The 72,089-nt window shown below is 37.6% G+C and overlaps 5 protein-coding genes and 1 long non-coding RNA gene across 7 annotated transcripts in view; 3 read left to right on the top strand and 3 right to left on the bottom strand.

Moving 5' to 3' along the window:
- The first annotated feature begins 7,149 nt into the window (after window positions 1-7,149).
- Window positions 7,150-12,063, top strand: LOC110897696 (nuclear pore complex protein NUP88-like). Its single transcript, XM_022144428.2, has 10 exons — window positions 7,150-7,164; window positions 7,286-7,395; window positions 8,636-8,715; window positions 8,810-8,876; window positions 9,011-9,086; window positions 9,242-9,337; window positions 9,409-9,879; window positions 10,394-10,643; window positions 10,769-11,040; window positions 11,501-12,063. Exons 1-9 carry the CDS (start codon window positions 7,150-7,152, stop codon window positions 11,032-11,034), a joined length of 1,431 nt encoding a protein of 476 aa, XP_022000120.2. The 3' UTR covers window positions 11,035-11,040; window positions 11,501-12,063.
- Window positions 12,064-17,188: 5,125 nt separating this feature from the next.
- LOC110902573 lies at window positions 17,189-18,960 on the bottom strand. 2 transcript variants are annotated; one of them, XM_022149127.2, is made up of 3 exons: window positions 18,741-18,960; window positions 18,474-18,634; window positions 17,189-18,400 (listed from the first exon to the last, which is right to left on the bottom strand). In XM_022149127.2, the coding sequence occupies exon 3, from the start codon at window positions 18,226-18,228 to the stop codon at window positions 17,209-17,211; it is 1,020 nt and encodes a 339-aa protein (XP_022004819.1). In that variant the 5' UTR covers window positions 18,229-18,400; window positions 18,474-18,634; window positions 18,741-18,960; the 3' UTR covers window positions 17,189-17,208. The 2 variants fall into 2 exon arrangements, with proteins under 2 accessions (XP_022004819.1, XP_035837474.1); XM_035981581.1 differs by having other exon boundaries at window positions 17,189-18,634.
- Window positions 18,961-19,771: 811 nt separating this feature from the next.
- Window positions 19,772-22,526, top strand: LOC110897697 (putative pentatricopeptide repeat-containing protein At5g08310, mitochondrial). The gene has a single exon (XM_022144429.2). It carries the CDS (start codon window positions 19,795-19,797, stop codon window positions 22,273-22,275), a length of 2,481 nt encoding a protein of 826 aa, XP_022000121.1. The 5' UTR covers window positions 19,772-19,794; the 3' UTR covers window positions 22,276-22,526.
- Window positions 22,527-25,809: 3,283 nt separating this feature from the next.
- Window positions 25,810-28,424, bottom strand: LOC110900715 (G-type lectin S-receptor-like serine/threonine-protein kinase SD2-5). Its single transcript, XM_035981582.1, has 3 exons — window positions 28,178-28,424; window positions 27,830-28,097; window positions 25,810-27,720 (listed from the first exon to the last, which is right to left on the bottom strand). The coding sequence occupies exon 3, from the start codon at window positions 27,136-27,138 to the stop codon at window positions 25,945-25,947; it is 1,194 nt and encodes a 397-aa protein (XP_035837475.1). The 5' UTR covers window positions 27,139-27,720; window positions 27,830-28,097; window positions 28,178-28,424; the 3' UTR covers window positions 25,810-25,944.
- A 5,998-nt stretch (window positions 28,425-34,422) lies between these two features.
- On the bottom strand, window positions 34,423-36,587 carry LOC110902575. Its single transcript, XR_002571225.1, has 3 exons — window positions 36,433-36,587; window positions 35,855-35,921; window positions 34,423-34,648 (listed from the first exon to the last, which is right to left on the bottom strand). It is a non-coding gene; the product is annotated as an uncharacterized LOC110902575 (long non-coding RNA).
- Window positions 36,588-68,631: 32,044 nt separating this feature from the next.
- Window positions 68,632-72,089, top strand: part of LOC110897698 (6,7-dimethyl-8-ribityllumazine synthase, chloroplastic) — a 5,686-nt gene continuing 2,228 nt past the window's right edge. Inside the window, exons 1-4 of the mRNA XM_022144430.2 lie at window positions 68,632-68,813; window positions 71,180-71,286; window positions 71,392-71,487; window positions 71,906-72,001. Of these exons, the coding sequence (XP_022000122.1) occupies window positions 68,648-68,813; window positions 71,180-71,286; window positions 71,392-71,487; window positions 71,906-72,001 (465 nt within the window). The 5' untranslated portion in view covers window positions 68,632-68,647. The remainder of the gene's footprint in view (window positions 68,814-71,179; window positions 71,287-71,391; window positions 71,488-71,905; window positions 72,002-72,089) is intronic.

Genomic DNA, 72,089 nt, shown 5'->3' on the forward strand with positions numbered 1-72,089 from the left:
TCCTCCAACCGAATATATCTTAGAGCCCTGTTCCGGGCTTCATCCAGGTTCCTGCATGGGTTCATTACAAGGTCTTGATAGAATTGAGAATCCTTTTGCAGCCCCATCTTGAAAGCTTGCACAGCCGTTGCAACATCAAGATCAGGAATGTCTAGTGATTCCCGGCTGAACTTGTTCACATAATCCCTAAGGGATTCCTGAGGCCCTTGTGTTATCCTGTAGAGATCACTTGTTAATTTTTCAAAGCTTCTACTACAAGAAAATTGACTATTAAATAAATTTACTAAGTGAGCAAAAGATGTAATCGAATGTGGAGGAACATTCAGGAGCCATTTCAAAGCCGATCCTGTCAAGGTTGAACCAAAACCCTTGCACAAGCAGGCTTCCTTGAGATCTGGAGGGATAGGGTTGATCTCCATCCTTTCCCTATACTGGGCAATATGCTCTTCAGGATCCGTGGTTCCGTCGTAGAGTTTCATGTTCGGAGTCTGAAATCTTTTTGGGATTTCAGCATCACATATAGGATGCACGAACCGAGATACCCTGTGGCTATCCTGGGACACTTCAGGAATTGGCTGCACCACCCCAGGTACACTGGATATCATATCCTTTAATTTCTGAAGTTCCCTGGATAATTCTGACGCTACAGTTGTATCCTGCAAAGATCCAACACTGTTAGCGGTAATAGCATTATTATTATTTGATATGTTACCCGTTAGAGGATTTTGCCCATATCCTGAAGCATATCCTGAGCTCCTCACAGTCGATATCCTGACCGAGGAGGGTATTTCAGGAGTATGATTCTGAGGAAGGCTGGGCACGATATTCCCCCTGTTATCCTCAGCATACACAGCTGAACTAAAGTTCAACACTCTGGGATGTAATGGAGTGACATTATCCTCAGCAGATCTGCTCGAGCCAGACTTCAGGAGTTGTATTTCCCTTAAAAGCATTTGGTTTGTTTCCTGTTGCTGCCTCATTTGTTCCTGCACACTTCCAAACAAGGTTAGAATTTCATCGTTAGAAGCTAAAACAGGAGCAGATCCCTGGACACTCCGAGTAGGGATAACATCTTGAGATTGTGTAGAGGCTGGCATCCTTGGAGGAGGCGGTGGAAGCACCGAACCAACTGTTGCAGAAGTTGTAGCAGACACAGTAGAAGAGCTCATGTTTGATCTTGAGGCCATTGTAAACAATGTGGCAAAAAGTTTTGAAAACAGAAAACCAATTAACGATTTCACCGAGATTTTTAGTAAAGAGAGCACCACTTGCCCCACGGTGGGCGCCAAATTGTTTTGGTCAAAAATTACCGAAGCAATTAAGTGATCAAATTAGTTAAATGAGGTAGTGTGCTAAAAAGTGTGTTGAAAATATGCTGGTTATGTTCTTTGGAAAAACAGTGTTCAGGATACGGCTCAGGATATTGAGCTGTATCTACGATCAAACAATGAGCAAAAAGGTAAAGTAAATGACACGAGATGTACGAGGAAAGCCCTTGATCAATCTAGATCGCCGGCATAAAACCTCGGGAGCTGACAATCGCAGCTGCCTAGTTCTTCTTATTGCTTTAAACTTCAGGATACAGTGAAGGATATAGATCAGATCGCTAAGTGTTACAATGAATTTTGTGAAAGTTGCGAGAGAGCGAGTGTTGAGAGTGTAGAGAGTGTGATTGTGATGTCCTAGTTGATCTGATATACCCACTATTTATAGTAATGAATTACAAACAATAATCCCTACAAATATGGGCTGAACCGAATATTCCTTCATGAACGTTGTAAAGCGAGTATGACGGCTCCAACGTCTTCCCTTGAACGACTTGGACCGAGTCTTCCGTGGAATAAGTCTTGTTAACGTTGCTAGCTTTTAACCCACGTGCCTGCACATAATCCATTAGTAATCCCGAGGATACCATTCAGGATGTTACCAATATCCTGAACTAGCATCCCGGATGTAAACAGATACAATATAAACAAGATATATATCAAGATACTTTCCAGGATATGGGCTCAGAATTTCACCCATAACACCAACCCGACTCGAATGTACAGAACGTCAACGTTGCATCACTTGTGATGTCAAATACAGCAAAGATGACTTTTCAATCTTGTCTGTGTTCTCTTTCACCACTCCATATCCGGTTTTTAAACACGCAACTGCACTTGTGATTTCTTGTACTAAGTCGACGATTATGCCCTCTAAGCCCATAAGATATTGAGCGTGTATAGATTCAGGGACATTTCTGTTAAAATTGAGATTAGAACGTGACACGTTTAATTAGTATTTGATTGTTTTTATTCAATATAATAAAGGGGCTAACTATTTGATTATAAACAAACTAAATAGAAAGCTTACAAAATTTGCATAAACAGGGAAAGATTTGGTTCCTTCAACTCTCTTACTACAGAAGGGTTTCTGAATATTTGTTCCCGAAACAACTCTGTCTAATCTGCCGGATATGAACAGCTTCTTACTTTCGTCTAATGAATTCATGTGCTAGTCATCGAATATCACCGTTTGTCAAGAAGTACACCTGTCAATACATTTTAGTTAAGAATGGCCAGATTCTGGTTATCTTTTATCTTAAAACAGTCAAATCCAAAAATCTAGGAAAAGGGAAATGGATCAATTGGGTTGGTTGACCCACTAAGTATATACTAAATAAATTGACAATTAACCCAAACCACCTATATTCGACCGACTAAGTATTTACAAAATAAATTGACAAATAAGTGTTTGCATCTCAACTCAACCTTCCTGACCCACTTTGACCATTATTCCATTAACCCAAACTGCCTATAATGAAAAAACAGAAAAATACTACAAGGGCTTTGCGTCGGGGGCTCAACTCGACCTGGCCTGACCACACTTTGATCCATAAATATATTGGCCCATTACTCAACCCAACCCATTTCGGCCCGTTTTTCAACCAACCGAAACCACCTACAATGAAAAAGAAAATACAGCACCTAAGAGGTTTGTAGCTCAACCCCACCAGGTCTCCCCGGTTCAACCGGAATCTATTTTGACTCGTTATTCAACCCAACCCCATTGCGGACCCTTTCAGCTAACCCAAACAATTTACAATGAAAAACAAAAAAATACTACAATTAAGCGGTATGCAACCTAACCCCACCTGGCCTGACCCATTTCATTCTAAACCATATTTTACCAATTTTTCAACCTAACTCATTTTGCCTGTTCTTCCGCTAATCCAAACAATCAATAGTGAGCTAGAAAAATACTACAAATAAGTGGTATGCAGCCCAACCCACCTCGCCTGAACTGTTTAAATACTCGAAACTGATTATACTAAACTGTGGATCTTAATAGCAAACCTGTTGAGCTGTTTTAAATACTCGAACCTGTTTATTCAGACTCTCATCCAGCTCAAGAATGACAACGACATTACCACACCTGAACCGCCGACATAAAACTAAATTAGTTGAAGTAGCTATTTCAACTCATTGACATATAAATAGACAGATCTGGGTTATCATTTACCTCAAACGTGCCAAATAAAAGTCCTTTTTGCATAAAATACCAATGGCTTTAATCTACTATTTCAGCTTGTTAATGAGTGGCACATACGGCTTTAAAACTCAAAACTGATTGATATGAAAAACAATCCTATGGCTCACAAAACTATTCTCATTGTTACCATTGGCCCTAAATATTAAACAATAGTAAATACCGGCTACATTATATCTATACAATATGTATAATGATTAAAATAAAAAAAATAAGTAAATTATAGAATACATATTGTGGTAAACCTCTCTTGTGGACAACACAAGGGTGAATCTGAGCTCCTCTTTTCAGATTGATCACACCTAATGTTCTTTGGTTGCTACCAATCTCAACCCCGAATTTCTTGGTAACCATCTTCTATCCTTTAACTTCACAAATAAAACACAAATTATAGTCAAAATAAAAATTCTGAAACAACCCAATTCATATACAATAATTATATACAGATTAAACATTTAGGGTATCGAAAATTCAAAGTTTTTAGCTGCAAGACATACGCCTTGTACGTGTTGATTTGAGGATGCGTTCAAGAACATCGACCTTTCTACAGTGAACGTTTCATGCTTGCAGTTTCACATATAACAATCTGAAGGCTCAGAATGCAAGGTCTTTGCGGCTGCAACCAAGATGGTTACCTTGGTTGCCATGGAGGTGAGGTGTAAACTTGGTATAATTTAGAAGTAAAGTTAAATCAGCTCATTATTCTTCATTACTGAATAAATGAGAACTGGTGCCAATCCAGTATGATAGCTCATATGGCTTTCAGTTTACACCAGAAGCCCTAGAAGTGGCATGTTAACATGCAACAAATATTTAGGGAGCAATTTCCTCTACTAAATCTTTAATAATAAAAAAATGATGACCGAGTGCAATATCTTACTCATCTCCTGCAATCTAATGTAATGACCCCAGCCTTAAGTAGCGTAATCACCTGTAATTGCTACCTAAACCACCTGTAATCTCCGAATGAGAACTGATCAATCAGCGTCGATCGCCGAGCCTCCTCTAATTGCCGCCAAACCACTTGTAATCTCTGAACCACCTGAAATTACCGATTGAGAAGGAGAATGAACAGTTGGCCGTTTGATCCTACCTCGCGTCAACGCATCTTTCAAGCCTAGATGGGAGTTCTTCTAATATCCAAACCTCATCCCTCAAGGACCTGATAAAATGATCAACATCGTCTGTATAGTGTATAGTAGCTGCCCATCAAAAATTTTAAATCTTGAATTAGAACATGTAATTTTATGCTAACGATGCTAATTTAAATCCGAAATGATGAATTTGTCTCGTAGAACCCACATAAGCATTTTATCAAACACCTTAAGTGCATAAACATAAACTTGCCACATTTGATGACACACATCGATGGATATCTTCAAGTGTCAAATTTTCAAAAACGTATAACATTCAGAACAATAAGAACCAATAATCAAGAAAGTCGAAGTGTAGAAAACAAACATTTTAAAACAAATTGATGTCCATTGCAAAAAAATAATTAAAATAAAACAATACCTCCAATGTATACAGTTAAGGTGGGAACAGAGGTTGTGGTTATGGCAATGGAGGCGAACCGGTGTTCGGCGAGACGGTGGGTGACTGCAAGTTGTGATTCTCGTCGTCTACATCAACACCGCCTCTACTCTCAAACGATTGAAGGTACGTCCTTTTTGATTCAAGGGTTTACATTATATAAGGCTGCTCGGCAACTGCTTTCTACCCATCCGCAACTGCATTGAACCCACGATCCAATTTTGGGGGTAACGTGATTTGTGGAAAACATGGGTAGGAAAAGGCGGAGGCTAGGAAACTGCCGTGAACTGCTATGTTAGTAGTTAAAAAATGGAGTTTAAATGGTCATGATTTCATTTCAGCAAGATCTAATGGTAGAGAATGATTTGAAAAGCAGTTAGACTTAATCTTTCTATACTAATAAACAAAAATCCTTTTTGGACACGTGTCATTCTCTGGTAATTTCTCACTCTTATTTTTTTTATTTATCTCTTTTATATAATAATAATAATAATAATAATAAACATCAATTTAACTAAATCTATTTATCTCTTTTGCTTTGATAAACTGAAATTGATTTCTTTTTTAACTCTAAAGTTTCAATCTTTGGCAATTTAAGTCTAAAGTTTCAATCTTTGGTATTTTAAACCCTTTGATTAATTTGATTTTTCACTTCTAATTCAAAAGTTTTCATCTTTTGCTATTTAACCCCTTTAATTTTTTTTTTACTTCCAACACAAAGTTTTTCATCTTTTGCAATTTAATCTCAACACTTTTTTTACTTTCAACTTTAGTCTCTTATATACTTTTCATCTTTCATAAGTTCTCCGTTTAACGTGTCATTCTAAATTTCCGAGTTAACACGCCACAACGTGCGTGTGGGGTTCAACGTTTTTTCATCTATTTTTTTCTTGTTTGACATGTCCGTCGCAGCGCGTCTATTTTTCCCCGTGTGATAGGTCTGTCGCAATGTGCGAGTCAGAGATCGACTTAGTTATTTTTTTCTCAGTTTTACACACAGGCTCGTGGTCATGTGAGAAACATTTACCTTTCATCTAACATGATATATAACTAATGAATCCTCCGCCGCATTCGGCGGGTGGTACTTCTAGTGGATTTAATATATATATATATATATATATAACTAGTATTTTGGACCCGCGTTTTACGGCGGGACTGTTAAACCGAACAAAATGTAAACGTAAAAATGTTGAACCACGTACGCGTGTCGTAACGTGTTAACTCGCAAAAAGTTATACTTAAACGTATAACATAGAAAAAAATAATTAAGTCGACTTAAGACCCACACGTTGCGATGGAGACGTTAAACAAAAAAAAAGATAGACGCAAAAATATTAACCAGACACGCATTTTGCTACCCAAAATTTCTACCCCTTTTGATCTTTTATAATTAATTAGTAATCATTAAAATTAAAAGACAAATTGACCACACTATTGCAATAAAAGATAAAGAACCCTAAGTGGAAGGTAACCACTACCAAAGCATACTATACAATAAAGATTAGTATATAAATTGAACAGTAATGTTCAGAGTGACAGTAAAGTTGATAAATAATATAGGGATAATTCTTTCCTTCTCTACCCCCAAGAAACCTAATCGACACCCTGTAAATCAAAAACCCATCCCTTGATTATCTCAGACATTCAATTAGGAATTCCAAATATCTTCCTCTTTATTTTTCTCTACAGATTCTACTTAGAGTTAATTACTGTTTTCGTCCCTGTGGTTTGTCAAAAATCACTATTTCAGTCCATTAGTTTAAAAATTACGATTTCAGTCCCTGTGGTTTCACTTTCATAACCATTTCAGTCCACCTCCGTTAACCCCATCCATTTATTCTGTTAAGTACACGTGAATTGACCATAATGCCCTTATTAATAAAAAACAAAAAGATGTCTAAATGAGTTAATTACTGTTTTCGTCCCCGTGGTTTGTCAAAAATCACTATTTCAGTCCCTGTGGTTTCACTTCCGTAACCATTTCAGTCTAGTCTCCTAACACCGTCTATTTTACCGTTAAGTTTTTAATGAAATACCTAAATTACCCTTGTGTTAATTAAATTGGATTGTAGGTTTCGACCCACCATGGCTTCAATAGAAGTAGAAGTCTAGCACTATTTTTACATATATGTTTCCAAAATTTTAATTTTGGATTTTAGAATGAGAAAATGTCCAGATAAGCATTATTTTTTAAAGTTATTATGTTAATTGATGTTGTTAGGAAGATATTAATTGGGGTGGGGTAATGGGACGCCGGACCTTAAGAGAGTGGGGTTGTGATGCCGGAGAAGATGACCGGAAACTTTTGCCGAAAATAAGAGCAGGGATGGAGTGGGGTGGGGTAGTGTGGGGTTGTGTTTTAACAAGTGGGTCCTAGAATACGATCTTTTAAATTTCCATGGTTTTTTTTATTTAATTAACACAAGGGTAATTTAGGTATTTCATTAAAAACTTAACGATAAAATAGACGGTGTTATGAGACTGGACTGAAATGGTTACGAAAGTGAAACCACATGGACTGAAAAGGTGATTTTTGACAAACCACAGAGATGGAAACAGTAATTAACTCTTTAGATATCTTTTTGTTTTTTATTAATAAGGGCATTATCGTCAATTCGCGTGTACTTAACAGAATAAATGGAAGGGGTTAACGGAGGTGGACTTAAATGGTTACGAAAGTAAAACTACAGGGACTGAAATCGCAATTTTTAAACTAATGGACTGAAATAGTGATTTTTGACAAACCACAGGGACGAAAACAGTAATTGATATCCGTCGATTAAAGTACTTATTATTGCACCCACTTTACATCTTTATCTAGAGTAAACTGGACATTCCATCGCAGACCTGTTGCCCCGGCCGGAAAATCCCCCCGCTGATTCGCTGGCGACCAGCGCTGCTGCTTGCTCCTCTCGGTCAAACAAGCTATGCACAGATTAGGGCAAAATTGTTTCAGTTCTTTATTTTTAGGTTTTGTTGATATCAATCTTTGATCCCTTTCAGATTCACGCCTTTATTTGGAAAATTGAATTTAGGTTTTTTTTGCTGATTTTTGTTTAATTCTTGAAACCCTAAAATCGCCGACGGTAATCATGTCGCACTTTGGAAGAGCAGGCCCGCCGGACATCATAGACACCTATTCGCTACTCGTTCTCAACATCACCTTCCGTATGTTCACAATTTCCTTTGTAAAATAAAATCCCCAATTTGTGTAACCGATTTCGTCTTTTTCAGGTCAACTGCTGATGATTTGTTTCCCCTTTTTGATAAGTACGGAAAGGTTGTTGATGTATTCGTGTCTCTTGTAAGTTTATCTCCTATACATGCCTACTTTATATATATATATGTGTGTGTGTGTGTGTGTATTTTCTTTTAGCGAGGAAGTTTGTCTTAGAGAGCAAAAATAAGAATTTAAAAGGGTAACCTGTGTTACATCTTATGCTAAATTGCTTTTGAAATGAAAGAATTAATGTTTTCTAAGGGCTCGTTTTTGTTTTTCGATATAACTGGTGTTTTCAGTTCTGTTAGAATGGAAGTGATACCGTGTATGTTATACTTTTTGTGCTTCTAGGACTGGAGATTCTCGGGGGTTTGCTTTTGTTAGGCATAAGTATGCAGATGAGACTCAGAAGGCAGTGGACAAGCTTGACAGTGAGTACTGTATATATATATATATTTTTTTTTTTATAATTTTTACAATATGCATTGTGATTCAAAGCCGTTTATGTTTATGTGGTTTTTTCAGGAAGAGTTGTTGATGGCAGAGAGATAATGGTTCAGTTTGCCAAATACGGGCCAGATGTTGAAAGAATGTGAGTCGAGTATTTGGTAATTTTGCGTCTGAATTAGCATTTTACGCGAATAGGAGCGTTCCCAAACGCTAAATCAGTTGGAACGTTCCCAAAACGTGATTTTATATGATTTGTAACGAATTTAATGAAAATAGCGTACGTCCTGTTTTTTCTGGTCCGGATCGCGAACCCGTGGCACTTGGTTTGATTTTGTACCCGAGTCCGTTACGGGTGATCTGGTTCGCGATACGGGCGGAGGGGGGCTGTGATTCTTGTGATTATGGCTAATATGCATAAATATTAAGTCATATGTGCTATTACCTGCTTAGTTAATAGGAAATGAGCATCATTTAGTGTTTAGGTGCTTTCATTTTTTAAAAATATAGGGGCCTCTTCATAAAGTGTACCACGGAAACGAAGAAGATTCTGAGTTCAAAGTTACCGAGTGTGACGGCCGAGCTGTCAGTTTTCTCTACAAGGCTGTAAGCAAAGATTCCGTTCTCGTTACGGTTTGGAGTGGTGGACAGTTACAGATAGATGCATTAGCTGATGAACTACAGCCCGTTTGGATTCAATAGTGTTGCATTTTCTTCCCTTCACTAATCAGAAAAACGGGATAGATGATGACATGAGACTGTCAACTGTACAGTCGGTTCTTAACACGTGCCAGGTGGAATCCTCGGTGTCTTCGTTATATGGTTTTGTGGCATTGGCAGATTCGTTTGGATCTTGTTGGATTGTGGGGCTCACGTCTGGTTTTGAATGTATTGTGCTCGGAATGGAAAGTTGGAATCTTTTGCTTCCTGCTCATGTTGATAAAGAAAAGAAATTCGAAAGTTTGGAAGAAAATACGGTTCCCGGAGATGCTACTATTATAAGTAAAGAATTACTCGCGGGCCCGAAAGTGGTTATTGTGCCACCTACATCACCGAACCCTGTTGCTGCTGACTCTATTGAAGGGAGGTCTACGCTACATCAGTACTTCAAGCTTTTTCATGAGAACTATGTTGAGTATGCACATAAGGTAAGGTTACGGCAATTCTTAACACGACCCGCCAACCCGACCCCGAACCCGACACGAAAAAACAGGTTTGGCTTAACTTACACGACCCGTTTAAAAATGGGTCGGGTTCGGGTTGACCCGTTATCCCGTTTAACTATCTATAAAAAAAACTTTTATTTTTTGTTTCTATTTTATATGGTTAGTCATAATAATGTTAACTTTGATACATTATATTATTTACTTGTCACACCCATACTCAACATTAAACATTTTATCAATAACTCGTTTAAAATCCAACAACTCGCTTATAAATCGTCAATTTGTATGACTCATTAAAAAAAGGGTTAAACGGACGCGTTGACCCACATTTATATTTGTGCGGGTTAGGGTTGAAATCTTTGACCCGAAAAATAATATGGGTCGGGTTCATGTTGAACATTTCAACCCGCCAACCCATCCTTCAACCTGCCACGATTGACCTTTAACTTATAAATTGGTCTATTGAAGTTACGTTTCATTTCATGTGGTTCCTTAGGTTTACTTTGAGCTCAAACACCATGGACCGCAACTAAAGAAAATAATTGATGAACAACATGCTCGGTTACGTGAGGCACAACAAAAGCTAGCGAAAGTAGAAGAGAAACAAGAAAATTTGGAAAACCGAATAGATCGTGTAATTCAGACTCATGGTTTGTTAGAAGAACGGTTGTTAAACCTAAGAAACCTACTGGGAATCCACAAGAAACCGTTGTCGAAAGCAGAGCGAGAGTTCAAGATGGAGCTTGGTAACTTGTGTTCAAATAGTAATTCAACCCGTTTGACCAAGTCAACCCATTTGACCCGTTTCCCCTTTTAGGAAAGTTTTCTTTATTTGACTCGTTCTGAACGTGGTTTTGTTTGTTTTATGCAGACAAGTTTAGAGGAGTGGAAATAGATGCGTTACACACAACCATAGAAACTATAAATGGTCGAATAAAAAGATATTCATCTTCTCCACAAAGCAAAAGACCGAATCAAAGAAGACTGATTGCAGGGCGGAGAATGAGTAATGCTGAAGATGATGAGATGGCCCACCTCAAATCGTCAATTGCTAAGCTTTCTTTAGTCAACAGTGAGAACACCAAAAAAGTCAAACTTGTGGATTCAGCTTTGAGAAATCATGAAAGCTCAAGTTGAGGAAAGGTAACTTATTACAAGCTTGTTAGAAATCAAGAATTATGTTATCACTAGCGTTTGGTTGATTGAAATGCTGTAACTTTTGTCTTGACATTTTGGTTTTGAGTTGATCATACACCTGCAAAAGTGCCTAGCGAATTCCCTTAAAGAAAATGTTATGTTTGAAGTATATTCATGTTCTAGAATAATTATATCGTTTTTAGAGAAGTTTTTTAACCCCTTAATTGTTCGGAGTTCTACTTTCACTGTTCACACTTGTTGCACAAGGATAAACAATTTATCAAAATCAACATAAGTCGCATACAGCCCCCAAAAACTTTATTAAAAAGGAGCAAGGCCGCAAGGGGGCAAAGTTAATTAGCGTGTGAGACAAGTTAGCTTCACCAATGTGTTAATTTATCACCTACAAATATATGCATTGTGATTCAAACCCGTTTATGTTTTTGTTTATGTGGTTTTTTTTCAGGAAGAGTTGTTGATGGCAGAGAGATAATGGTTCAGTATGCCAAATACAGGCCAGATGTTGAAAGAATGTGAGTCGAGTATTTGGTAATTTTGCGTCTGAATTAGCATTTTATGCGAATAGGAGTGTTCCCAAACGCTAAATCAGTCGGAGCGTTCCCCAAACGTGATTTCATATGATTTGTAACGAATTTAATGAAAATCGCGTACGGCCTGTTTTTTCTGGTCCGGATCGCAAACCCGTGGCGCTTGGTTTGATTTTGTACCCGAGACCGTTACGGGTGATCTGGTTCGCGATACGGGCGGAGGGGGGTCTGTGATTCTTGTGATTATGGCTAATATGCATAAATATTAAGTCATATGTGCTATTACCTGCTTAGTTAATAGGAAATGAGCATCATTTAGTGTTTAGGTGCTTTCAATTTATATGTTTCACCCATATTAAGCTGTGTCAATATAGCCAATGCCACCATGAAATGTGTAATTTTATTCCATGTTCATTACTGTCATTTTTCACAGACGATGGCAACTTCTAAAATGTGTAGTATTATCATCATTTGGCTGAAACTTGTATTTTTTACTTCTAAGAGTTGTATTCAGTTGGTGATTCTTTGTGGGAAATTTGTTTCAATGGGACTTGTAGGTAACTGGTGAGTTTAGTGAGGGGAAGGCATCTCATGTTCTATATAGACATTCCAAGCTTACCCCCTTACTACATTGAGTAGCCATGGACTTGTTTCAGCGAGTATAAAGAAATTGGAATGCTATAAGTGACAAATTTAGTTGAATAAACAGGTTATCTAATACATCACTTGCTTTTCCTAACACTTCTTTTAGCTCATCTGCGCTATAACTGTGGTCTTCGAATGATATCACCAGCGATGGCAAAAGCCATTGACTTCACAACGTTTTCCCTAAATTTGTAACTTTTTAGTTTATTTGTTTTTTAGACAAGAAGTTGTCTTTCATCATCGTAGAATGGTTGAGGAAGAGAAGAATGGGGTCTCCAAACTCGCCCTTTAAAATTTTAGATCTATCAACTGCTCGATAGAGTTGGGTGTTTTTTTTTTTTTTTTTTTTTGTGAAAGGTTGTTTGTGGTATCTTGAGCTGATGCCAAGGTAGACAAAGCATTGCTACATGATAATGAGTCATAGTTATGTTATGTAGATTAGGCATGTTAGGATTCGGTCTTCATCTAGATCTGATCCATACAGGGATTGACGGTTCCAATTGGTATAACACTTGATCCACTCATTTAATTCATTGACCCATATAAAACAATTGTCTTTCTATTTATTTTCTTGTCATATTCCACCCCACCATACTGTTAGCTTCTCACTTTCTTTTAGAAACTGATTTGGTCTATGGCAACAATATTTATAAAGAAAAGATATGACGAAGTTGATTTTATCATAACGTTTTCTTTTTTATGTGATAATTTTTTTATTTAACTTGAGTGGTTTATTTGGTATATTCTTAAGTCAGGTTTAACTTGATGTGACATATTTTAATTATGAGACTTATTAAAAATGACAAGTTATTAGACGGGACACCTGCTGCAACGCGCGGGCATTCCCACTTATATATAAGTTACATAAATAATCAAGTAGAACAAAACAAATAGTGAAATTGAGAGTAATGGGCACTAGCATAAGATGGAGCCGATAGGATAAAAAGCGTTGGCCAAGCCGTGAGTTCAGATATATAATTGTAGAGAAGGTTGTAATGAAAGTTAAAAAGTTATTTTTACGACGTACGTTTTTCCCGCGAAATTGTGCAGGTGGAAAAGAGAAGACATTTGTAAACTTAATAACCTGAATGGCTATATATAAAAGTTACACACTACTACTAGGTTGTTGCACCCTACTTCACACATCACCAATACAAAAATGCCGTACACTACATTACGAGGCGACAAAACAGAGACACCCACTGCAACACGCGGGCACTCCCACTAGTATCACATTATACATCCAAATATCACACAAACTATTTCTAAATTTCAACCAAAATTCACTCTCAATCATATACTCATCATGCATCTCCGACCCGACTCTCCACCTAATTGGAATACGGAAAAGATTTAATTATTGTCGCGGTACGAGCAGGCGTACATCTTTTTTTTTTTAATGGCTAATTGTTTCCCTTAAATACTTACACCTCCCAAGGATTGAACCATTAGACTATAACCAAGTGGCGTACATCTTTGTGAAACATCCAAACCATTAACACGACGTGCTCCGTTGCAAAAAGATCGTGAAGTAGCTCCCAACTGACTCACAAACGATTGTTTTGTGGTAATCCGCTATACGACGACAAAACTTTTTTGACATCGTGATTTAGAACACATTTATACATTTTTCCAACAAAGGGAAGATGCACGACGTTATTTTTTTTTTAAATTCAGTTTATATATCAACGACGTGAAGTTGAGTGAGAAGTATAGAGAATGAGAGTAGTTGAGATGAGAAGCATGAAGCAGTTTTGTTGTCGACGACGACTCAGGTGTAGGGTTGTTCACGAGCCGAGCCGAGCCAAACTAGGGGTAAGCTCGAGCTCGGTTCGATTATATACTAAGCTGGCTCGGTTCGTATTTGAAACCGAGTTGAAAATCTAAGTTCGAGCTCGGCTTGGTTTTTAACCGAGCTAGCTCAACTTGGTATGCTTAGGCTTGAACTTAAAAAAAAACAAATAATACATAGCTTTCAAAATGTGATGGTCTCTAAAATACCATTCAATAGGTTAAATCCCTTTTATTTAGCATAGTAATTAGACATCTATAATCCAATTAAAAACCAATGGCATATTTTTTACTGATTCTTTTTATGTATCGATTCAAATTTAGAGGCATGTTTTTCGTGCATACATAAGGTCTTCAACGGTCCTCAAAAGTCTCATGACCAACCTTGAATTAAAAAGATGTTAGTTTAGCAACTTTGAGAATGAATTAATTTAAAAAAGGTAGAGTTGCAATAACAAAAATCAAAACGTGATTAAACAGTAAATAACTAGATAGTTACTGGTTATAAATATTCAGAATACATTGTGAAAAGAAAAATCATTGTGAGGTATTATAACTAAGTTTGTAGTTTATTTAGATAAAATATGAAGTGAGATCATAAGAATTTAAAAGAATAATAATCAATGATACAATTTTAAATTAGTTAAACTAAATCAGATGGATTTATTATAAATAACAACAAATTAACTTAAATGTTAAATATATAAAAAGATATAACAGATACAAAAGTTAATTATTTTTAAACAATAGAGTTTTAATATCAAATGATAAAAGGGAATATCTTAACGGAATATGGATAGGCGCAATTAAGAGAATTGAGAATCTATCTAATTAAATCATGATCTTGGATATAGATAATACAATTAATATTAGGGTATCTATATATCTCATATTTGCAGTGTAAACTACCGTATCTATATATATATATATAAGAGCAGCAGCACCCATACCATCGATCTATAGTACTTCTCTCATCACTCCAGAATTTCTTTTCTCTCGGTTAATATATTGAAGCGTGTCGTTTCAAGGTGATCTGCTTCAAATAAGTAAGATGGATCCGCAATCTGTGTGGGCGATGGATCCGTATTATTATCACCAGCACCTCATTCTCCAACAGCAATACTACTACTACGCATACGCTGTTCCTGCTCATTACACCACCATGATGCCCATACCGGTGCACTATGTTGACGATGTAGCCATTCTCAACACCATGTTGGTCAATCAAGAATATCCTATGCATTCGTATTTCCAGAATCAGAACTACCTACCATATCCACCACCAGAGGAGACGTCGTTCTTCAACACATATGACTCTTTGACGTTAGACGAGACTTTGATCATGCAAGAGATAGAGGAAGAGATTTCTGCGCTACAAGGAGTGCTCGCTGCAGGTACCAGTGATTCGGGTGGTTTATCAGAGGAAGAGATTTCCGAGCATCTGTATGTGTACACGGCACAAGGAGGGATGACTGAAGCGGATGCTTGTTCTATTTGTTTGTGTGAATATGAAAAGAACGAGAAGATGGGGAGACTGGAATGTGGGCATCGGTTTCATGCTGAATGCATCAGACGTTGGTTGTTATCTAAAAATGTTTGCCCCATGTGTAGGTCTACTGCTTTGACAGTATAACTATTTGATTTTGATTATGATTGGATGTAATGGTTTAGGTTTGTGTTACTATGTTGGATACTTGGATATATGAAAAAGTTTAATTTTTTATAGTTGTTTGTATGCCTGTTGCTTGTATAGCAGTCCCTAATCAATGTGCTTTTCGGGTATTTAGATTTGGGAAATCACAATTTTTTTTTTTTTTTTTTTTTTTTTGAACAGCAGCAACTTGAATATAAAACCAAGAAAAACTTCCAGCGAAGAGCTGGATACAAAAGAAAGCGTTAAAACGACAACTAAAAAGCAAAACGAAACAAACAAAACATTAAACGAAACTATTGATCGGATCCGAGATCCACATCTCCCAGCTGCAAACATCGATCTTCGCCCTATTCTTGATCCAACTGAAGAGAGTTGACACGATCTCCTCAAATACCGTTTCAACCGAACGCTTAAGATCTTTGAAAATTCTCGCATTTCTTTCTTTCCACAAATACCACAAGGTAGTGTAGATAATACCCAATAAAACATTCTTTTGCTGGCCTGAATTAAAACTCCAAACCTGTGAGATCCCATTTGGCCCAGACCGAAACCTTCCTCCAAACTGCTCTAGCCACGGAGCACCCAAGAACACAATAAACAACCGATTCTGCTCGATCTCCCCTTTTTCATCCACTGAAAGCCTCCTTTATTTCCATCTCCAAGACAACGAGATAGACCCCGACCCATCTATCGACACCCTGAATTAGCAGGGATTTAATGGACTTGGGGGTCGACCCGTTTGATCTGGTTGTGAGAAAGGCGGGGCAGGGAGGGGAGACTCGTTTCTGGAACGAAGTCTGGTTCGGTGCTTCTCCGTTATCATCTTTATTTCCTCACCTCTATGTTATAGAGAAGGAGAAGGAAATCACAATTTGATGATACTTGATTGCTTGATTAGAAAGATAAACCCATAAAAAAGGAACACTAAAACTAACCCATACTTGCTGCAAGAATTTTAAAACAACTTCACAACTTGTTTATGGATGCTTCTTTTTCTGAAACTTATACAAAGTTAATGGATGTAAGTACGGGTTTTTTTTTGTTTCGTTTCAGTTTGGTTTCTATTTTTTGTTTTGTTTTGTTCGGTTTCAATCTTTTCATTTTTTTTTTTTTTGTTTCGTTTTCGACATTTTTTCACTTTTTGTTTGTTTCGTTTGGTTGATTTCGGTTTTTTTGTTCGTTTCGGTTGGTTTTTCGGTTTTTTGTATCGTTTTGGTTGGTTTCGTTTTATTGGTCGTTTTTTTTTGTTTCTTTCCCGACTTGAACCAAAGGTATATTAATGATGAAATCATGTTTATAGAAATGGCAAAAAAAAAACAACCCGGTTCGACCCGAAACCCATCCCGAACCGGGCTCGTGAACCCATTTGAACCTGAATATATTCAAACCCAGACCAGTTTCGACCCGACCCAAAACAACCCTTTTCTAATTTGACCCATTTCGGCCCTAACCCATTCCGACCCGACCCATTTGCCAGTCCTAATTAAGAGCATGTAGACTTGCACAACATCTTATCTTGATGCTCAATGGAATATATTAAAAACAATTGCATTTAACAGATTTAGAAACCTTGCAAAAAAATGGATTTAAACCACAACCGCCAAAGGCTGCCCAGAGTGACGAGATGAAGACCCGTTTCCATCTCTTGGAACCGACCTGAGACTGAACATGCGTCAGAATCTGTGCAGCTGATAGCCCGTCGCTTAGAACCGGAATCTTCATCCAGCGACAAATATTCCACCACACACTTTTTGCCCATAGGCAATCTGCAAAAATGTGATCGGTCGTTTCGTCACGGAGATAGCATCTGCTGCATTTTAGCTCAGTCAAGTGAACGCCTTTGTTTGCTAAGTCTACCTTAGTTGCCACCTTACCCGACTCCGCCCTCCATGCATGATAATTGACCTTTAGCGGGGCCCAAGCATTCCAGTGAAACTTGCCTCCATCCGTGAAAACTGAAGCTTTAACATCGATCTCAGCCCGAATACTCTTTGTTGAAAACTGCTCTCCGGCTTTGTTCGCCCAAACCCAATGATCTTCTTCGCCCGAAAACTGCTGCTGTTGAAGCAAACTCATAAGGTTTCCGAGTTCGGCCCACTCTGCATTGGAGTTTGGGTGTTTAACCCAAGCCCAACGCCATTGACAGGTACCGCCTGTTACATCGAAACAGGAAGAAACCAATGCAGTTTTGTCTGATGCAAGTTTAAAAACGTTAGGAAATAACATTTTTAACGGACCGCACCCAATCCAGTTATCAAACCACATACTCGTCTTCATTCCGTTATCCATTTTCACTCCGAATTGGTCATTGATGCTAATACCCATCTTCTCTAGGTTCCCATCGACACCCGTAATGTCCTTCCACCAACCCGAAATGTTTTTATTCAAAGGGACCATTAAATTCCCTTTAACTGGCCCGTGTATAGCTGCGATAACTCGAGCCCACAGCTGATACGGTTCATCCCTAATGCGCCACCACCGTTTGGCCACCATAGCCAAATTAAAAGACTCCAACCCGCCTATCCCAAGCCCACCTTGTCCCTTTGCCCGCAACATCTTATTCCACCGAACCCAACAAATTTTATTCCTGGATCCCACTTGGCCGGGCCCCAGACAAACTTCCTCCTAATTCCCTCAAGAGTTTTAAGGACCGCTTTTGGAGCCTTAAAAATCCCAAGAAAGTAGGAAGAGATGCTGCCTAAGACTGATTTGGCCAGCGTCACACGACCTGCGAACGAAAGGGTCTTAGCTGCCTAACCTTTTCATTTACTCATTACATCGAACATATCATGAAAACAAACCTTCAAAATCAACCATTAACATCTCATTTCAAAATCAACAGTTTCATTTTTTGTTCCTATAGCATCATTATCCATTGAACTTTTCATTTCGTTTGAATACTCTTCAGAACATTCAGATCCGACTTCAAAATTTCTTTCAGGTATTTTGTCAAACACCTTGTCTGCAAGCTCAAATATTGTGATATTAGGAGAATATTGTGAGCCAAAAGTACCTTTCTTGTTATCATCATTAATGACTAAAAAATGTTGAAACACAGAATCACTTACACCAGTTTTATCGTTTGGATCATTACTCATTGTTACGAACACAAAAGAGGAGAAGTTTCTCAATTCATCATCGATAGTTCATTCTCTTCTTCCCATTGTTCAAGTGAATGAACGTTTATATTTCGACTTACATTAGCAACCCTCATACTATGCTACAAGTACAAAATACCCCTTCGATTATTTGACATGTAACACTCATTACATCCAACATATGTAGCACTGATGGCAATAGATCGGGTATGGCTAATCCAAAACCCATACCGGATGGTAAAATTTTGTCCCACCCGGCCTATTACCTGTCAGGTATGACTATACATTTTTATTGTTTTTTAGTTTAAACCTTTTTAGAAAATCGTTCGTATAATACTTTAACCAATGTAAAAAAAAGACCTACACTACAAACAAATTAACATTTTCTAGTTTCTTCACACTATGTATAATATTAGGCTTATAACATTTCCTAAATTGGATAATATTAGAATTAGGACTGGTAAACGGGTCGGGTCGGGTCATGTCAGAACGGGCTAGGGTCAAGATGGGTCAAATTAGAAAAGGATTGTTTTGGGTCAGGTCGGAACAGGTTCGGGTTGAAACAGATTCAGGTCCAAACGGGTTCGGGTCAAATCGGGTCCGGTTCAAAATGGTTTTTTTTTTTGTCATTTTCAATTTTTTCTTTGAATGGTGAAAATCTTTAACTTTTTGTGAGAGATCTTACACTCTCCTGAACAGAAGACCATAATTCTATTCAGACCAGACTATATTTTCTTAACCGGATTCACATGAATTAAGAGGGTGTTTGGGGTTCCTTATTTTGAGGGTAAAAGGACTTTTGAAGGGCAAAAGTCCTTTTGAAAGTGTTTGGTTTTTCTTCTTATGTGAGAGGGATTTGCCAAAAGTCAGGAATTCCTGACTTGAATTCCTGACTTATTTTGTTCAAAAAAAAAAAAAAACTTTTCAAAAGTTGAAAATAAGCTAACATGCCCTAACTTTATTCAATTCTAAATTTAAAATTCTTTATAATCAAACCCAAACTCAACTGAGCAGAGTATCCACCATGACTCTGAGCCGTATGGTTTTCAAACCTCTAAATCAACTCTCCCATTTTCTACTCAACGTTTCCTCCATAACCCACTTCACAAATCGCCATTACTACTCATCTCTACCCTCACACAATCTCGAAACAGTAAACAAACTCATACATATCTTCACACACCAACACCCCTCATCACCAGAACTAACCACCTTTGGATCCATTCTCACAACCAATATAGTCGAAACAGTCCTCAAAAGCTTCAAGAATTGGGAAACAGCGTTCAAGTTCTTCAATTGGGCATCAAATCAAAGTGGGTATACTCACAATTGCTATACTTACAATGCCATGGCTTCTATCCTATCAGGTGTTCGACAAAATGCCGCAATGAAAAGTTTATGTTTTGATTTGATTAATTCACGGTGTTATGTCAGTGCGGGTGCTTTAGGTTATTTTGTTAGGTGTTTGGGTGGGTTAGGGATGGTTACTGAGGCTAATGAAGTGTTTGATCATGTTAAGAAAATGGGCTGTGTGGTGAATGATTATAGCTATAATGCCTTGTTGGAAGCTGTTTCGAAGGCGGGTGCGGTTGAGTTAATGGCTGTGAGGATGAGTGAGATGAGGGATAACGGGTGGAAACCGGATAAGTATACGTTGACATCTGTGTTGCAGTGTTATTGTAGGGCTGCAATGTTTGAGAAAGCTTTGGATGTGTTTGAACAGATTGATGAATGTGGTTGGGTTGATTCGTATGTTTTCACGATCTTAATCGTCTCGTTGAGTAAAGCGGGTGAGGTGGATAAAGCGATCCGGTTAATCGACAAGATGGGTGAGTTAAATATAAGTTTGAATGAGAAGACTTTTTATGTTTTGATTCATGGGTTTGTGAAGGGTGGGAAAGTAGATTATGCTTTAAACCTGTTGAAAAAGATGCAAAGTTTCGGTTTTGTACCAGGGATTTCGCTCTATGATGTTGTCATTGAAGGGTTTTGTAAACAAAAAGAGTTTAAAAAAGCGTTTGAATTGTACTCGCGGATGAATGAAACGGGTATCCATCCTGACGTTAGCATATTCAAGATTCTCATATCGTCGTTATCGGATGAGGAAGAGATGATGGTGTTACTCAAAGAGGCAAAAGATCATGTCAATAAGAAATCTATGATTATGCTACTTAATACTGCTTTGACTAGTCTGGTCAAAGATGGGTCAACTGATAAAGCCCATCACCTCCTTAAAGCAACCATGAACGATGATGATGATGATGGTGATGGTGATGACGCTTTCAAGATTCAAAATCTTGTTACGTTAGATGCATCGTCTTTTGGAATCGTTATCGACGGTTTATGCCAAAAAGGCGAGTTAGAACTGGCCCTAAACCTCTTCAACAGTATGGATCAAATCGGCTGTAAAAAAACTTTGCTTGTTTACAACAATTTGATTAACGCTTTCAGCAACGCAAACGAAGTGGAAAAGTGCCACGAGCTTCTCAACGAGATGAAAACGAACGGTTTTCCACCGTCACAATTCACACACAACGCTATATTCGGATATTACTGCAAGATTGGCGATGTAAACGGTGCGGTAAACATGCTTCGTGAATTGCATACTCACGGGCATCAACCGTGGATTAAACATTACACTTTGCTTGTGAAAAAACTATCCGTAAATCGAAAAGTGGCTGACGCAAGTAGTTTTCTGACAATGATGACGGAAGAAGGTTATTTTCCCGATATGATTGCATATTCTGCGGTTATCAACGGTTGGTTAAAGATCGGAGAAGTCGATTATGCGTTAAAAATGTTTAGGGATATTTCGGCTAACGGGCGTTGCCCGGATGTAGTTGCGTATAATACCATCATAAACGGTCTTTGCAAAGACAAACGAATGTCAGAAGCCCGTGATATTTATGATGAGATGTTACGAAAATCGCTTGTTCCGTCTGTTGTGACGTACAATTTACTGATAGACGCGTATTGCAAAACCGGTGAAGTTGATCAGGCTGTTTGTTTCTTCTCGATGATGAGTGAGAAAAACCGAAACCCTAATGTGGTTACGTATTCTACGTTGATTGATGGATTGTGCAATGCTGGAAAATCCGATGAAGCGTTGTTAATTTGGAACGAAATGGTCAAAGTTTGTCAACCGAATAAAATAGCTTTTATGGCTCTTATTAATGGCCTTTGCAAATGTCGGAAGCCAGATGTGGGATTGGTTTATTTTGAAGAAATGGAAGAGAAGAATATGAGGGCGGATACGTATGTATATGTGACGTTAGTAGATGCGTTTATTTCTTTGTCGAACGCACCCATGGCTCTTTGTATTTTAAGAAAGATGATACAGAACGAACGTGTTCCAGACTCTCTTGATAAGAATTGTGCTGTTTTACGTGAAGCGTTGGTCAAACTGTTGGATGATGCGTTGACTTCTTCGGAGATCAAGTCTCTTATTGAAGATGGTAGTGTTCCAGTTCATTTGTTAGAAACAGGTGGAATCTTGAATTCATAAGATGAGATTTTAACGAAATCGTTAGCCGAAAATTGTTTATCGGCTGAAAATGTTAAGCGTTGTAAAACTGTATATAAACAATATCCCATTTTTGGAGCTCGTTTTGAAGGAATACTTAGCTTCAGGTTGAAATGCCAATTGTCTTCTTCAGGATTCAGATGCAGGCCTGGCTACAGGTTCATTTGTTATAATTCCAACTACAAATGCATATTGATAGTCTCTTAAATAATAGTTAGTATAGTTCAGATCTAGAGAGTTGTACTGTGGTGGTGGCATATATTAATAGCGTTCATAGCGAGCGCTATAGCGAGTAGCATAGCGTAGCACTCATGTGTCGCTATTTGATTTTGGCGCCTCCATAGCGGGCAAATAGCGGGATTTTAGGTTTTTTTGTTTTTTTTTTCTGCTTTAATATAAATAGCGGGATTTTATAGGTATAAAATAGCAGGATTTTAGGGTTTTTTTTTTGTTAAGGATACATGTAAAACAGCGTATAAAACAACTTATTTGGATATGATATACATATAAAATATTTCTAAATTTTCTCCTAGTGTGTCGCTAAACATACAATAGCGCCCGCTATTTCATCGCTATCGCCAAGTAGCGTATAGGTAGCTTGTCGCTAGCGTCCGCTATTCATTATCCGTGGTGGGGTACAAGATGTAGTACTATATTTTTTTGGGATTAGGATAAAATAAATAAGAAGTGTAAGAAGGATTCTAATCCATTGATCTTAGATTTGGAGGGTTAGATTAGTTGGGAAAAAAAGATAATGAAAGAGGATAAAGAGAATCCTACATTTATGGATTTTCTCTCTCCACATGCAAGGCACATGCCAATTCCCCCCGTCAATTTAAAACGTCCATAACTTTTTTATACGACATTTTTTAAAAAAATCACCATAATAACGAGCGTTTTTTTTATCTTTAATATAAGTATCATATTGTCATATAAAAATAAAATAAAAAAATTTCATTTTTACTGGGTTTGTTTGCATTGTGTTAAAGGTTCTGGTCATTGTGTGTCTTTTAATTTGGTTTTGGTCATTACGTTTTACTAGGATTTCTATACATTGTGTTATTATCAAAATCTATAACACAATGTTAATTTCGGTTCTACCCATTGCGTTTTTATAAGAACCTATAACACAATATATGACACAATGAAGATGGTGTTATATTTGGGTTTTCTATATATTGTGTTATTGGTTCTGGTCATTGTGTTTAATATGTTGTCCAGTGTGTTTTAATCTCTTGTTCATTGTGTTCTAGTTTGTTGTGTATTGTGTTTTTAGTTTGTTGTACATTTTGTCTTCATCTGCTCTCCATGTGTCTTTTATCTGATGTCATCAATTGTGTCTTTTATCTGTTGTCATCAATTGTGTTTTTATTTACTTTGATGCTTCGGGTGTGTCATCAAAAGGACTTTTTGTTAAACGGACTTATTGACTTATGACTTTTTGAAAAATGAGTTTTTAAAAAAGTGTTAGGATTGGCTTATGTGGTGGGAAAAGTCAATAAGTCAATAAATTGTTTTTTATAAAGTGTTTGGTTTAGCTTATTCATATAAATGATTAAGGAGCTTCAAAAAGTCACCATGTTCTATGAAAAGTTATAAGAAGCTTCAAAAAGTCACAATGTTCTAACTTTTCAAAAATGACTTTTCCTCTCTATACAAAAGTCATTTTAAAAAGTCTTTTTGAGTTTGTCAAACACTTTTTCTCCTTATTAACTTTTTATAAAAGTCAATAAGTTATAAGGAGGTGTGAAAAAGCTTAGCCAAACACCCCCCTTATTGTGTTATACGTTATGGCCATCGTGTTATACGTTATGGCCATTGTGTTTTGGTCTGTTGTCCATTGTGTCTTTATCTGTTATCATTGATTGTGTTTTTGATCTACTTTCCATTGTGTTTTACGTCATGTTCATTGTGTAATACGCAGCCGGGTTTTTGAATTTTGTTTTTTGAAAAATATAACAATATGGTACTCATATTAAAGATAAAAAGACGCTCGATTTTATGGTATGATTTTTTTAAAACAAATGATGTATCAAAAGTTACGGATGTTTAAAAATGGGGGGGGGGGGGATAGCATCTGACTTGCATGTGCATATTCTTTTTCCTCTTGTAGACAAAATTACCCTTCCCACTTGATTCCTCCTAGGACACTTGTCACTCTCTAATGGCTTTTTAACTCAACCCACTTTTTTTGTACATTTTAGCACATTCATATGATTTATGATGTTTTAGTTTACGTTTGTGTGAAGTACAATGGTTGTTTGACAATCATGGATTTTAACATCAGTTTCCAATTAGTCGAAACTCGAAAGTAATTTCTTCATTTTTATTTAATTCTGGACAAATTTGACCAAAGGGTGTTTTAAATTTGCTCTTTTAGAAATATTTCAATTTAAACTACAAATATTTAGGTGCTGGAATATATGTTTTCATGGCGATCATCACGACTATAAGAACTATACTTTGTTAGTTGATTAAAGCTAGAGATAGCAGACATACAAGCTTTTGTAGTTTTCATGTGCTGGAATATATGTTTTCATGTGAGTTATGAATCCAACATGTTTTCCTTTTGTATTTTATAATCTTTCAGAACTCTCTACAAGATGATTTGTAAGCCTAATAAAACTGATCTAGCATTCATCATGTTTGAGATTTTGGATGAAATGCAAAGTTATGTTTTTCATTTACCGACCCAAAATTGCAGTTTGATGAAGTAATATTGGTTTTGAATTGATCAAACTCGTTGTGCTTAGTTTTGAAACAAACGGGTCGGATTGAAAATGAACAAATGAAGGTCAAAACACACTTAGACGTTTAAACATGACAACTTGCTCACTGTTTACTCACACTATTGAATGTTGATGCAAATTTTATAAATATTTCTACAAAAATGGTTTCTTTAATTAACAGATGAGAATATGAGATCAATTACTGTTTGGAAACTTTATTTTTGGTCGAAGAGAAAGCAACCTAATTTTTCATTTAAGACTTTGCCCATGATCAACAAACAAGAATAAGGAATAGTTTATTTTAGTATTTTTGATATGTTTTAGTTTGATAATGATTATAAGTAACATGTTGATTTTTGTGATTTGTACCTGGTGTTCGCATTCACATATTGTAGTTACACTTTATGACTGAGATTGACGTTTGAGTTCATGGTTTCTGGCTGAGATTGATTGTTGTATGCTTCAGCAGAAAACTCGCGCAGGCTTACCTCATCTCTAGTACATATTAAAACTCTATAAAAATATATAGACAGTTTAATCCACTCAACCAATTTTATGCAATTTATTTTTGAGTCACATGTAAGTTAACCGGTTTATAAACACCACATTTTAACTAAATCTTCGTTACAATTACACCAACTTAGGCATTAAACTCGTGTAAAAAGTGAGCACTAAAACATATAAAAAAGGTATTCATTTACGTAAAAGAACAAAAACCTGAAGAGTTCACAGTATATAACTTGCTTTAGTTTTGTTGTTTTTTACTTATTTTCCATCTTTCTTTGCAAGAGAAGGATACCATCCGTGCGCGTGTGTGTATATATATGTATTAGAACGACACCAGTATCTATAAATAAATATTTTTAACCATCATTTCAGTTGATAATGGAACATAAATGATCCACAAGAACCTCATGGTTACTTATCTTGGCCCCGAGAGAAGAGATGATGACAATAATGTGAATTCACTCTCATCTCCAACTTCTGTTTCCTGAATTCTTGGATCTGTGAAGTTGTAATCCAAGTTCGATTCAACGTGCATCACTCCTTCTAACACCTTAACCACCGACGACATTGAAGGTCTTCTCTTAAAGTTTGTTTGTAAACACCATGCAGCCACTTTCATCATCTCCACAACTTCTGTATTGTGTTCCTGCAGCATATCTTCATTGTGTCTATCAACCATATCTAGCAAAGTTCCTTGCTCCCAGCATTCCTCAAACATAGAGAGCAAGTACCAACTTTCTTCTGGCAGAGATCTATCAAAAACTTTCCTTCCACATAACATCTCCAAGATTACGACCCCAAAGCTGTATACATCCAACTTTTCAGTGATGATATTTGTGGTCCGCCACTCTGGAGCCATATAGCCACGTGTTCCTTTTATGGTAGTCATCACTTCAGTTTGACTTTTGTCAATGAGCTTAGATAACCCAAAATCAGATACTTTGGCATTGAAATCTTTGTCAAGAAGTATGTTTTGAGGTTTAATATCAAGATGCACAATCTTTTGCCTACATTCTTCATGGAGATATGCTAAACCTCTGGCTATGTCAAGAATAATTTTCTTTATGCATTCCCATTCAAGTATTTGCTCCCGAACTCTATGGTAGATCCACTTATCTAATGACCCATTACTCATGTAGTCATACACAAGAAAACGTTGTGATTTCCATGTACAGAAACCCCTAAGTCTGACCAGGTTCACATGGTGAATGCTGCCAATGGATTCAACCTCGGCTAGGAATGATTTCTTAATGTGTGAAAGACCTTCAAGGCATTTTACAGCAATCTTCGACCCATCTTCAAGACTCCCTTCAAAAACCGATCCATATCCTCCTTCGCCAAGCTTTTTACTAAAACTCTCTGTGGCGGTTTTCAGTTCTTCGTAAGAAAACCGATTCGGGATTCCAGGAAATTGATCTAAATAGTCTTCCTCCATTTCAGCATCCCTTTTGTGCTTGTGGACTTTGTACGTAACAAACCCCGTAGCCACAACAAGCAGAAGCACAAAACTTCCAATAGTAGAGCCTAAAATTGTTGCTAAATGATGTGATCTAACATTCTGTACTTTTATGAAAGCTGAACCATTATAATATGAATCATCAGCCTCCATTGTAAAGATCTCTGAAGCTAAAAAACAGTTTCCAATTGGAGCACCAGAATAATACTGGAAAAAAGCTGCTTTGCATGAGCAATTCTTTAGACATGCTTGTTTGCATCTCTCCACATTCACCTCTTCAATGTTGGCAGGGGTGAAGTACTTGACCTTCTCGAGTGTGATAAAATGTTGATCTTGTGTAGAACTACATGAGAGAGGAGTGATTTCAGAGCAACCCAGTTTGGGTTGGCGATTGTCCACTGGTCTAAAATACTCTGCTATGGGACAGCTACATTGTTGATCAGTTGAGCAAATGGAGTTTCTTCCGCAAACCAAAGGATAGCTACATGAGTCATCAGGAAATTGTGCAGTAAGATCGGTTACCACTTCCCACTTTACAGAAATAGGTTCCCATGCAAATGCCCGTCTGGCATCAGTTTCATATACTGAGCTGCTGATTCTTTATACGGTATGATAATAACATCATCAGGATCATTTGGCTCCGAAGAATGAATGAATAATGACAACTTCCAAGGCAAGAACCTCACATATCTTTTTCCTTTATGTGTATCATTGTCATTTAGATAGCCAGACCTACTGTAATAGGATTGAGGTGGGTTTGATTCAACATAAGCAAACGTGACTTGAACAAAAAACATACCTTCTGACGAATTGGTTTTAGAAACACTAGATCTCAGTTTTTTACCTTGATATAGCAGCTGGCCAAGTAACAAACAGTCTGTTGGGTGATCAAAGGATTGCCAAACTATCAAGTTCTGGACATCGAATAACACCAGATTTCCGGTATCAGTTAGGTTCATTCCAGCAACGGATTTTCCTGCAGTGTTAGCGGTCCAAGCTATGCTTCCATCTATATCCGTTAGGACCAATTCTCCAGCTGCAGTGAAATTCAGTCGCCGACCGGGCTGTTTCTGTTGGCTGACCAAACAACTTCATATTGCTTAGGGAATTCACTGGTGGGAGAAATGAATATGGCAAAGATGTAAGAATCATAATTATGTTCATTGATGAAGCCGCAGACGAATTTAGCTACCTTGGTTTCTGTAAGGAGTATGGGTACGGGTTGGTCAAGGGAGTATTGGGTGGTCCATGTAGTGGAAAGATTTGCTGTAGCGGAAGGATTTGCTGTAGGATTAAATTGAGCAGTGGGTGAGTAGCAAGATAATATTAGAGTTAAAAAATAAGCAAAGAAGAAACTACATATCTTCATGACTGAAGAACCTATGAAGAATGCATGAGTGATCAGCCATTTAGCCTGTTATAAGTCTTCAACAAGTCAAGTACATGGTATAGTTGACTCGTTGCAGCTGCCGTGTTGGACCCAATCACTAGTTGAAGGTTTGGAGCCACAAGTTCCTAATCTCAAAACTGTTAGCCTCTGTAATGAAAATGATATCCATTTATAAATTTAAATCAGTACTAATTATTTAATAAAGTAAATTTATTTCAATTAACATATGGATAAACTTGACCAGGGCCGGCTCAACCATTTTGGTGGCCCAAAGCGTAGTAAAAATCCGAGGCCCTTGTGACTCATTGTTTCTTCAATCTAAAACTAAAAAAAGTTAACAAACCGTCTTCATTTACCCGGCCTTGGGACCGGATTCGTACTTATAATTTCTATTCAACATTATAAACTAGCAAACTATTTTCAATTAGAAACTAGCAAAGCAATTTTAATAAAGAAAAAAACTAGCAATTTCAACTAGAAACTAATTGTTTTTTCCATGTTTTGGAATTCTCAGTCTATTGAACGTGTTCTCTCTTCTGAAACAATTATTCTTGCAGCCACAAACACCCAAGAACCCTGGAATATTTTAAAAATGGAGGCCCTTATAAAATGGAGGCCCAAAGCCCAAGCCTCAAAATACTTGGGCTTCAGCCGGCCCTGAACTTGACTGTGAATGATTTCAGGAAAAACAGAAAGCCAATAATGTGTATTTTTAACATATTTTCATATTTTCCACAAACATGTTAATTTACTAGTTATCTCTAATAAAATAAATTTATTATTACATACAATGATCTTTAACATATTTTCCACAAACATTAAACATTTGCGGCCAAAGTACAGCCTATCCATGACGAATTCTCCAAACTATAACTCAAAATAGTATTGTGCTATATTTTATTGACTGAATATTAAATTAAATAATATATAGAGTAAAATGCCAAAATGATCCCTGAGTTTTGACTACTTTTGCCACTTTAGTTTAAAAATGAAACTTTGTGTATCTAGATACTTGGGGTTACATTTTTATTGCTATTTTCATCCAATTGGCAATCTGGGTTAGAATTTTCTATTAACTTCTTCCTCTTTTTGTCATATTTCTCATTTAATTAAAATATATTATGGCACAAATTAATAATTATACCCTTCATTTAAATGAGGAAAACGACAAAAATGGTAGAAGTTACAGAAAATTCTAACCCAATTTGTCAATTGAACGAAAATGGCAACAAAAATGAAACATCGGGTACCCAAATACAAAAGGTTTCAATTTTGGACTAAAGTGACAAAAATGGTCTAAACTCAAGGATCATTTTGGCATTTTACTCTAATATATATGTGATCTTTCGTGTGTGCATACGTACACACATACTAATACTAGAGGATGTCGGCTCGATGCGGCAAGGGAACATAGACACCAGGGGCGGAATTAGCCCATTAAATCAGGGGTATCCCAATTTTTTTTACCATGCAATCATACAATATTAAAAAAAGACAGCGGCGGCATTAAATAAAGTATAATCGGGAAATCCATCTCCAGCGAACATTCAGGCAATCTCACCGGCATAACCAATAGCGGCGACATGCGTATTAATGACGACATTTTGTTCATTAGCGACGGCCTCACTACCGGCAAACATGTCGCTGCTAATGCCTATAGCGACGATTTTCGAGGCGACTAAAGCTGTGGTTCTTGTAGTGTTTATTGACTTCTTTGTAAACACTAATTCAATTGACATTATTTGTTTATTTGAGTATAAACTCTATTTTTTTCTTATGTTCTTAAAGCTTTTTTCTGTAACTGCATAAACTAAAAATTCTGCATAAACTAGAATAGTAAAAGTATAGAATTCTGCATAAAATTAAACTGCATAACACGTTACCACTTACCAAGTCAGTGATTTCCTTCTAATTTCAGCAGCAAAACCGCAAGGCAGGGCAGAACGGCCGGAACCAGTATTATCACAACAGCTAACAACATGATTGTGGATTTTTTTATCGAACCAGTGGCAGCAGCAAAACAGGAGACCAGTGTGTAAAGGATGACCAGCGACGTTTGGTTTTCTTCTAGATCCTGAGCGACGATGAGAAAGAATGCCGCCATATGTATTTTGTGATTTTTTTTGGGCTAATCTGATCAGCTGGGCTTATCTAATCTGTCACACCCCCAAAATCCACCATGCGGAGTACCACCGCTTGGAGGCGTGACGTGACCAGGATCGAGCCACCAATCATACTGAACAACGTTTTTTTTTTTTTTTTATTTAAGTAATTAAAACCAACCACAATACGATTGATGACCAAAGCTAGTTAACTAAGTTTAGTTTTAAACAGCGGAAGCATAAACGTAAATCCAAAAGCATAAGTCCATAGTTTATAAGTTAAAATTCAAAACGCAAGTTTAATAAGTTCATAAGGATTTAAATATTAAGCACGGAACATAACAGTCCGTATACCACAACGACTCCTTCCTCGTGCAAGCTCCAAGCATTTAGCGACCTGTAAGGCATGTAACAACGAGTCAACAACAAAGTTGAGTGAGTTCACGGTTGGTTGATTAGTTTTAAGTTGTTTCTGAAAAACGTGGTTTGTCTTTCGTTGGCGTAATTGCCGTGGGGGTTACCCCGTAGTTGAAAGAAAGTTTAACCAGTTCATTCTTTATTACCCATACCCTGTCCATGATTAGTGGAGGCTTCCCCATGTGAACTACTAGACCGTATGATATCGACTACTACGCAAGTAAGTTGTGCCCTACATCAGTGTCTATCATCACTGATGGTTTGCCATAGTCCATTAGTACACGCCCGTTCGAACGACACGGTGTGAGGTTTGTTAAACCTAATAGCGCTATTAACTAATGACCCGCTCGCCATTGGCCTCGGCGATTAAGTCGATATAAAATGAGGGACTTATGATAGAGTTTTGTCTAGTAAGTTTAAGATTGTTGTCCTACACAAGGAGGACGAACGTAAGTAGTTCTCCCAAAGAGAATACGCAGGATTAATACTGGCATCCTACCTGAGGGGGATGGCCGTACATATCCTACCTAAGTAAGATATGTAGATTCCGTTTTAATTCTTTAATCCATTCCTAAATCACCGGGAATCCCATGCCTTGGAAAGTGTGTGAACTCACCTCGGTTTGCTCGGTTAGATTCTCAAATATAGCTAACAGTCGAGGTCGGTCAATCACGTCCTAATATAATTACCAGTTAATCATTTAGTGGTTTTCAAATAGAGCACAAAGTTCCTACACGTATCTATCACATAACATGCATTACTTTAACAGTTTATGCCCATATAAAACTCCCCATCTATTCCCGTTCACAAATAAACATACGATATTGCACATAACACTTTTATTGACACATAACATGTTAGATCATTCACAGATAGCATACTCGGCATTTAGACACGCAAATTACTACTTATGTCATTTCAACTTAAATATCCAAAACTGGGCTGTTTTTGAGCATTTTAATAAAATAGTTATCTTATTTCAAAAATTCCCAACTTTTTACAGAAGATGCTAAACGACCCAAATACTATTGTGTAAAAATCTCGGGATCTAATTCATCACCAATATTTTATTAAAAATCATTTTCCGGACTGCACTTAGATTTATTATTTTCTGACTGCAGCCCACGGAATAATTCACTAAAAATTCATTGTAAGTCGGATTGACGAAATTCCAGTGGGACAGTTACTATGACATCAATGTCCATCTACTGTACAGATTTCATAGGCTGATTCGACACGGAACTCAAGTTATGACTGAAAACATATCGCCAATTTTCTACAAAAAATGCAGCTCTAGCTGCTGTTACGGAATGACACTTTAAAAATAGTAAACAAAGTCCAAAAATTATGATTCCAGTGCCATTAGAACCGTATTTCATAATACATAAATCTAGGCTTCAGAAAATGCATTTTTTGTTAAGTTATGGATCTGTTACAGCCAGTTAAAGGCGGCTGGAAATGCAGATCAGCAAGCTGTTTTCAGTCTTTTAACATTATAAAGTGTGTTCGATTGATTCCGTTAACATGTTTAGCGATCACAACAATACTTACAGCAGATTATCACTTATATATTACAGATTTATCATGCAATATCATATTTCATTCATCATTTTAACACTACTTCAACATATGTTAGATGATGAGATTTGTTTATGTTCATTAGAGTTCTACCTTTTCGATCTTTAAACCTCATTAACCACTCAACAATCATGTAAAATGCAAGGATCTAAGTGCTTACCACTAGCACAAGGCTAGGAGAGTTCGAGTGTAGAAAAGTGGTGGATAAAAGAAAACGAGAGCGGTCCTTTAACTTGCGAGTGCACCAAGCTTCGTTGTTCACCTTCTTGCACCTTTGTATGGATGGAAAATGGCTATAAAGTGGCTTGATGGTGGGTGTATAGTGGTGATGGGTGGCTGCCGAACTCAACAAGAGAGGGAGAGAGAGATGCAAAATTTTTGTGTTGGTGATTATGTGAATGTGAGGAGTCTAATGGTTTTATTTATAAACCATCCAATCTAATTAACCACTAGATAATATGTTATCTAGATATAAGACATAAGCAAATAAAATAATCATAAGTGTAAGAGTGTGTCCCCTATGGGACCGATTCGGTTGAAGGGGGGAGGGGGGTAATTGGTTTGATTTGAACGATTTAGTTAAGCACTAGTTAGTTTAGTTGGGTGATTTATTTAGTTACTAGTGTGTTATGTATTATAGCGGGTGTTAGGGTATTCGGGGACCCTAACTAGCTCAGAAAAGGAAAAACAATGTCAATGACAATATTTTATGTTCCGGGTAAAGTCCGGTTGTTCGGTTTGATACTGTTCCGTTAAAGTGCTTAATTAATCCGTAAAGTGTCTTTTATGTATATTTTTGTAACACTTTTAATTTCTAACACTTAGGAAATTATAACGGACTATTTAATGACTTTTCTGCATACTACTAGTATGTTAACAAGCACATGTAAGCATAACACATATATCAGAAAGCAGTTAAGTAATTCCACACAGTCGCCAAGCACTTTAATTATCAATAATAAATTGTACGGAATACATGGAATTTTGAGGGTTGTCACATAATCAATTGGGTCATTGTTTCAATTAGGCTCCCTTATTTTATAAGTTTTGGTTGGTTAGGGATATCCTTGTATTATTTTAGGGTATCCTTTGTATAAAATCGAAAAAAATACACTAAGCATACGGCTCACATAATACTGGTTCCGGCCTTGGTAGACCCTGATAGACACCAATAATCACGTAACATGTTAACGTTTTCTTACAAATTAAAAAGAAAACTATAACAATATCATACTCAAAGAGTATAAAATGTCTGTTTTTATGGTGTAATTTTTTTTAACAAATATTAACTATGAAAAAAGTATTACCATTTAAAAACCGTATGTGAAGGTTGGTTTACCGTTTAAGAATTGTACTTATTCTAATGCCATTGTTGCATCGTAGTTAAAAATGAAAATATTTCATAATTGCAGGAGGAATCAGGATTTTTTTTTGAACGACAACAACTCTATATATGTATATGTATATGGCCAGCAAGAAACTAGAGAACAAACAAGGAGAGAAACAAAGCAAAAAGGAGAAGAACAAAACAAACGGCGGACTTATAACATGTCCATTACATCGAAGTTTATCCAATTCTCCTAGCTAGGATTTTGGACATTTGCCCTATTACACACCCATAGAAAGGCGTCTTCCTTGATTAACTTCGTTGTCTTTCGAACCGGTACAAAGGAATCTTCAAAAACTTTGGTGTTCCGAGCTTCCCATATCCTCCAGATAGTTGCCGAAGCAATGGTGTATACGAGTCTCTTCCAAATCTTACTTCCTGGGCAATCGGAGAGAGCTTTCATGATATCCAGCAAGGATGAAGCGGTCGTTGGGGGTTTAAGTCTTATCCAAACGAAAATGCTCCACCATATACTCCTCGCCCAAAGGCAGTTTGCAAAAATATGATTTACATCTGTAACACTCATCTTAAATCTCTATTATTCTAATGTTAAAATACGGGCCTTTTTAAAACAGAATGCATACTTACCAAAACTTAATTAACAAGTTAAGATAAACATTGTTTAGGCGGTTTAACATAACCAACCTTCTAGTTTAAAACATTCACTACTAATAAAGTTTTCAAAAAAAAAAACATAGTCTAGCTAGAATAGATTAGCGCGGAAGTCTTCAAAAATAGTGTTCGATTCTTTTTCACGCTTGATCGGCATCCGTAGCTAACGAACATCACCTAAGGTCAAAACCACATAAGTAATTAGTTTTGAAAATAATAACCGAGCCTTGACAAGCCCTAATGACAAAAACATAACAAAAATAATAAAATTCTGGTTTCAATTCTGTCGCGCCACGCGCCAGAACCAGTCAACATCTTCGCGTGCCGCGGGAGGCCCCGCGTGTCGTGTCGCGCCGGATCCTTGTGCCCCCGTCGCGTGGCGCGGGGGATTGCATTTTCTAGCAGGTCTACTCGCATAAATTTTCAGTTTAAAAACAGTTGGCCTTTATTTTGGCTCTTAATCTGTTCGACCCGTTTGTCTACAAGTTCAACAACTTGTTTTATTGTCATCTTATGTCTACGACCGATTTACCCAATCCCGGTTTACCCACTATAGCGTTTTGCTCCCTTCCAGAGGGACACTTAGGCAGTAATCTCTGTGCTTGTGTTCAAGGATTTAAACATGCTTTTCTAAATCATTTAACAAATAAAAATTCCGAGTTTTAATCCCTCTACAAGGGTTCATGTTTTTTGCAACTAGTTAGCGTGTCCGCTTCACGGCTTACGCTTTGTTTATGACCAATCAACAAGCGATGGTCATTGACTTCGACGTTTACTACTCAACCCGTTTTGACCCGTTTGGTTGTCGAATGGAGTCCACCATTTCGAGACATTCCAAACTCTATTTCTAACACATGTTTTGACCCTTTTTATTTGTCTAAGGCACTTCGTCACTTCCGCGACTTAACGGGTTTTCCTCTTTGGCTAATTCCAATACACATAACTAGAAATAAATAAATAAACATAAGGTACGAAACCATAGGTCGCGTACTTACATAACTCGTCAATGTTGGTTTCTCACCATAATTACCCATTCCCGGGCTTGTCAACCTTAGCGTATCACTTCCATTCCATGGTTTATGCTTTATAACCCAAATTTAACGAATGATGTTTAAGTTGTTTCAAACACTTAACAATTCGACCATTATTTAAACCGTTGGGTTTGTCGAGTGAGTTGCATCACTTCATTGACATTCCAACACGGCTATTTTAAACAATGATATTAACAACATACTTATTTAACTAGTTTGACCCGTTTGGTTGTCGAGTGAATTACACCACTTCATTGACATACCAAACGCCGTCATTTTCGCCATATCAATATTAAACATATATACAACTAGGTTTATCTATATAAATGTAACGAGACAACAAGTCACGTACCATTAAAGCGCACCCTTCAAACGCGTATCTTCTCCGGCTTGTCCACTCGACGATCCGGATTCCTCGCCTAAAGAGTTCAATTCACATTCAATTTAGAACTCTTTTCATAGTTATTACCGCATAATTTGCTAAAATAATCAAATATGCGTTTTCATCTGATTCTTAACATATTAACCCTCACTTAGGCATTTTAACGAACACCTAGCGGGTCTGATTTTTATCTAACTAGAATCAAGTCCACAACTTGTTATTTTCGCCTATTAATTCACACAATTTGGTTTCATCATGTCAAGCATGCATTCAAATGTTAAATTCATCATATAGATACCAAGTAATATCACTTGTGATAGTGATAATTCTAGTATTCAACCTATTTTGCAAAACCCACTTATTCTATGAATGGGTTCTTATAAATTTCATAATTTTTGACATGATTTCTGCAATTATCAACTAGTATTTGTTCTTAAACTTATTTTCATTACAAGTTTCATCTATACATCATATAACCAAGCTCAATTTCGATTTTTCATAGTTTGTCTAGAACTTGAATTGAATCAAAAACACTAAAATTTACATACCTTATGATCCCTTCAACGAGGTGATCACTAATCTACATTCAGATTTCGATTTGGACTTGATTGGAGCCTTCAATTGTGAGTTTTTGTAAGAGCTAGGGTTTGAAGGGGAGTTCCCTGGTCGCCCCTTTTGCTCTGATCGAACCAGACACTCCAAAGTGTGTGTTTGGTGTGATATTTTGTAAATAAACATGCAAGTTTCATGTTTGGCAAGTTTAGTCTCTCTACTACACACAAGATATCTTTTCTTTTCTTTTTTTTAAAGAACAAATATTTTAACCATATTTGTTCTACTACATCGAGACACTAACTAACTAGGTTATTCATTCCTAGTTATTTTATCTTGACTATTACCGCTATTTTATTTAAAATATGATATTTAAAATTTCGGGGTGTTACAACATCTTCGTCTTCCATACCACATCGGGGACAGCGAACGTTGGGCAAAACCACACCTCGCGAGGCCAAACCAATTCTGGATGCCACCTTGCCTAGTCTTGCTCTCCAAAGCAGCATGTTGCACTTGGGTGGGCCCAAGAATTCCACCAGAACTTTGTGCTATCCTCATTCGGAGCTATCCCTGCTGCCACGATTTCCAGCCGAACACCCTTAACAGAGAATTTTTCTCCATACCTATTCTCCCAGCCCCATTCATCCTTACTGTTTTTTAAACTGTGATCATGGAGCCTTCGCATAAACTGACCCATATGTTCCAATTCGATTCTTGATGCTGGTTCTTTGATCCAATCCCAACCCCACTGAACAGTCAGGCGATAACCAACCACATGAGACGCAATCGTGCCATTTTTATCTTTCGCCAGTCGGAACAAATCTGGGTAGATCTCCTTAACCGGTTGTTGTTCCAGCCATATGTCTTTCTAAAAGCGCGTGTTTTCCCCATCACCCACTTTTACCCTTAGTTTATCTTGGATATTCACCCCATGTTTTAGGAGTACGGCATCCATGGCCCCAATATCCTTCCACATTCCTGGAACAGTCTTTTTGAAAGGAATCAGCTTATTTTCGTTGTTTGTTTTATGAATGGCGTAAACCATCTTGGCCCACAATTGTTTTGGACCGTCTTTATATCTCCACCACCATTTGGATAACATTGCAATATTGAACTCTTTTATGCCTCCTATCCCGATGCCTCCCATACTTTTCGGTCTTGTTAGCATAGCCCATTTAACCCATCGCATTTTATGAGTCAAACCATTTTTCACCCATATAAAGTCTCTCCTAATCTTTTCTAGCTTTTTTAGAATCGCCTTCGGGGATGAGAATAGCGATAAATAATAAGCGGGTAGGCTTCCCAAAACCACCTTTGCCAAAGTTGCTCTTCCAGCGAAGGGTAAGTGATTTGCCTTCCATTTAGTAAGTTTTTTGTTAAGCCTATCCACCACCGGTTGCCAATATCGTGTCCTCTTCATATTGACACATATGGGAATTCCAAGGTAGGTAAAAGGGAAGGTACCAGCTTCACACTTCAAAACCCGAGCCAACCGGTTTATCTCACCATCATCCACACCCACCCCATATAGTTGGCATTTTCGATGGTTAATTTTGAGGCCCATAACAAGATTTATCCATCTAAGTAAGCGACTAAGACTCGTAGCGTTATGCTCCGTCCATTCCCCTATAAAGAGGACATCATCCGTGTAGCATAAGTGGGACAACATTGGTCCTTTATTGGGTAGCTGTATGCCGTGGAATAAACCCAAGTCGACCACCCTCTTCATAAACATGTTGAGAACTTCCATGGCAATGATGAAAAGGAAGGAGGAGATGGGGTCCCCTTGTCGAAGCCCTCTTTTGTATCCAAATTCACTCGATGGAGACCCGTTTATAAGGACCGATCCTCTACCAGAAGAGAGACACCCTTTAATCCAGTGGATCCAATTTTCTGGAAATAACATGTATTCCATAACTTGGAAAAGGCATTTCCAATTTAAGGAATCACACGCTTTTTCAAAAATGATTTTGAAGATCATTAGTTTTGATTTGTTTTTTTTTTCACCCATGACACAATTTCACCTACAATGAGCGGACCATCAAGGATGTTTCACCTACAATGAGCGGAGGAATCAGGATTATTTCAAGATTTAACATTTTCAATAATCTAACCATATCCTCTGCCCTTTCCACCAATCCTCTGTAACCACTCCTCTGCTGCACACGACAACGAGGGTGTTCTAGCATTACTTCTTTTAAGGTTAATTGTTACCTTATTTTGAATAACTTTTGTGGGTTTCAAAAAAAATTATTCAAACGCTGATAAATATATGTGCGTCGCAACGGCATATTCTTAAAATTTGATATAACGTCCTGTCTTGAAACTTAGTGAAGAGGTATGGTCCCAATTCCCTGCCTACATGGCAGGGACCACACCACTTTTCGATCATACATGGCGCTAGGGGTGAGCAAATTAACCACCATAACCGATAACCGAACCATAACCAACATAACCGAACCGCTAATAACCGATAACCAATATAACCAATGGTTATGGCTATGAAACTTTGTATAACCGCTCAATCGGTTATGCTTATGGTTATGAAGCTTTGGTTAACCGATATAACCGAAACCGAACCGAACTTGTAATGTTAACTTTATATAATGGATTTGTATTTTACAAAACCATATAGAGGGTTTTTACTAAGATAAAAGTATGTTAGTAACAAAATGATCTTGATGTAGATGCCATTTATTTTGATAAAGAACTAAGGTGTAATGGCCATAATTTTTTTTTTGTTTGAGAATTACCTTATTAAAAAGAACCCCAAATCGGTAGTTTAACCAAAAAGTTTAGTCTCCCTTATCTTATAAAATAGGCTCAAGCTAAGTTCAAATCATGCACAACCCTATCTATTTCAAACCTTGCTTGGTTACTTAACCGAAATTAACCAAAATCGAACCATAACCGACTTCATAACCGAATAACCATAACCGAAGTTTGGTTATGGTTATGGTTACCAAAACTCCATAACCGAACTAGCGGTTATGGTTATGGTTAATAGTAAAAACCGAACCAAACCGACCCATGCACACCCCTACATGGCACCTACACCAGCAAAGCAATCCAGAAGCTTCTAGAAAGTTCTGGAAGACGTCAAGGTGGCACCAAAGATGCTCCATCCGACAAAAAGGACAACACGTGTCACCAGTTGCAGAACGCCACATAGGCCTGTGGCAAATCAGGGGGCAGACCTGACAACGTCAGTACAACGTTTCCAACATGGACAAACGTAAGCGCGCCACGTGTACCACTACACCGGCTATAGCAGAGGAGACCAAGAGGATATTCCCCTTGGTCGGACAGCTGGCGCGCAACAACAGCTGGCACAGCCGCTCCTCCCTCCTTCACCCTCCGGCTATAAATAAGACCCTTCATCATTCAGGTTGATCATCTTGGCTCTCTATACTCACACACTCAACACACACTGTTTATTCTTCCTCAGAACAGTACTTATTCTCACGCCGGAGCCTGGTTAAGAGGAAAACCCCCATATTCCTCTCTTAACGAGACTAACGGTGTTGCTGTTTTGCAGGATCCAGGTTATTTCCACGAGTAAGATAAGAGATTAAACCCACAGAAGAAACTACCCTGCAGATTAACCTTGGTGTTATTCTGTGTTTCATCAGTTAGAAAGAAGAAAATAAAATATGCTAAAAGTAATTATAATAACAATAAAAAGTTTAAAGTTAAAAAACAACTAGGACTTAGACCCGCGCGCGTTGCCGCGCGGGTACATTGCAAACATTGAATGAATTAGTCCAAACGTTGTGTCATGTATTAACCATATGAGAATGTGCGTTTTGACGTATCCAATTTAACCCAATAGCATTGCAGTTGAATCAAAATGTAAAGCAATTAAATTTATATTGTACAATCATAGTGCCTTTATATGTACGACCTAACTCATACATAAGAAACATAAAAAAAACATAATCGAGGGTTGAAATTTTACCCCAAGCTCGTTGCGCCGGTTGAATTTCTCTGCACTTTTAGGACTACCCGAAGGAAAAACTATGGCTTCCTGGTATGCCGAGCAGATGGCATCTATAAACCTCGTTTATACACAACTTAGCGCACAACAAGCTTTGCTCCAAGCATAAGCTAACCAGTCGGCATTCGTTACCCCACCGCAACGGTCTCTGAGTACACACACGACTCAGCAGATCAACGCGTGGAATTTACGCCCGGAGAAAGGACCTATGCCAAACATCAGAAAGCCAAGCGCGCACGACACGCGCGACACTTATGGCGAAACAGAAAGCAATTATGTCCAAAACCCGCAAAGAAGGCGAATTCAAAGCCGTTTGGGCGCGCGCAACATGAACACTGAATGGGATGATGAAGAAGACGACCTAACATACAAATGGGAGAGCACAGTATTCAGCAGACTACACCCAGAACATGAATCGTACAAACCAGCCAAGCGCGCAGGGTACAACCCAAAAGCAGAGTATGACTACACTCTGAGCTATCGTCCAGACGACATGGCTGAAAATTCAAAATTCATTAAGGAAATCGCCACGGCCACTATAGACAAAACAAAATTGCCGCACAACGTGGGCAAATACAACGGTTCGACAGACCCCGATGATCACCTTCAGGTCTTTAATGGCGCAGGAGCAACAGGTGGGTTGAATTTACCAACTTGGTGTCATCTTTTCGCGCAAACATTCGTCGGCGCAGCGCGCATTTGGTTTGATAGCCTACCAGCAGGAAGGATTAAATCATGGGTCGATTTTCGAGAGAAATTCCTTGCACACTTCTCTCAACAACGAAGACACACCAGAGACCCGGCCGATTGTTTGAACATATGGCGTAAAGACCACGAAAGTGTGGAAGATTTCATCACAAGATATAACAAAGAATGTCTGGAAATTGGAGACGTAGGCAAAAAAAATGATGCGCGCACATTTCATGAAAGCAGTCAAGTGCGACGATCTAATCAAGCACGTAAAGGGAAGAGACGGAGGACCCAAAGATTGGGAAACCTTCATTAAAGCAGCCAAGACCATTGCGCAAACAGACAAATAGTTGACCGGTGATGATCACCGTCAGCGCGGATATAACCATGGTGACCGACACAACAAAAAGGGCAGAAGCCAACCATGGAGGGCGTCCGGTCACAGAGAAAGAAGCCCAGCAAGGGAGGATGCGCGCGACACAATCAATCAGATAGCCCACCGGAAAGAGGTAAAAAGAGAAAACAGGGAGAAACATTGGACGCCACTAACAAAGACTCCCCCCGAAGTCTTGGCCACTGAGAATCACCAGTTCAAACCACCCCTACAAATGCGAAACAAGAGGGGTCAAGATCCCAATCTCTTCTGTGAATTTCACAAAGACACGGGCCACTTAACTGACGACTGTTTCAGTCTAAAGCAAGAAATCGAAAGGGCCTTGAGAGATGGAAAGCTCACTCATCTGGTAAAGGGCGGAAAGCGCGACTACCGCCAAATTCAAAGAAGAAAGGAAGGGCCAGATAACAAAAAACTCCGGAAGTTAGAAACCCACATGATTCAGGGAGGTCAACGAAGGCTAAGGAAAAACTACAAGAAGCGCACACAAGACGACTCGTGGCGCGAAAGGCAAGTTATTTTTCCTATTGTAAGAGGAGGCCCGAGAGAAAGAAGACCGATAGTCATCTCAGGAGTGATCGGTCATTATCAAACAGACTACATTTTCATTGATCCAGGAAGCACCGCGGATATCATATATGAACAATGCTTCAATCAATTTGATCAGGAGGACAAGGCGCGCTTAGAACCAGTTGATTACCCACTCACTGGTTTCTGCAACGAAGCCGTCTTTCCCCTGGGATAGATATCGTTCCCGGTGTTACTCTCAGACGGAAGAAATTCAAGAATAGAAGATGTCACATTTATGGTGTTACCCGCACATTCAAGACACGATATTCTCCTGGGAAGAGAATCCCGGGGAGACTTCGGCATGATTTGCTCCGGTCCACACTCATCTGTGGGATTCCCAACAGAAACCGGAGTAGCAATAATATACGCAAGCAAGGAAGTCCTAGCAACAGATGAGCTCAGACCAGCAAAGGAGAGTAAATCAGCGCCACGCGCGGAAGCAGAAAAATGGGTATTGAACAGTGCATACCCAGAACAGACAGTTACCCTAGGACCTGCAATGTCCGACCTAACGCGCGCGGCGCTAAAGAAGCTGTTGTTCCAAAACATGGATGTTTTCGCCTGGACGCCAGCTGACATGGTAGGTGCTCCACGACACATAGTCGAACATCAATTAAACGTCTCAGAAGAAGCAAAGCCGGTGTTGCACGCCAAGCGACACTTGGGAGACATAAAACATGACGCTATGAAAGAGCAGGTGATGGAGTTATTAAATGCGGGAATCATCAGAGAAGTCAGATACCAGACATGGGTGGCGAGCCCGGTAATGGTGCAAAAGCCAAATGGTAGTTGGAGAATGTGTGTAGATTACAAGGATCTGAACAAGGCATGTCCGCGTGACTGATACGCCTTACCAGACATCGATGAAAAAATTGACTCGCTTGCAACATTCAGGTGGAAGTGCTTCCTTGACTACTACAAGGGGTATCACCAAGTTCAAATGGCCGTTCAAGATGAAGATAAAACCGCATTCCGCACACTGACAGGGCTATACTGCTACACCAAAATGCCTTTCGGCTTAAAGAATGCAGGGGCTACCTACCAAAGACTGATGAATGAAACGTTCAAAGACGCCATCGGCAACTATATCGAAGTATACATGGACGACTTGGTAATTATGAGCAAAGAAGAAAGTATGATGCTAGTGAATATTCAGAAGACATTTGACATGCTGCGCAATGTAAGTATCAAGCTGAACCCAGCGAAATGCTCCTTCGGCATGGAAGAAGGCAAATTCCTGGGCTTCATTATCACGAAGGATGGTTTCAAAGTAAATCCCAAAAAAGTTCAAGCAATCGAAAGAATGCCTTCCCCATCAACCATCAAAGAGATGCAAAAATTGGCAGCACTAAATCGTTTCCTGGCCAATCATGCAGCTAAGTCTTTCCCGTTCATCAAAACACTGCGAAATTGCATGAAGAAAAGCCAGTTTCAGTGGACTCCGGAAGCCGAGAGCTCGTTCCGCGAGATGAAAGATTGCCTCATCAAACTGCCAACGTTAACCGCACCAATCAAGGGAGAACCTTTGGTACTATATCTGTCAGCTTCTGATAGGGCAGTAGGGGCAGTGTTACTTGTTGATCGTCAAGGTGTCCAAACACCAGTTTACTACGTGTCCCTAACCTTGACCGACCCAGAAACTCGGTACGCCATCATGGAGAAACTAGTACTCGCATTGATCCATGCATCAAGACGGCTGCGAAGGTACTTTGCTAATCACGTCATCCATGTGTTAACAAACTACAACATTGGCAACATCCTCGCAAGACCAGAAATTTCAGGAAGATTAGCAAAATGGGCAATAGAGCTTGGAGGCCACAATGTGGTCTTCAGGCCAAGACCAGCTATCAAGGGCCAAGTGCTAGCAGACTTCATGACAGAAATACCTGACGACAAAGATCGAGAATGTAAGGCAATGGAAAAAGCCGAGAAACAGCAAGTAGAAGAACTGTGGCTGCTATACACAGACGGCGCGTCTAACGAAGATGGCGCAGGTGCAGGGCTTCGAGTGGTGAGCCCTGACAAGCATGAATTCACCTACGCCATACGTTTAGATTTCAAGAGTACGAACAATGAAGCCGAATATGAAGCTTTTCTTGTTGGCTTAAGATTGGCAATCAAAATGGGGGTTAACGCACGTAGACTCCATGCTAGTGGCAGGGCAAATCAATGGGCAATACGAAGCCAAGGGAGATGTAATGACACTGTACTTGAGTCAAGCGAAGACATTGCTACAAACCTTCTATTCCTACAAGGTGCGCCACATCAACAGAAGCGAGAATAAACCAGCAGACGCGCTGAGTAAACTCGCATCTACAAGTTTTCAACACCTAGCAAAGGATGTGCACATAGAAGTTTTGAGCAACCCATCAGTGCCACTAAGGGAAGTAAGCGTCGTTCAAGTAGGAACAACGTCATGGATGACTCCCATAATCGCATACCTTCAATCCGGGATACTCCCGGAGAACAAAGCTGAAGCGAGAAAAATCCAGTACAAGGCTGAACATTATCAGATGGGAGATGGAATTTTGTACTGAAAGTCATACCTAGGGCCGTTGTTGAGATGCGTTGACCCCGAAGACGCAAATTATCTGATCAGAGAAATACATGAAGAATCTATGGTATACATGCCGGGCCGAGAATGGTGGTGGCAAAAGTGATGAACGCCGGGTCTACTGGCCCGGGATGCATTTAGACGCGGTAAAAGAGTTGAGGAAATGCAGTGGATGCCAAAGACATGCTCCCAAGACGATGCGCCCCAAAAATGAATTGGTACCAGTCACAACTGCATGGCCTTTTCAACAGTGGGGAACCGATATGGTCGGCCCCTTCCCAGAAGCTCCAGGTGCTGTCAAATTTATAATAGTCGCAGTCGACTATTTCACAAAATGGGTAGAGGCAAAGGCACTTGCATCAACCACCTCCACTGTCGTCAAAAGATTCATATGGGAACAAATCATATGCCGTTTCGGATTACCACTCAGAATCATCACCGACAACGGAACGAACTTCGCCGCAGACGATCTTCAACAATGGTTCAAAGAATTGCACATTGAGCACACCTTCTCCTCGGTCGCGCACCCGCAGGGGAACGGTCAAGTGGAAGCAGTTAACAAAAGCATTGTTGACGGTATCAAGGCAAGATTGGGAGAAAAAAGAAGAGGCTGGGTTGACGAACTACCCAGCATATTATGGGCCCACAGAACAATGCCGAAGACAAGCAACGGAGAAACACCATTTAGCTTAGTGTACGGGTCTGAGGCAGTGATACTGGCAGAGATAGGATTGCCGTCACCACGAATGATCTCCATGAACCTGATCAACAATGAAGAAGAAAGGAGGATCGATCTAGACCTCCTAGAAGAAAGGAGAGAGATGGCGGCAATCAACGAAGCAAAGTACAAAATGAAGCTGGAGAAGTATTATAACTCCAAAGTCCGAGTCTGCACCTTCAATCCAGGAGATTACGTCCTAAGGGACAATGAAGGTTCCAAGGCCGAAAAGCCCGGAAAATTGGCTCCCAAATGGGAAGGCCCATATGTTATAGACGCAGTGCTCGGAAAAGGTGCCTACAAGCTGCGCACCATCGACAACAAGGAGGTTCCACGAACCTGGAACGCTCAACAGCTGAGAAGATGTTATATGTAAAAGAGTCATGTAATTGCAATGGCTGAATCGCCAACACATTTATCGTAATACAAGAAGTGTTTGGCTATCTTTATATTATGCAAATTTCCTGTTATAACTGCATATATTACTTTGGGCGTACACGAAAACACCAATGGCTCGACCATAGGAAACGTTGTAGACCTCCAAGGCTCATCACAACCAAGTGCACAGTCGGGTCAGAAACACAACCAAAGCCTACAAAACGCCAAAACAAAACTTCGTGCCCACACAAACACGAAAACATCGATAGCAAGGTAAATAAACATTGTAAGGCTCCCAATGCTGAGCACAGCTGAGCCCACACAATACCCTGCAACTCGATCACTTCGTAGTCACAAGCCAACTCGCGCACAAATACGACAGAACAAACGTTGTAATTAACACAACACAACCTGTCAGCGCCATCATTCATTCGTGACACCTAATCAAAGTAATTTTACATGCACATATCATGACGATAACAAAATTCGCATAAAAAAAAAGCAAATATTAACATACCAAGCATCAAGCACAATCAGTTGTTCACAAACATAACAGGTAAAGCAAAAATTAAAATTGTTCACAAGTCACCAAAAAATTACAAGGCCGTCCAAGGCCATACGCGGCACGCAGGCCGGAATCCTTCACTTAGGATGACTGGTCCCAGCACCGCCAGACGTGTTACCCTCATCATCAAGAGCCTTCTTCAACAAGGCGACACCATCTGGTTTCCGGGATAGCTTTTGAGCAGCCTTAACAACGGCAAACTCCAGGGACGAAAACCCCTTGCGCTTGGCAGCATACCTACCATCACAGTTCTCCTCGTAAAGCTCGAAATGGTAGTCTTTTTCATTATTGACAGCCGCAGCTTTACCCTTAGAATAGCCATACTTCCGACCACTATTGTACCCCGCTTGACCCAATTCAAACATGTACGTGGCAAGTTCAGGAGAGTTCACAATACGGTCAGCAAGCTACAAACAAGCAAACGGCAACATAAGAGGAATTGTCAAAACATGCCGAAAAACGAACATAAAGAAAGGAAGTTACCAAAGGTACTACACGTGACAGCAACCATCTGCAATCAGCAGATACCTCCTCAACAAGGAGCTCAGAAGCTTCACATTCAGAAGTTTTCTCCTCGAGAAGTTTTCCAGTGGCCTCACACTCGGAAACCTTCTGCTTAACAAGGAGCTCCAGCTTGTCGATACGAGCGACATATCCCTTCTCTTTCTTCTCAAACGCAATACGCGCTTGATGGGCATCATCAGCAAGTTCCTTCTTTTCACCAGACAACTGGACAATCGCTTCACGCTGAGATTGCATCTCAGCATTAGTACGTTCACACGCAGCTTCCCAATCCTTTTGTATCTGAACGTTAACCTGTTTTTCTTGCTCAAGTTGTCGTTCAGCATCTGAAACCCTCCATTGTAAACCTTTCTTCTCCGCATTAAACTTCTCTTTCTCTTCAGCAAGCGCCTTCCGGGCATCCTCAAACTCAACTGTCTCCTCCCCCATCAATCTCCATTCGCGGACAATTGCTTGAGAAGTAGCAAAGAAATTAACTCCAGCGCGCACATGATCATCCAATAACTCAAAACGATTGCGCCGCTTCTGGAACACCCTTTCAGCAGGAGGAGGAAGAGACATAGAGAAGAAATCATGACAGTTGCCCAAATCATCCATCCGGGAACCTTGAGTCAGATTCCACCGAGGAGCGTGCGGCAAGTCATCACAAGCAGGGTTGTGAGTATCCCAGGAATCAGCATGGACATTCTCAAACTGTGGACTACGAACAGCACCAGAAGTAGCACCACCACCACCTGGGGGGCGCTTAGTATAAATCGTTTGGCGCGGGGCGGTCTCGCTGGATTCCACCTCAGTGTCAACACCTTCACCACCTGCGCTACCACCGGCACCAGCACCACCTGCAACATCGCCACCACCCTCACCAACATTCTCAGCAACCGCTTCATCTTCCTTCTTCTTTTTCCCATGATCATCGCGAGGAGGGGTTAAGTCAATCGTACTCGAGGGAGGAGAAGCAGGAGGAGTGATTTGTGAAATATCCAACCTACGAGGCCCTTTACCTGACTTGACTCCTGCCATAAAGCAACAACAACAATCAAAAATAACTCGAAGAAACAGGTAACAAACATACAAATACAAAGCCATTACCAGTAGGAGCAGAAGCAGCAAATATCTCCTCCAAGAGATTCCCGCGACCTCCACTAAAAATACCCATATCAATTTCAGACTCGGAAGGGGCAGGCGGGGCTTCCTTATGGAGTTTAGCCTTTTTCGAAGCAAGAAGAGCAGCGGCCTGCTCGTCAAGTTTGCGTTTCTTATCTTCGAGGGCTTTTTTCTTCATTATCTCAGTCAAGGTAGACTGGTCATCCGGATCAGACACACGAGCTTTCTCACCAGCTCCTAAACCAGACAACGTATCATATACGACTACATAATCTAGAAAATGAAGAGTAGAGGGTCGTTCACGAAAAGTACCAGATGTTTTGCCCTCAACCCTCTTCTCCCCTTTCCCAGGCTTATCAGCTTTTGTCTTCTTTCTTGTCTCCACCTGAGCAGAAGGATCAGCAGGAATCTCTGCATCATCACCAACAACCTCATGAACAGGCTTGTTAACAGCAGCCTGCGCGGTACCTGCACGCGCGCAACGCGAAGTTAGACCTTCAAAAGATCTATCGGAACTTCCACTCGAGAGAACAATAACTTCCTCTCGAATAGGATCAATGGGGTCATCTTCATCATCTTCACCTAAGGCAACTTTGGCATATTTAGCAAAACTCTCATCAGATGGGTGCAAAAAACGGCCTCGAATTTGGTTTAACCACGTCGGCTTTCCATCTTCTTGGATCGCCTCAACCATGGCGCCCGCAACCTTCGGGTCCAAAACATTTATCAGACTATATCCAACTGTAAAAGACGAAGGGATAGGGAAGAACACACAAAAAAAACAAGATAATTCAAATATACTTTAAGGAAATCACATACATTTGCCTTGGTAACCATAAACAGGTACACCCAAGGGGTTCTTCGGTACCCACAACAAACTCATTCCAGCACCAACTAGGGCCATCTCCTCCAACTGAGAAATGGCAGTTGCTTTGTTTGTTAGTTTCTTGTACCAATCTTGTTCAGCAAAACCCACCAAAGCATCTACCTTCAGGATCCCTTCACCCACCGACCGGTAATGCATATCCACCGGAATAACACCTCGATGAATGTAGAAAAACTTCTGTTTCCAATCGTGCAAGCTCTTTAGAGGAACGGAGCAAACACGAGCAACACCTGTCCGGGCGTTGAAAGAATAGAAGCCATTGGTATAAGTAACACTGTAGAAGACGTTGAACATCTCAAATGTCGGATCAATACGGTGGGCTCTACAAACAAATTCAAAGTGAGTAATACGCAGAAGCCCAATCGCGTTAATTTGAGAAATATGGAGCCCATAGTTCCTCAACACCGAGGCAGTAAACTTGGTAATTGGAAGCCTGAAGTTACCCTCCCGGAAAAATGCAGCATACAAGGTCAAGTAGCCCGGAGGTGCATCCATGGCGGTAGAACCAGCGGTCGGATATTGGGCTCCCCACTCAGGACGAAAACCCATTCCTTGAACCAAATTGTGGAACTCTTCTTCCCTCCACCCTATCACCGCCTAGTTAGGGCCAGGAGGAGCCTTCTCTTTATTTTTTCTTTTCTTCTGAGAAGGATTAGCACCAGATATGATCAAAGAAAAGCAGAGAAATAAGATAGAAAAATCCAAGAAGGAAAGAGGAATGATGAAGAAAAGAGGGAGAGGAAACCAAACTTCAAATTTTGAAAAGTGAGGAAGAAGGAGAAACTGCCTCATATTTATACCCATCGCATTTAATGCGATGGGTAGTGGGCCGTCAGAGTCCGGAAAAGCAACCAATGGGGGAGAGACACGTCAGAAGAGAGAGAAGACGTCACCTCTTTTTTCGGAAGCATGGGTAACAGGGCCTGACAACGTGACAGAAAGTAATTGACGCAAACTGAAAAGGCGCTTGTTCACCTCCGATAAGACAGGGACACCAGACAGTCACATCAACATTCTCCCCAAGACAACAAAACTTCCCCTAGAAGGAAACAACAAGTTCCATGCGCCATGCGTCCATTTGGCTCAACTTTTTATAAGTTGCCAAAACCCATGCGCCACGCGTCCATTTGGCTCAACTTTTTATAAGTTGCCAAAACCCATGCGCAATGCGTCCATTTGGCTCAACTTTTTATAAGTTGCCAAAACCCATGCGCCATGCGTCCATTTGGCTCAACTTTTTATAAGTTGCCAAAACCCATGCGCCATGCGTCCATTTGGCTCAACTTTTATAAGTTGCCAAAACCCATGCGCCATGCGTCCATTTGGCTCAACTTTTTATAAGTCACCAAAACCCATGCGCCATGCGTCCATTTGGCTCAATTACCAAAATCCATGCGCCATATAAACCGCCACAAAAACCACTACCCTTATAAGTGCAGAATCCCTCCTAGACGATCAACTCAACTAGAAGGCACACTGGACTGGGGGGACTTGAAGAGGTATGGTCCCAATTCCCTGCCTACATGGCAGGGATCACACCACTTTTCGATCATACATGGCGCCTACACCAGCAAAGCAATCCAGAAGCTTCTAGAAAGTTCTGGAAGACGTCAAGGTGGCACCAAAGATGCTCCATCCGACAAAAAGGACAACACGTGTTACCAGTTGCAGAACGCCACATAGGCCTGCGGCAAATCAGGGGGCAGACGTGACAACGTCAGTACAACGTTTCCAACATGGACAAACGTAAGCGCGCCACGTGTACCACTACACCGGCTATGGCAGAGGAGACCAAGAGGATATTCCCCTTGGTCGGACAGCTGGCGCACAACAACAGCTGGCACAGGCGCTCCTCCCTCCTTCACCCTCCGGCTATAAATAAGACCCTTCATCATTCAGGTTGATCATCTTGGCTCTCTATACTCACACACTCAACACAGACTGTTTATTCTTCCTCAGAACAGTACTTATTCTCACGCCGGAGCCTGGTTAAGAGGAAAACCCCCATATTCCTCTCTTAACGAGACTAACGGTGTTGCTGTTTTGCAGGATCCAGGTTATTTCCACGAGTAAGATAAGAGATTAAACCCACAGAAGAAACTACCCTGCAGATTAACCTTGGTGTTATTCTGTGTTTCATCAGTTAGAAAGAAGAAAATAAAATATGCTAAAAGTAATTATAATAACAATAAAAAGTTTAAAGTTAAAAAACAACTAGGACTTAGACCCGCACGCGTTGCCGCGCGGGTACATTGCAAACATTGAATGAATTAGTCCAAACGTTGTGTCATGTATTAACCATATGAGAATGTGCGTTTTGACGTATCCAATTTAACCCAATAGCATTGCAGTTGAATCAAAATGTAAAGCAATTAAATTTATATTGTACAATCATAGTGCCTTTATATGTACGACCTAACTCATACATAAGAAACATAAAAAAAAACATAATCGAGGGTTGAAATTTTACCCCAAGCTCGTTGCGCCGGTTAGATGTGATAAGCTTTGTATATAAATTATAATAATTAAAAGGAAAGTGTTGGCAAAATATAACTATGTAGAATTGAACAAAAAGAACAAAAGTATAACTATGTGACATCGAACGAAAAAGAACAAAGGTAGAAATTTGGGCATGACCCAAAAAATATGTAGCTGATGAAAAGGAACATATAATATAAGCAAATGAACCGGGTGTAGTAGGAATCGAACTCGAGCAGCGCGTAGATCAGATGGAGGGCGGACCACCAAGCCAGACCTCAATACTTATGAAAATTTTAGATAACCTTCTATATATATAAAAGAACTTAGAACCCGCACGTTGCCGCGAAATCGTTAAACCGAACAAACAATAGACGTAAAAGACTAAAAATATTGTAATAAAACACATGTTGTGGGGTTGAGGCGTGTTAACTTGTAAAATGTAGACCAATTAAACCCAAAATATAGATGTAAAATCAATATATGTATAAATGATATGATTAATAGTAAATATGATATTTCTTTTACTCGATCATCTCGGAGAATATACTCTCTTTTACTATGTTGAAGCATGCTCAATCTCGAAAGTAACTGTGTTTATGTTTATAAAACTCGTAAAATACATACCTACTACTTTTTGGTGTATAGCAACAATAACTTTTTTAGTTAAATGAAACATTACAGTTTTATTAGATCACTGAAATATTACAATTTTTTTTACTACCATCAAATACCTCTTCCTTTTTCAATAAACACACCTTTGTAAGGCTTATAATTGACATGCAGATGAAATTCATTAGAAATACAATTTATATTTCTCCCAAATGCAACCCCAAAATCTTTTTTTGAACGGAAATAACAACCCTAAATTTATAAACCATCGTTACTATAAAGAGCAAAAAAAAACTTCCCCAAACTTTAATCCCCACCCCACTTCAATATCAGATTCAATCAATCGCCACACAACACCACCGGACAACCACGTCTACCAACGACGTCACTTCGGTACACCACACAACTACCGCCACCACCTAACACCATTCGTCAGATCTTTGGTAACAACCGATTAGCCGTTTCCCCAACCATCACCATCACCCATATCCAAACTCGTCACCACAGATCTGATTAGGGTGTACCGTCGTTCTTCACCAAAGCGATCGATCTGTTGCTTACATCTAAACAACTGTGGGAAAAAGTGGCTGTTGGTTTTCAGATAGATCTTCGACCGTTTGAAACCGTCTGTTCCAAATCATGGTTGTTGATTTTAAGCACAAACCTTTATTTATTTCTGATTCTCTTAAACATGGTCTAGATCATGAGCCTCTCTGAGGCTATCCATCTTAACGAACGTAGAGGTCGACTATGCCACGCCGCCGCCACTGCCGCGATGGTCATGTGGAATGGGGAAACATCTAGGAGCATAGGTGGTGCCCTGTGGTGGGTGATGATGTTGGGTAAATAACCAGTGGTGCAAAAAAAGGTAGTGAGAGAAAGAGGGGAGCGTGATAGAGAAAGACAGAGAGATGAAACTGAACAGTGAATGTGTGTGGAGACAGAAATTTAGTAAATTACAGAGGGTAAATAAGGCAAAAATGAATAAGACAAAAAATGAGAAATTGGTCGGTAAATGCCAAAACCCATGCGCCATGCGTCCATTTGGCTCAACTTTTTATAAGTTGCCAAAACCCATGCGCCATGCGTCCATTTGGCTCAACTTTTATAAGTTGCCAAAACCCATATGCGCCATGCGTCCATTTGGCTCAATTACCAAAATCCATGCGCCATATAAACCGCCACAAAAACCACTACCCTTATAAGTGCAGAATCCCTCCTAGACGATCAACTCAACTAGAAGGCACACTGGACTGGGGGACTTGAAGAGGTATGGTCCCAATTCCCTGCCTACATGGCAGGGATCACACCACTTTTCGATCATACATGGCGCCTACACCAGCAAAGCAATCCAGAAGCTTCTAGAAAGTTCTGGAAGACGTCAAGGTGGCACCAAAGATGCTCCATCCGACAAAAAGGACAAAACGTGTTACCAGTTGCAGAACGCCACATAGGCCTGCGGCAAATCAGGGGGCAGACGTGACAACGTCAGTACAACGTTTCCAACATGGACAAACGTAAGCGCGCCACGTGTACCACTACACCGGCTATGGCAGAGGAGACCAAGAGGATATTCCCCTTGGTCGGACAGCTGGCGCACAACAACAGCTGGCACAGCCGCTCCTCCCTCCTTCACCCTCCGGCTATAAATAAGACCCTTCATCATTCAGGTTGATCATCTTGGCTCTCTATACTCACACACTCAACACAGACTGTTTATTCTTCCTCAGAACAGTACTTATTCTCACGCCGGAGCCTGGTTAAGAGGAAAACCCCCATATTCCTCTCTTAACGAGACTAACGGTGTTGCTGTTTTGCAGGATCCAGGTTATTTCCACGAGTAAGATAAGAGATTAAACCCACAGAAGAAACTACCCTGCAGATTAACCTTGGTGTTATTCTGTGTTTCATCAGTTAGAAAGAAGAAAATAAAATATGCTAAAAGTAATTATAATAACAATAAAAAGTTTAAAGTTAAAAAACAACTAGGACTTAGACCCGCACGCGTTGCCGCGCGGGTACATTGCAAACATTGAATGAATTAGTCCAAACGTTGTGTCATGTATTAACCATATGAGAATGTGCGTTTTGACGTATCCAATTTAACCCAATAGCATTGCAGTTGAATCAAAATGTAAAGCAATTAAATTTATATTGTACAATCATAGTGCCTTTATATGTACGACCTAACTCATACATAAGAAACATAAAAAAAACATAATCGAGGGTTGAAATTTTACCCCAAGCTCGTTGCGCCGGTTAGATGTGATAAGCTTTGTATATAAATTATAATAATTAAAAGGAAAGTGTTGGCAAAATATAACTATGTAGAATTGAACAAAAAGAACAAAAGTATAACTATGTGACATCGAACGAAAAAGAACAAAGGTAGAAATTTGGGCATGACCCAAAAAATATGTAGCTGATGAAAAGGAACATATAATATAAGCAAATGAACCGGGTGTAGTAGGAATCAAACTCGAGCAGCGCGTAGATCAGATGGAGGGCGGACCACCAAGCCAGACCTCAATACTTATGAAAATTTTAGATAACCTTCTATATATATAAAAGAACTTAGAACCCGCACGTTGCCGCGAAATCGTTAAACCGAACAAACAATAGACGTAAAAGACTAAAAACATTGTAATAAAACACATGTTGTGGGGTTGAGGCGTGTTAACTTGTAAAATGTAGACCAATTAAACCCAAAATATAGATGTAAAATCAATATATGTATAAATGATATGATTAATAGTAAATATGATATTTCTTTTACTCGATCATCTCGGAGAATATACTCTCTTTTACTATGTTGAAGCATGCTCAATCTCGAAAGTAACTGTGTTTATGTTTATAAAACTCGTAAAATACATACCTACTACTTTTTGGTGTATAGCAACAATAACTTTTTTAGTTAAATGAAACATTACATTTTTATTAGATCACTGAAATATTACAATTTTTTTTACTACCATCAAATACCTCTTCCTTTTTCAATAAACACACCTTTATAAGGCTTATAATTGAAATGCAGATGAAATTCATTAGAAATACAATTTATATTTCTCCCAAATGCAACCCCAAAATCTTTTTTTGAACGGAAATAACAACCCTAAATTTATAAACCATCGTTACTATAAAGAGCAAAAAAAAAACTTCCCCAAACTTTAATCCCCACCCCACTTCAATATCAGATTCAATCAATCGCCACACAACACCACCGGACAACCACGTCTACCAACGACGTCACTTCGGTACACCACACAACTACCGCCACCACCTAACACCATTCGTCAGATCTTTGGTAACAACCGATTAGCCGTTTCCCCAACCATCACCATCACCCATATCCAAACTCGTCACCACAGATCTGATTAGGGTGTACCGTCGTTCTTCACCAAAGCGATCGATATGTTGCTTACATCTAAACAACTGTGGGAAAAAGTGGCTGTTGGTTTTCAGATAGATCTTCGACCGTTTGAAACCGTCTGTTCCAAATCATGGTTGTTGATTTTAAGCACAAACCTTTATTTATTTCTGATTCTCTTAAACATGGTCTAGATCATGAGCCTCTCTGAGGCTATCCATCTTAACGAACGTAGAGGTCGACTATGCCACGCCGCCGCCACTGCCGCGATGGTCATGTGGAATGGGGAAACATCTAGGAGCATAGGTGGTGCCCTGTGGTGGGTGATGATGTTGGGTAAATAACCAGTGGTGCAAAAAAAGGTAGTGAGAGAAAGAGGGGAGCGTGATAGAGAAAGACAGAGAGATGAAACTGAACAGTGAATGTGTGTGGAGACAGAAATTTAGTAAATTACAGAGGGTAAATAAGGCAAAAATGAATAAGACAAAAAATGAGAAATTGGTCGGTAAATGCCAAAACCCATGCGCCATGCGTCCATTTGGCTCAACTTTTTATAAGTTGCCAAAACCCATGCGCCATGCGTCCATTTGGCTCAACTTTTATAAGTTGCCAAAACCCATGCGCCATGCGTCCATTTGGCTCAACTTTTTATAAGTCGCCAAAACCCATGCGCCATGCGTCCATTTGGCTCAATTACCAAAATCCATGCGCCATATAAACCGCCACAAAAACCACTACCCTTATAAGTGCAGAATCCCTCCTAGACGATCAACTCAACTAGAAGGCACACTGGACTGGGGGGACTTGAAGAGGTATGGTCCCAATTCCCTGCCTACATGGCAGGGATCACACCACTTTTCGATCATACATGGCGCCTACACCAGCAAAGCAATCCAGAAGCTTCTAGAAAGTTCTGGAAGACGTCAAGGTGGCACCAAAGATGCTCCATCCGACAAAAAGGACAACACGTGTTACCAGTTGCAGAACGCCACATAGGCCTGCAGCAAATCAGGGGGCAGACGTGACAACGTCAGTACAACGTTTCCAACATGGACAAACGTAAGCGCACCACGTGTACCACTACACCGGCTATGGCAGAGGAGACCAAGAGGATATTCCCCTTGGTCGGACAGCTGGCGCGCAACAACAGCTGGCACAGCCGCTCCTCCCTCCTTCACCCTCCGGCTATAAATAAGACCCTTCATCATTCAGGTTGATCATCTTGGCTCTCTATACTCACACACTCAACACACACTGTTTATTCTTCCTCAGAACAGTACTTATTCTCACGCCGGAGCCTGGTTAAGAGGAAAACCCCCATATTCCTCTCTTAACGAGACTAACGGTGTTACTGTTTTGTAGGATCCAGGTTATTTCCACGAGTAAGATAAGAGATTAAACCCACAGAAGAAACTACCCTGCAGATTAACCTTGGTGTTATTCTGTGTTTCATCAGTTAGAAAGAAGAAAATAAAATATGCTAAAAGTAATTATAATAACAATAAAAAGTTTAAAGTTAAAAAACAACTAGGACTTAGACCCGCGCGCGTTGCCGCGCGGGTACATTGCAAACATTGAATGAATTAGTCCAAACGTTGTATCATGTATTAACCATATGAGAATGTGCGTTTTGACGTATCCAATTTAACCCAATAGCATTGCAGTTGAATCAAAATGTAAAGCAATTAAATTTATATTGTACAATCATAGTGCCTTTATATGTACGACCTAACTCATACATAAGAAACATAAAAAAAAACATAATCGAGGGTTGAAATTGTACCCCAAGCTCGTTGCGCCGGTTAGATGTGATAAGCTTTGTATATAAATTATAATAATTAAAAGGAAAGTGTTGGCAAAATATAACTATGTAGAATTGAACAAAAAGAACAAAAGTATAACTATGTGACATCGAACGAAAAAGAACAAAGGTAGAAATTTGGACATGACCCAAAAAATATGTAGCTGATGAAAAGGAACATATAATATAAGCAAATGAACCGGGTGTAGTAGGAATCGAACTCGAGCAACGCGTAGATCAGATGGAGGGCGGACCACCAAGCCAGACCTCAATACTTATGAAAATTTTAGATAACCTTCTATATATATAAAAGAACTTAGAACCCGCACGTTGCCGCGAAATCGTTAAACCGAACAAACAATAGACGTAAAAGACTAAAAACATTGTAATAAAACACATGTTGTGGGGTTGAGGCGTGTTAACTTGTAAAATGTAGACCAATTAAACCCAAAATATAGATGTAAAATCAATATATGTATAAATGATATGATTAATAGTAAATATGATATTTCTTTTACTCGATCATCTCGGAGAATATACTCTCTTTTACTATGTTGAAGCATGCTCAATCTCGAAAGTAACTGTGTTTATGTTTATAAAACTCGTAAAATACATACCTACTACTTTTTGGTGTATAGCAACAATAACTTTTTTAGTTAAATGAAACATTACAGTTTTATTAGATCACTGAAATATTACAATTTTTTTTTACTACCATCAAATACCTCTTCCTTTTTCAATAAACACACCTTTGTAAGGCTTATAATTGACATGCAGATGAAATTCATTAGAAATACAATTTATATTTCTCCCAAATGCAACCCCAAAATCTTTTTTTGAACGGAAATAACAACCCTAAATTTATAAACCATCGTTACTATAAAGAGCAAAAAAAAAACTTCCCCAAACTTTAATCCCCACCCCACTTCAATATCAGATTCAATCAATCGCCACACAACACCACCGGACAACCACGTCTACCAACGACGTCACTTCGGGACACCACACAACTACCGCCACCACCTAACACCATTCGTCAGATCTTTGGTAACAACCGATTAGCCGTTTCCCCAACCATCACCATCACCCATATCCAAACTCGTCACCACAGATCTGATTAGGGTGTACCGTCGTTCTTCACCAAAGCGATCGATCTGTTGCTTACATCTAAACAACTGTGGGAAAAAGTGGCTGTTGGTTTTCAGATAGATCTTCGACCGTTTGAAACCGTCTGTTCCAAATCATGGTTGTTGATTTTAAGCACAAACCTTTATTTATTTCTGATTCTCTTAAACAAGGTCTAGATCATGAGCCTCTCCGAGGCTATCCATCTTAACGAACGTAGAGGTCGACTATGCCACGCCGCCGCCACTGCCGCGATGGTCATGTGGAATGGGGAAACATCTAGGAGCATAGGTGGTGCCCTGTGGTGGGTGATGATGTTGGGTAAATAACCAGTGGTGCAAAAAAAGGTAGTGAGAGAAAGAGGGGAGCGTGATAGAGAAAGACAGAGAGATGAAACTGAACAGTGAATGTGTGTGGAGACAGAAATTTAGTAAATTACAGAGGGTAAACAAGGCAAAAATGAATAAGACAAAAAATGAGAAATTGGTCGGTAAAACCACCGACTTTCTAATTTAAGATAGTACTAGGTTGTTTCCATTGGCCGCGCGTTGCGGCGGCCACACATTAGTTGTTTCTAATTAACGACGCATTATGTGACGCGTTAATCATATGAAAACACGTGTTTCGACGTTTCTAATCTAAAACATTGTGGTTACAAAGAAACAGAACCGAACCCGGGTTGGTCCGTTTAGTGATGGATCAAATCGTACAATTACTCGAATTTATACTGCCGAAGAAAAAACATATTATATTCCACCCGACTCGTTTCTAAACACCCAACCGAAAACTTATTATATTAGACCAAGGTCGTTTTCAAATAAGTTAAATACAACTGTGTGTATTTAGTTTCTGACAACTAACTACCAAATGCAATTTATCTTGGCTAAATCTACATATTCACCTTATAATTATAATAATATAATATAGCATTAAAACAACTGATTAAATTTATTAAGTTATACGCTGATAATATAATATAAAAAGCTCATTAAAACAATTGATTATAAAAAGCGCATTAAAAAAATTGATTAAGTTACATTTTGTTAAATTGTCTAATGGTTTTTTCTTTTACTAACATTATCTTTTTTTTTTTTCAAAAAGGTTTTTTTCCATTCTATGTTAGCATTAACAGGCATTAACTATTTTAGCACTGTTTTACAAAAAGAATATATATATATAACTTTCAAGTTGGCTTTTCACCTTTTGTCAGATCACCACGTGAATGTGATAATTAATTTCATTTGGTTCTTTAACAACATAAATTCTAGCCTGTCATCTCTCTTCACCCAAACACCCAACCCTCCGTCCCTCCACCTCCATTCTGCCACCGCCATACCCAGATATCATCCATGCGTCAGCACCGACGATCGTCATTGTCTGCTAGCTCATGCCTCTTTCTCTCTGTCTTCAGTGATCGTTAACCTCCTCCGGCCAAAAATCCAAGATCTGTAGAAGGTGAACGTTGAAGAAAAGGTGGAAGAGGTTTGAAGTTGTCATGTCGCAGTCCTCGCCGACCACCGGAGATGGTGGCTCTCCCTCTCCTTTTTCTCTTGTTCAGCTCCATCTTGTTCTTTCTGCATTCCCAGCTTGTACTTTCGTATGTGCAGCTACCTCTTGTACTTTCTGCTTGTTTGCTTGTGCACCATATAGTACTTGACACGTGGCCAACACTGTTGCACCGACCTTTGTGTTTAATAGTTATACTAGATTGTTGCCATAGCCGCGCGTTGCGGCGGCGACATCACGTTTGTCACTTCGTTACACGCGTTACAATGATGACACTAACATATGGTGTCCACGCATGATGTGACACGTTTTTTACTTTATCACACACGTTACGTTAGTAACATTAACGTGGTTAGGTAAAAAGGAGTATAATGTATCACACGTTGCAGTGTAAAGTCGTAAAAGTAATTTAATCAAAAGAATTGAAGCGTTAGAGAAGATGATGTGCCCACGTGTGACGTAACCCGATTTTGACTTTATTACACACGCTATGTTAGTGACATTAATGTGATTAGATATAGATAAAAGGAGTATAATGTCTCACATGTCGTAGTGTAAAGCTGTCAAGTGATTTAATCAAAAGAATTAAAGTGTTAGAAAAGATGAGGTCTAAAGTTATCAAGTAGAGATAAATGAGGGGCCAAAGTTGTTAAATATCAAAAGTTACGGGTCAACGTATCGATAATCTAAGAATCATTTTTTTTGTCAAAGGAACCTTTCAACAAATTTTAATTTGAATATATATAGCTAGCGACACGACGCATTATGTGATGCGTTAACCATATGTAACTCAGTGTAACCTATATATGCATTTCGGTTACAGTGTATGATGAAGACATTAATATGTGGTGTCCGTACGTGATATTACGTGTTTTTGACTTTGTTAAACAGGTTACAATCGTGACCTTAATGTTATTAGATATAGATAATATAAAAAAGACTATATCTTGATTGTAAATTAAAATTTAAGTTAAATAATAACAAAGATAACATGTTTAATTGATTTGATTATTATCATTTATTGATACTGATTGAAATGTGTAAATGAAAAAATCAAACTTCGAAGAAAAGTAAGGGGGGATTATTGTAATATAGTTGGAAGTGAAGGGTATTTTGTCAAAGTACATAACAAAATGCACTTAAGCAAACAGCAAAGGGACACGCGTGCAGTCATGCACCAAACAACAAATAAGCAAATAAGATTATTTATTGTTTTGGTCAGTGGCCTTGTACCGTGACTTTTTGCTCACGTCATATATGCATGGTTTTGTGTGTGACCGACCTTTCATTTTAATAGTTATATAATATAATATATATATAATATAATATAATATTCATGGCCCTTCGGCAGGCTTGGTATGGTACAATAACGTTTAAATTAATTTATCTAAATTCTAATAAAAGATTCCAATTAATGTTACATGGCATGTTTTCCTTCAAACTTGCAATTTTTATTTTAAATTTATTTAATATGGTTTTTAACAATTAAAATATATAAAATGTATATATTTATCACTTATCCATACGTGCATATTTTTCTCATTACATAGTTTCTTACAAAAAAAAAGAAAAAAGAAATAAGATACCCATAGTTATCAATTCATATAACTTATTATTTAAACGTAATATTTTTTTCTTTGATCTTAGAGAAGGGGAATCATTATCTAAAAAGAAGAAAAAAAACAATATCATTGTATTTAAAATCTAATAAACAATTACAAATAATGTCACCTATCACCACCATATCATCTCTCAAAAGGCCATTTTAATCAAAATTACCTTTAAATTGTTTCTTAAATCAAGTTAATGTAATTAGGGGTGTTCATCGAATCGAATATCGAATTTTTGAATTATTCGAAATGAATTATTTGAATAATTTTTATTTTTCCTTGAATTCGAATTCGATTCGTATTCGATTAAAACCTACCCAATTTGATTCGAATAAAAAACCCAATTCGTATTCGATTAAAAATTCGAATTCGATTTCAGTTTCTTTTAAAACATGTAAATAGCTTTTAAAATGAAACATAAGTTTTAGAGCAGCCATAAAACATTCCAAATAAAGTACCATAAGTCTAACATTCAAAATGAGAATTCGGGAATAACCACTACAAGTTAATATTTATAGGGTTAGAAATCTACTGACATATTTGCTACTTAGGTTTTAGTTATAGGCTATGTAGTAGGGTTGGTAATGGATAATTTTAATTTTAATACTTGGAATAAATTTTGAAAATAATTTATAGTATAGCCCAATAAAAGGTATATATGTATTATATATAAAAATAATAAATAAAATATATAATTTTTATTCGAATTTCGAATCGAATCGAATTTGAAGTTATAAATTCGGGTAAATTACAGTTTTCGTCCTTTATGTTTGTATTGAATTGCAATGGATGCCCTTTAACTTCAATAATTACAATCACAATCCTTTATTTGTAAAACCCGTTACATCCTACGTCCTTTAACACTAACTTGGTTAAAATGTTCAGTTAAGTCTATTTATATAAGGGCAGTTTAGTCTTTTTACTTAATTATTTACAGTATTTAATAACTTATTATGAAAATAAATACCCCTCTCTCCCCTCTCTCTCTAAAAGCTTACAATCACATCCAAAATTCATCACAATCTGATCAATTTCTCCTGCAAAGTAAAGATGTTATATTCATTTGAGATCCAAATATATCAACATGTGGTTTCCCCATGTTAACCATTGTCCACAACAATACATCCATTTTTATAAATAAACTCTGCAACCATTTCCCTGGAATACATTTAACCATCACTTTCACACATACTGTCTTTTTTCAACAAATCAATTCATACATCTTCACATATGAAAAGAAACTTAGATCTAAAACAAATATTTTAAGTTTGCATATATCAATCAACAGACATATCCCAGATCTGGAATAACAAATGTCGATCTACTTTCTTGGTGAGTAATTTGACTTCTTGAACAACATGTATCCCCCAACCAAATCTCAGATCTGGAGCATACATATGTCCAATCGCCTCATCGACATCTTTTCTATCAGATCCAAGATCTTCCAAAAGAATCAGATCTCAGATCTGACCAAAACCACCATCCTCATGGCTCTAACTCGTCGGAGCTCCGGTCTCCTAAAACCTCTCTCCTCCGCATCCTCCGCCTCCTTCTTCCACCGCCGCCCGTTCTCCACCGAAGCCACCACAACAATCACAGTTGAAACCAGCGTCCCGTTCACCGGCCACAACTGCGAACCTCCGTTGAGATATGAGTCTGATCCGAGGGGGTTGTCATCAGTTACTTGCTTTAAATTTCTTGTTACAAAATGGTGGTGGCTGGATTAGGATGGTGGAGTTGATGGTAGATGATGGCAGGGGATGAGGATGAAATAAAGATTTTTATCTCTTTCTCTCACTATATATGTAATTATGTATTAAATGTTTTGTTTATTATATACTTTTAATAAATGGGTAAAAATACAATTATACCCTCATGTGCAACTCACGTGACTAGGTTTAACCATGAAAAGTAACCTGGTTAGTGTTAAAGGGCCTAGGGTGTAATGAATTTACAAATAAAGGATTATGACTGTAATTATTGAAGTTAAAGGGCATCCATTGCAATCCACTACAAACATAAAGGACGAAAACTGTAATTTATCCTATAAATTCGTATTCGATTTACTTGACTCGAATTGAATCGAATTCGAATTCTTATAATCGAAACGAATTCCTGATAATCGAATCGGATTTAATCGAATTTCGAAATTTTCGAATTCAAAACGAATTCTGAACACCCCTAAATGTAATAAATGAAATCATTGCTTATTACTTTGGTATCCGTATTTACTCAAATATATATCTTTAATTTTACTAATATTTTTAGTCAAATTAAATCGGATAAATATTCTTACAAAATCCGCTCTTACTTCAAACATATTTTTAACTTATAATGATAATATGTATGTTTTAATTAAACCTTACCAAAAACATATTTTTTATGTAACTTTTTATCTTAGATTTATATTGATACTGTACCAAAAACATATTTTTTATGTAACTTTTTATATTAGATTTATAATGATAATGATATTTTGCATATTTTTGTGCAAATATGCAATAAATTATCTCATGTATTTGATAAAAGTTATTTCATTACTTTATTGACTAACGATGTAAAAATAATCAAAAAAATTTATATTAAATTATCACGAGCAGAGTTGTTAACCACTTTAGAAGCGGGTTGAGTTTTGACTACTATAAGCAAGAGATTGCAAGCTTGTGTGATGATTATCAAATACACATAATTATATTATTGTACTCTGCTAACAAACATTTTTAATTATTTAATCCGTGTAATACACGGGACTACAACCTAGTTTTAATTATATATTACTCCGTATTTCTTGTTAAAACTCTCTAAATATATATCATACCTTTTTTAAAAAACTACGTAAGCTTATAAATATGAGCTAATGCAAAAAAAGATATTTTATGTATATACACACATCTGTGAGACATGGGGAATTGCAAATTTAGGGTTGTTCATGAGCCGAGCCTAGTCGAGCTAGGACGGCTCGGCTCGGATTTGAAACCGAGCTGAAAATCTAAGCTCGGGCTCGGCTCAGCTTGGTTTGGCTCGAATTTATAAATAAAAATTAATACATAGCATTCAGTATTCTAAAATATTTTTCAATACTTCAAAAGAACATATTCAAAATAAGTTCAACCTAATACATTACAAGCCAAAATCACGTTCAACAACGCAAAATAAGTTTTATATTTCAAGTAAATACAATATTTGTTCATTAGCACGACAATCAACCTTTAAATATGTCAGATATATCAAACTACAAGCCTAAATACTGTAAATAATAATCATTTTTTTGTAATATATTATATGTATATAAAAATAAAATATATTATAAGTAAAATAATTCGAGCTAAGCCGAGCCGAGCTACCAAGCGAGCCAAACCGAGCCAATTTGGCTCGTCACAAGCCGAGCCGAGCTAGGCTCACGTTCTAACCGAGCCGAGCCGGCTCGGCTCACTTTCAAACCGAGCCATATCGAGCGAGCTTTTTCCGAGCTAAATCCGAGCGAGCTTCCAGCCGCGAGCTTTTTGGACAGCCCTACTTGCAATTCATATATATAATAACTAGGTTAGAACCTCGTGTATTACACGGGTTGAATAAATGTAATTTTATATATTAAATAATAAAAAGTTATATCTTTATGAACCCCGTATATTGTACGGATTAAATAAATGTAATTTTATATATCAAATAATAAAAAATAGTTATATCTTTAAAAACCATGTGTATTACACATATTAAATAAATGTAATTTGTATACTAAATACTAAAAACGTCGTATCTTTAAAAAACCCATGTATAATCGGGTTGAATAAATCTACCAAATAATAAAAATATTATATCCTTAGAAACCCTGTATGTTACACGTGTTGAATAGATCTAAAAAAGAATTATATCTTTAAAAACCATGTGTATTACACATATTAAATAAATGTAATTTTGTATATTAAATACTAAAAACGTATCGATATTTAAAAAACCCGTGTATAGTCGGGTTGAAAAATCTACCAAATAAAAAAAATTGTATCCTTAAAAACCCTGTGTATTACACGTGTTGAATAAATCTAATTTTACATAGCAAATGATAAAAAGTTATATCTTTAAAAACTTCGTGTATTACACGTGTTATATAAATGTAACTTTGTATAGTAAAAAATAAAAAAAAAGTTATATTTTTAAAAACCTCGCGTTTTACACGAGTTGAATAAATATAATTTTGTATACCAATTAATAAAAAAAGTTATATTTTTAATAAATTAAGATAACATTTAATATTAATTTATTATTTATATATTTAATATAAGATAAGTAGGAAAGAGAGGTATTTGTTTTAAAAATATATTAAATTAACAATTTAGATTTGAGGATAATATTTTAATAAAATATGATAAGATTTAATATTAATTTATTATTTATTTATTATTTAGTTAATATAAAATAAGTATAGATTTGAGGATACCTTCTATGAATGACACGTATACAAAACTTGATTTCTTTTTATTATAGTAGATAGATAATTAGATAAAGAATTAAAAAAAATCCATAAGCCCATTCTCATGCATCCCAAATTTTTGTTTAATTTAAAAAATAATATACATAAAAATCAAACATTTTACATAATCAAAACTGAAATATATATCTAACTTATAATAAAAGACTCCAAATAATGTCACATGGCATTCTCTCCTTAAACCTCATAAATTTTATTTATAATTATTTAATAAATTTCTTTTAATATTAATATTAATAACTAATATATAGATATCATTTATTTTTATCCTTATCTTTATCTAATATTAATAAATAACTTCAATTTTGCAATTTAGACCCTTTGTTTATTTACTTTTAACCCAAAGTGTTTCATCTTTTGCAATTTAACCCCAACCCTTTTTTATTTTCAATTTTGGTCAACCATACTTATAATCTTTCCCAAGTTTTTCGTTTCGTTCGAAATTTTGTGAGTTAATGCACCACAACGTGCGTGTGGGGTTCAACATTTTTTTTGTATATTTTTCCCCGTTTGATTGGCCCGTCACAGCAAATCTATTTTTCTTTGTTTAACAAGTTTGACTAACGCGCGGGTCATGGATTGATTTAGTTATTTTTTTATGTTTTACGTTTCGGATTAAATTCTCTGCAACGAGCGTTCATGATTCAAAGATTTTACGTCTTCTTTTCGCTCGGCGTTATTTTTTTCGTTTTTATTTAATTTGTTTTTACGAGCTTTTCCGGTGTTGGTGGTCGCTGACAGTGGTATAACATTGGTACTACGTGACACAGTCTTACAACAACCGCTGCAACACAGGGGCTTAATACTAGTATATAAAATAAAAGAAACCTAATTTTGGACACATGTCATTCATTGAAGATGTCTACATTTGTAATTTTCTACCTTTTCATACTTAATATTATTATTTACCAAATTGACACTTTTTTATTTAGTTTACCCTTATCTCATATTTTATGAAAAAAAAAAATATCGATTATTCTATCTCTTATTTTCATATTGCATTTTTTTTTAAATTTAGTTTGTAGAGTTAATTACATAGTTAGTCCTTATGGTTTGCACAAAGTAACATTCTTAGGTATTAATAGTTTAAAATCACATTCTCGGGTATTAACTTTTCATTTTGTAACATTTGAAGGTATTAACGTTATTTGTAGGCTTAAAATCACATTCTATTAGTACCTAAATATGTTATTTTGTGCAAACCACATGGACTAACTATGTTAATATCCAAGAACTTAATACCTCCAAACGTTACAAAATGAAAAGTTAATACCCTAGAAGGTAATTTTAAACTATTATTACCTACGTATGTTATTTTGTGCAAAACACAAGGACTAACTATGTAATTAACTCTTAGTTTGTACTTATCTTTTCCGTTCAAATGGGACAGAAGTAAAATTATTGGGTTTCACATTTGTAATTAGTTATTTTTTTTATTAAGATGATATCGTTCTATTTGCTCATGTTCAAAATAATCCGAAAAAAAAAACTCAGTTATTTTTGTTTCTAGGAAATCATAATCCTTTTATTTGATTCAATCATTCTAGAAGTTTTAAAACTAAAATATAATCTATCATAATCAAATTCACATTTCAAAACCCTCAAAATTCAACCATTCAATAATAACAATTACTCACACGTATAAGCCCATATATAATCTAACTTACTTTTAATAAAGTATTCCAATTAATTCTACATGAAATTTATAAAGACTTTTTGTTATACACTTAATTTCATGTATAATCTAATCTAACTTTTAATAATGTATATATGTGTGGACGCTCGGAGGACAAAAGTGAAATTGCACTAATTTTAACGTTATTTCACTAAATTTGTGAAAATAACGATAAAAGCGCCGCACGGTTAATCATGCATCATCATCACGTGGTGGCGTTGATAGCAGAAAGACAAAAGGGAACATGCACTAATCGGTCTTTGTCCCGATTGCTAAGTGTTATGTGCCTTATGTCCAAAGCTTGATGCAAAACTACTATCGAGTCGGGGGGTCTTACTGAAAGCAGCCTCTACATCTTACTCTCTTCAGACCCTACCTTAGCTTTGCTATTTATGTGATTTACTGAGTATGATGATGATTTAGTATATATAATTAGATTTATTCAACCCGTATAATACACGAGGTTTATAAAGATATATATATATATATATATATATATTATTTAGTTTATAAAATTACATTTATCCAACCCGTGTAATATACAAGGTTACAAAATTACATTTATTTAACCCGTGTAATACATAGTGGTTTTAAAGATATAACTTTTTTTATTATTTAGTATATATAATTAGATTTATTCAACCCGTATAATACACGGGTTTTTATTATTTGATATATAAAATTACATTTATTCAGTACAATACATGAGGTTCTTAGGGATATAATTTTTTTATTATTTAATATATAAAATTACATTTGTTCAACCCGTGTAATAAACGAGATTTTTAAAGAATAATTGTTTTAATTTAGTATATAAAATTACATTTATTCAACCCGTGTAATACACGGGGTTCTAACCTAGTATAATATATATACATACATAAGAATCAAACATTTTACATAATCAAAACTAAAAAAATCCACAAGGCCATTCTCATGCATCCGACAGTATTTTTTACAATTTTTTGTTTAATTTATTATATATAAAAACCAAACATTTTAAATAATTAAAATTAAAAATCCATAAGGCCATTCTCATGCATCCACTAAAAAATAGTGTATTTGCACTAAAAGCAATTTTTTTTGTTTAAAACTAGTGTATTTAAACCGGTTGTTAGACTTTAGGTAAAGCAATAATACCTTCAATAGTTCAATTCACATCCAAACTCAATGGCTGCTGCTTCTTCTACTTGTGTTTCATCAACCATTCTTCATCGTCTTAATAACAACACATCATCATTATTATTATCATCCACAACAACATCGCGTCATCGCTCATCTTCTCTATCCCTCTATTCGCGTAACACTTCATCCATCGTCCAATTTTCCTCGAAAGGTAAGTAACATCTACACTTAATTCATAAACCCAACAGCCTTTTATAGGCGTACAAAAAGAAACTAACATACTCGACTAACACATTACTACTAATAATATAAATGCATAACAACGAAAGACGCTAATTGCTTGAAGAGAACCCACGTTTGTGCATGGGCATGGCATGTACTACGTGCCCGACACATTTCATATGGTATTAATAAGGCTTCTATTATTCTCACACCCCTAAATTTTATTTACACGTCCCTTTTCACTCTATCTCTCTCTCTCTATATATATATATATATATATATATGGGCTGGGAATTTAATCAAGATGGGTTAGAATGGGTTTTAAAATACCCATCTAAATTTTCACATGGGTCAAGATGGGTTTTTACTCCCTAAACCTAAAATACGCATCATCAACTTCAAGTCTTCAAACGAATCTTCATACAGATTACAGACGATAACCTAAAATTCGTTTCTGCTGCGTCCAGTGGTTATTTTGGTGCGATTCGTCTACAGACGAATCTCCATACAGCGAATCACATTGTTTGGATCATTCCTTTTTCGAGCTTCTTCCACCCTTGGCAGTTGATGTTAATTTGCAGGGTAGATACAATATGGTTGGATCTGATCCAACAATTGAAGTTATTGCTGGCATGTACCAAGATTATGTGTATATATGGCGTCTGTGTTCTATTTAGTACATCAGGCTACATGAGATTATATGGGGTCTGTGTTCTACCGGTTGCCCCTGTTTTGGCTATTTAGTGCTCTATTTAGTTTTACTTTCTATATGAGTACACTATTTAGTACATCAGGCTACATGAGACTATTACACACTGTATGATATATTAAATGATGTTATATCAGGGATCATTTCCATCACCCTAGATTTCTGTATGAACATATCAGTAGATTCCATCACCCTAGATATATAGTCCATATACAAACAAGTGAAATAAATGTTATTTCACTGCATAAAAAAGTGCCAAAAATACACACTGACTTAATGTTATCAAATTTTTCAGTCTTGGTACAGTCCAGTTCAGTCTTGAAACTATTACACATTTACACACTGACTTTTTTAATTTTTTTTTAATTTTCTGATGATGGCCCTGCAATCCCAAAGTTTTTTTTATTATTTTTTTTTGAATTTTTTGAATTTTTTTGATTTATTTTGATTTATTTTTAATTTTTTTGATTTTTTTTAAATTTTTTTGATTTTTTGACAAAAACCCATCTTGACCTAAACCCATTCTAACCCATCTCTTAATAAACCCATCTTAACCCAAACTCATTCTAAGAGCATTCACATCCAAGGCATCATATTCTCAGTGTGGTGTTTTTAAAATATAAAAAGTATAAAAAGTGGTTGTGAGTGGAGGAGAGAGAAAATGTTACTGTTCATCTGTATATTTGGGGGAACACTGTTCACCCAGTATAATTTTTTAATATATATTGAAAGTGGTTGTGAGTGAAGGAGAGAGAAAAATGTAATGATAAAGGTATAAAAATATTATTTAATTGAAAATGAGAGAGAAAAAGTATTTGTTTTTAGTGGAAATATATTGATATATGAGTTGTTTTTTAGTGAAATGTATGTATACTTTTAGGGGGTTGGATGTGAATGCTCTAACCCATACCCATCCTAACTCATTACTCAAACCTACCCAATCCACCCATTTTGCCACCCCTAGAAGGGAGGGATGTGTGAATATTAAATCCCATTAATAAATTTGTTTTAGGGTAAATTACTTTTTGAGTCCATGCGTTTTATGGGCTTTAACTACTTGAGTCCAAAAGCAAAAAGTTTAACGCCCTGAGTCCCTATAGTCACACACACACACACACACACATATATATATATATATTACAAAAAAATTATTCATTCCGTGAGTAATTTGTCGGAATTTCTGACACACTTCCTACGGATAGTAATAAATTAATTTATAAGTAACATATATTTTTATAAATAATAAAATTTTACATTTTAATATCATTAATTTTTATTGTTTATGAATAATTTTTTTATGATAAATTGGATTCATATGCATTTCCTACTAATAATGATTAAAATGAAAAACAATTCCATTGGAAAATGCCGACACTTTTCCTACACATACTGATTCCAACGAATTTCCGACTAACGGTTATAATGAAAACGAATTCCGTCGGAATTTTCCGACACTTTTCCTACGTAAACCAATCTGTCGCTTTTTTTTGTCACAAAACTAAGGCCTTTTCTTATTCGTAGGAAAAGTGTCGGAATTTTCGTTCGTAGGAAATGCGTAGGAAATTTTGATAGGAATAGTAGCAGTTTTCTAGTAGTGGTAGGTGGCACGTATCATTTTTATAATTATATGTATCTGTTACCGTTAGGTTTGGCGAAACCGTCGATTGAGAAGAAGAAATCGCCGGTTCAAACAGAAGCTGTGAAGCAGTTGACCGGTATTGTAACGAAAGCCGAGGGTTTTCGATTTGCCATTGTTAGTTCGCCATCTCTCTTTTTATTTTTTTAACTTTTTTTTTTTGTTATTGTTATTTTTTTTAATAAAAAAATTCTTTGACATTTTGTTATATGTTACTACTAGGTTGTCGCAAGGTTCAATGAGATTGTCACAAGGCCTTTGATGGAGGGTGCTTTGGACACTTTCAAGAAATATTCAGTGAGTGAAGAAGACATTGATGTATGTAACATCTCCCTTTATATATATTTATATTTTATCTATTGTCCTACTTTTTTTTAAAAAAAATGTATTTTAACATCCATATTTATATGTGGACTATAACCGAAATGCAACATGTTAAATAAGCTTCTAATAGTCGGTACTTGGGTATAATCAATCACTAATGATTTGAATTATCACATGCAATTTGATTGAACTGTTTATGCTCACTCGAGTATATTGTGACCAATGGTGGATCCAAAATTATCTTTTTTTTCGGGGGGTTCATTTTGGTATATTCTCACTATTTTATTCGAAATTATTCAAGGTTTCCACTAACCGAGGGAGTTTCTGGGAACCCAGCCCCCCCCCCCCCCCCCCCCCCCGGCGCGGATCCGCCACTGATTGTGACTAACATTATTGTGTTTAAACATGTTAGGTCTTTTGGGTTCCTGGTACTTTTGAGATTGGGTTGCTTGCTCAAAAGCTTGGACAATCAGGGAAATACCATGGAATTGTTTGTATTGGAGCTGTGGTAATATTATCATTCCCAACTTATATATTATATTTCCATAAGTAGAGTCGTTTAGGTTCGCGAGCTCGATAAGTGAAATGGGGTTCAG

The sequence above is a fragment of the Helianthus annuus genome, chromosome 13 (genome assembly GCF_002127325.2).
Source record: "Helianthus annuus cultivar XRQ/B chromosome 13, HanXRQr2.0-SUNRISE, whole genome shotgun sequence".
NCBI lineage: Eukaryota > Viridiplantae > Streptophyta > Magnoliopsida > Asterales > Asteraceae > Helianthus > Helianthus annuus.

Coding starts and splice junctions, on each gene's coding strand:
- LOC110897696 (XM_022144428.2), top strand. Junction 9,087..9,241: donor TGTACCCGAGTCCGTTACGG/GTGATCTGGTTC, acceptor TTAAAAATATAG/GGGCCTCTTCATAAAGTGTA. Junction 9,880..10,393: donor ATGTTGAGTATGCACATAAG/GTAAGGTTACGG, acceptor GTGGTTCCTTAG/GTTTACTTTGAGCTCAAACA.
- LOC110902573 (XM_022149127.2), bottom strand. CDS start 18,228: ATGTTGCGGGCAAAGGGACAAGGTGGGCTTGGGATAGGCGGGTTGGAG.
- LOC110897697 (XM_022144429.2), top strand. CDS start 19,795: ATGACTCTGAGCCGTATGGTTTTCAAACCTCTAAATCAACTCTCCCAT.
- LOC110900715 (XM_035981582.1), bottom strand. CDS start 27,138: ATGGAGGCTGATGATTCATATTATAATGGTTCAGCTTTCATAAAAGTA.